The sequence below is a fragment of the Telopea speciosissima genome, chromosome 5 (genome assembly GCF_018873765.1).
Source record: "Telopea speciosissima isolate NSW1024214 ecotype Mountain lineage chromosome 5, Tspe_v1, whole genome shotgun sequence".
Lineage (NCBI taxonomy): Eukaryota > Viridiplantae > Streptophyta > Magnoliopsida > Proteales > Proteaceae > Telopea > Telopea speciosissima.
In genome coordinates, this window is record NC_057920.1 from 26,304,901 (window position 1) to 26,376,989 (window position 72,089).

The 72,089-nt window shown below is 38.8% G+C and overlaps 1 protein-coding gene across 1 annotated transcript; it reads left to right on the top strand.

Moving 5' to 3' along the window:
* Positions 1–21,495: 21,495 nt before the first annotated feature.
* Positions 21,496–51,901, top strand: LOC122662920. The gene is made up of 5 exons (XM_043858621.1): positions 21,496–21,549; positions 21,640–21,729; positions 47,938–48,069; positions 49,929–50,202; positions 51,400–51,901. The coding sequence occupies exons 1-5, from the start codon at positions 21,496–21,498 to the stop codon at positions 51,651–51,653; spliced, it is 804 nt and encodes a 267-aa protein (XP_043714556.1). The 3' UTR covers positions 51,654–51,901.
* Positions 51,902–72,089: the final 20,188 nt, after the last annotated feature.

Genomic DNA, 72,089 nt, shown 5'->3' on the forward strand with positions numbered 1-72,089 from the left:
GAGGTTTGAATCCAATTAAGCTATTTATTCTTGAGTTCTATAATCTCTCAATCCACAGAAGCATTTAGGATCCATGGCCCATCATACAATACTGACCCTCTATGAGGACAATTTCTTAGACTGGAGCGGACTAAGACATTCAAAATTTTTTGTTCTCTCTATTTCTTAAATCCCAATAATTGGAATGGTACTTTAAGAGGGAGCTTTCCTTAGTCCAAAGGAGAGATAAACATGTTTAGTTGTCCTGAGAAAATACCCACCATTTGAAACAGAATTAGCTAGAAGGAACCCTCAAACACCCCATTGTAGTTTCTCTATTTTAGATGCATAGTTCATGCTTGTTTGTTTCATCCTTAGTTGTGAATTTAGTTTAATGTGTTTTCTTCCTGATACACCACGTTTTATCTATCCAATCCATGCTTGACACGAGGACCAACTTGGATTGCAAGTAACCGGCCTACGGCCAGAAAAATGGAGACCACAAACGAAACGGTTATACCAGCCTAGACACGTCAGCAAGATCAGTTAAGAACATCCAAGTGGGTGAAGGCTGATAACCGTAATTCATGTGCAAGAAGATCGAGGATCCCGAGATTTGAGGAAAGAATTCCCTTTTGTGGAAGGCTTTCCTAATCCGAGCATAGGGGGACCACTTAACCAGAAAGGAAAGCCCTCTAGCGGATCCAAGGAGGATCAGAGGGAAGGGATTGGGAAGAAACCTGTATAAATAAGGGTCCTTGCACCCATGTAAATTCATTCTTGGATCAATAGAGAAATCAAGAAACACAAAAGATTAGTCTTCATTCTCCATAATCTTTTCTAGTCCAGGCTAGCTTAAAAGTTGCAGTGTTTGAGGATCTATCCTCGAACAACATTCTTTGTGCAACATTCTTTGGCGCCGTCTGTGGGAATGAAGAACAGAAACCTGTGAGGATTCCACCATGACAAACACCCAGAATCAATCAAAGATTTCTAGGGCCGCTGCCGCCGCTGCTCCTACCGTCGGTCAGGGAAGAGCTTTGGGCGGACCTACAGGCTCTCACCATGAAGCAGATGATCCAATCCTTGAGGCGAATGAATCACAGCAAGAGGAGTCTTAGCCGAGACTCCCCAGAGACCCACCGTGGTACGTAGCAATAGAACAATTCGATGCGCTACAGGCTCGATGGCAGGACAAGATGGATCAAATGGTAGAGCTGCAACGCGATTTCTTGCAAGGGATCCAGATACCACCACGCCCACTGCAGGCCAGGGAAAGAACCCCTTCCCTTGAGCACAGCGAGAACCACAGTAACGCGAATAATGCTCGACAGAAGGATAAAGAAATCCAAGGGAACAACAAGCGGCAAGGTTCCCAGATGACCAAAGTCGAACAAGCTTTAAACGATAAAGTATTAGAGTTGCAAGATCAAGTTTAGGAGGTCATGAGAGGAAAGAACCTAGCCCCAAATCACGACTTCCACTTCACTACAGATCTGGCCTTTACTGAAGAGATCCGTGCAGAACCTCTGCCAAAAGGATTCAAGATGCCGGCCATTGAACAGTATGCAGGCACGGCAGATCCAGAAGATCACCTGGAAACTTTTAAGTCGTTGATGTTCTTTCAAGGCGCCTCAGACATAATAATGTGTAGAGCGTTCCCCTCTACCTTGAAAGGGGCGGCGAGAAATGGTTCTCACGCCTCCGGCCATGCTCCCTGACCAACTTCGTGGAGCTTGGACTGGCTTTTCTGGCCCACTTCATGAGTAGCAGGGTCCATAAGAAGACAGCCGCAAATCTCTTGGCTATAAAGCAACGCCCCGATGAGTCTATCAGGGACTTTCTCACGAGATTCAACAAGGACGCACTGGAGGTGTGAAACTTAGACCAGATCGTGAAGTTCCAGGCTCTGCACAACAGCATCAGGGATGTCGAGTTAAAGGGCTCCTTGGTCATGGACGAACCGGCGAACATGTATAAACTTTTTTCACGCTACGAAAAGCACATCAACCTGGCCAAAGTTCTTGCAGCCGAGCAAGAAAAAGAAGGCAAACCCGAGAAGAAAAGCCAAGAAAAGAAAGATGCACAAGTTGGGGAGAATGGCTCAAAGCACGACAGAGAACAAAAGGACGGGGAAGAGAAAGAGAGACAACAAGGCCTAGGTTACAAAGAACGATGTAGGACCAGAGCCTGTTTACACGACCCTCACACACAACCGGGCATATATCCTGAATGAGATTAAAGACCAAGTGACCTTGCTTTGGCCCACTAAGATGGTCAAACCCGTGCACGAGCATAATAAGAGAAAATACTACAGATTTCATCAAGACCATGGTCACGATACCGAGGCCTGTAGGCAATTGAAGGACAAGATTGAAGCCCTCATCCAGAGGGGCCGTTTAAGCCGATTTGTTAAGAAAGATGGTAATGAAGGAGGCAGGAGTACCGTCCCTAGGAGTCTGAGGAGAAGGTCAAATCACCTGCTCGGTTGGATAGGGAAGGCTGGGCAAGGGGAAACGACATACCGAGAACGCATCGTTGAGAGAAATTGCAACAATATACGGAGGCTAGAGGCTGGAAGGTGAGTCCTCTAATTCTAGAAAGAACCATGCTCAGAGCGTCTTCCAAATAGATATGCCAGACAAGAGAAGAAGGACCAAGAATCAGATCATGTTCGTGGATGAAGATTTATCCGACATACAATCTCCCCACGATGATGCCTTGGTAATCAAAATGACTATTGCCAACTGTATTGTGGCCAGGATCCTTGTAGATAATGGAAGCTCGGTTGACATCTTGTACTATGACGCATTTGAGAAAATGAACCTGAAAACCCGAGATGTTGAAAAGGGTTGAATCTCCTCTATATGGATTCAATAGAGCCTCGGTGCACGTAGAAGGGTCAATTGAATTGTTGGTAACAGTAGGGACGGAACCCAAGCTCTCTACAATGATGATGAACTTTTTGGTGGTGAAGGTGAACTCCACCCACAACAGGATACTGGGATGACCAGGGCTCAATGCTCTCCAGGCCGTGGTCTCCACCCCCCACCTGGTGATGAAGTTCCCTACTGATCAGGGAATTGGGGAATGCCGGGGAACCCAGATAACCTCCCAAAAATGCTATGAGGTTTACTTAAGGGCCAAGGGCAAGGAACCTTAGAGGCTCTTAATTAACTTGGAAGATGATCGTGACAATCCCGTGCTTAAAAGAACAGAACCAGCGGAGGATTTAGTGCCCATAGAAATCATTAAAGGGGATGGGAGTCGTACCTTGCAGATCGGAGCAGGCCTGGGCGACAAGCAGAGGAATAGTCTCGTGTATTTCTTGAGGACCAACGCTAATATATTCGCATGGTCGGCATCAGACATGCCTGAAGTAGATCAGAAGTTGGCCGAACACAAGCTTAGCATGTATCCTACCTCCAAGCCAGTTTTTCAGAAGAAGAGGACCTTTGCCCCAGAGCGATAAGAGAAAGTGATTGAAGAGGTAATCAAGCTGCTAGAAGCAGGGTTCATAGAAGAGGCCATCTACCCAGAGTGTCTTTCCAATGTTGTAATGATACCCAAGCCTAACGGCAAATGGCGGATGTGTATTGATTTCATTGATTTGAATAAAGCATGCCCTAAAGACTATTACCCTTTGCCTCATATTGATTTACTAATAGATGCGACTGCCGGCCATGAAATGTTAAGTTTCATGGATGCCTATTCCGAATATAATCAGATTAGAATGTATGAACCGGATATCTTGAAGACTTCCTCCATCACCGAAAGGGATACATACTGTTATACCCGTAGGCCCTTTGGGTCAAAAAATGTAGGAGCTACCTATCAACGATGGGTAAATCACATCTTTAAAGGCCAAATAGGGCGCAATATGGAAGTCTATATGGATGATATGCTGGTAAAAAGCTTGAAGGCAACAAATCATGTCGCCGACTTGGGAGAGGCATTCCAAATTTTGAGGGAAAGCAAAATGAAGTTGAACCCGACCAAGTGTGCCTTTGGGGTAACCTCAGGGAAGTTCCTCAGTTTTATGGTCTCGAGAAGGGGAATAGAGGCTAATCCGGCTAAAATCAAGGCTATAGTAGAAATGCACCCACCCAGTAGAGTCAAGGACCTACAAGAACTGACAGGGAGAGTGGCGGCACTAGGAAGGTTTGTCTCGGCTTCTGGGGACCGTTGCCTCCCTTTCTTTAAGGCATTAAAAAATTGATCCCGAGAGAGACAGGCAAAAGGAACTAGGCTAAATTTCGAATGGACGGAAGAATGTCAGACATCGTTCGTGGATTTGAAAAAGTATTTGACCAATCCACCACTCTTGACCAAGCCGGAGCCAGGGGACACTCTTCAGCTCTATCTAGCCATAACCGCGGTAGCAGTAAGCGTGGTACTAATCCGAGGAGATGGTTGGGTGCAGAGACCAATCTACTATGTCAGTAAGGTGCTCCTAGATGCCGAAACTAGATATAGCAATGTCGAGAAGTATGCTTATGCTCTGGTAATGGCCGCATGGAAGCTAAGACCATACTTTCAAGCCTATACCATAGAGGTAATAATAAACCAGCCTTTGAAGAAAATTCTAGCCAAATACGACCATTTTGGACGATTGGTAGCATGGTCGATAGAACTTGGAGAATTTAACATCCAGTACAAACCCGCACCACCATCAAGGCTCATGCTCTCGCAGACTTCGTTGTCAAATGCACTTTTTTAGACGATGAGGTAACGCTAGAAAATGATGGTAGGAGTTAGCAGAATCCTGGACTCTATATGTGGATGGTTCGTCCAGCAACAACGGATGTGGCGCAGGCCTAATATTGACAAGTCCAGGGGGATTCTTGGTGCAGTACACGCTAAGATTTGAGTTCCAGACCATGAATAACGGAGCAGAGTATGAGGCCCTAATTATCGATTTGAATCTGGCAAGAGTCTGATGGTAAAGAACATCACCGTCCACAGCGATTCTCAGTTAGTGGTTAATCAGGTGAATGGAGAATATGAAGCGAAGGAACCGCGCATGGCATAGTATCTGGGAAAGGTACACGACCTAATAGATGGGTTTACTCGCTTTCAAATATTACAGGTGCCTCGAGTATAGAATGCCTCTGCAGATGCACTCTCTAGGCTAGCCACCTCGGAGTTTCAAGACCTAGGCCGAACGGTGTACATAGACGTTCTCGGCGCACTGAGCATAGAAGAAACTGAGGACATACTGCCCCATTGAAGTTGAGCCCTGCTGGATGGACCCCCTCATCGCCTATCTCTAAGGGGGCACACTCCCAACAAATAAAGAAGAAGCTAAAAAGACAAGAATGAGAGCAGCGCGGTACACAATGATCAAAGGAGTACTATATAAGAAGGCCCACGCCATGCCCTACTTGAAATGTCTCAGGCCATCCGAAGTAGAATACGTTCTTAGGGAAATCCATACAGGCATTTGCGGACAACACTTGGGGGCATAGCATTGGCTCACAAGGTCATCAGACAAGGGTACTTTTGGCCATATCTACGAAAGGAAGTAATGAGTTTTGTATGCAAATGCATCAAATGCCAAACCTTCACACCAATTACGCGTCAATCGGTAGAGCTCACTTCCATCTCTAGTCCATTACCTTCTGTACAGTGGGGAATGGACATTCTAGGTCCATTCCCAAAGGCGTCGGGAGGTAGAGAATTTATGGTAGTGGTAGTTGATTACTTCACCAAATGGGTGGAGGCAGAGGGAGGCCTTGGCACTAATCTCAGCTGCGAAGGTATGGAGGTTCTTCCTCCATTCCATCATATATAGATATGACATTCCGAGAACACTTATCACGGATAATGGAAAACAATTTTAGCAAAAGTTTAAGGAATTCAGTGATCAGTATGAAATTCAGCTACATAAGACCTCGATGGCACATCCCCAATCTAATGGCCTAGTAGAAGCCATGAACAAAATCCTATTGGATGGGATCAAAAAGAAGTTGGAAACAACCAAAGGGTTATTGGCCGAGGAGCTGCCGAGCATTCTATGGGCATACCGAACAACCACAAGAGTTGCAACAGGCGAAACACCATTTATGTTGACATATGAAACCGAGGTAGTGATCCCTATGGAAATAGGAGAAACTTCACTGAGGGTACAACTCTATGATCAAGAAGCTAATGCGGAAGAACTAAGAGCAAATTTGGACCTGTTAGAGGAAATCCGAGAAATAGCACTTGTAAGGAATGTCGCGCACCAACAACGGACAACACATCATTATAATGCAAAGGTAAAACCAAGAATGTTTCACCAAGGAGACCTTGTACTTCGTAAAGTAGAAGCCTCTGATCTGAGAGCCATGGGAAAGTTAGCACCCAATTGGGAAGGACCATACAGAATCTCCAAACAAGTGGCGCTAGGAGCTTACCATTTGGAGACTTTGGAGGGGATACCCATACCACGATCTTGGAATTCAAAAAATTTGAGAAAATTCTATCAATAAAGGTCAGTCCTCGTTTGTTGTAAATCAACTTGGGCTCGTATTACCACATGCTCATATTACTACGATCAATAAAGGCATCAATAGTTATTTGTCATTTTTGGGGAGCAATGATTCTTTTTCATAAGTAAATCTTATATGTTATTATCGATGATGTAGAAAAATAATCCATGGTCATCCGACCATAATGGTGAGTTGCACCATAGTAGCATTCCACAAAAAATCCATGGTCATCTAACCATAATGGTGAGTTGCACCATAGTGGCATTCCACAAAAAATCCATGGTCATTTGACCATAATGGTGAGTTGCACCATAGTGGCGCCCATAAAAAATCCATGGTCATTCGACCATAATAGTGAGTTGCACCATAGTGGCGTTCCACAAAAAAGATCCATGGTCACTCGACCATAATGGTGAGTTGCACTATAGTGGCATTCCACAAAAAAGGTTCATGGTCACCCGACTATAATGGTGAGTTGCACCATAGTGGCATTCCACAAAAAATCCATAGTCATCCGACTATAATGGTGAGTTGCACTATATTGGCATTCCACAAAAAATCTATGGTCATCCAACCACAATGGTGAGTTGCACCATAGTGGCGTTCCACAAAAAAGATCCATGGTCATTTGACCATAATGGTGAGTTGCACCATAGTGGCGTCCATAAAAAATCCATGGTCATTCCACCATAATAGAGAGTTGCACCATAGTGGCGTTCCACAAAAAAGATCCATGGTCACTCAACCATAATGGTGAGTTGCACTATAGTGGCATTCCACAAAAAAGGTTCATGGTCACCCGACTATAATGGTGAGTTGCACCATAGTGGCATTCCACAAAAAATCCATAGTCATCCGACTATAATGGTGAGTTGCACTATATTGGCATTCCACAAAAAATCTATGGTCATCCGACCATAATGGTGAGTTGCACCATAGTGGCGTCCACAAAAAAGATTCATGGTCACTCGACCATAATGGTGAGTTGCACTATAGTGGCATTCCACAAAAAAGGTTCATGGTCACCCGACTATAATGGTGAGTTGCACCATAGTGGCATTCCACAAAAAATCCATAGTCATCCGACTATAATGGTGAGTTGCACTATATTGGCATTCCATAAAAAATCTATGATCATCCGACCATAATGATGAGTTGCACCATAGTGGCGCTCCACAAAAAAGATCCATGGTCACCCAACCATAATGGTGAGTTGCACCATAGTGGCGTTGCACAAAAAATCCATGGTCATCCGACCATAATGGTGAGTTGCACCATAGTGGTGTTTCACAAAAATAATCCATGGTCACCCGACCATAATAGTGAGTTGCACCATAGTGGCGTTCCACAAAAATAATCCCATGGTCATCTGACCATAATGGTGAGTTGCACCATAGTGGCGGTCAACAAAAACAATCAGCGACCTTCCGACCATAATTGTAAGTTGCACCATGGTGGCGCTTCAAAGTTAACAGGTGTGCCGACCATAAGTTGGAGAGTATCACTAGTATGGATGACATGATCGGCCGACCTCGACGAGAAGTTTTGACAAGAAGAATAAAAGTAAAAGAAAAATAGAAACGACAAGTCAAGTAGCAGAAAGTTCTTTATTGACAAATACCGAGGTATACAACAAATACATGATTATTTTTACAAATAAGATGTACAAGATATAGAACGTGCTCGACTGCAGGTGAACGCCTCTCTTGTGCAATGAAAATGAAACAAGAACGAGATGCGCCTAAACCACAAGCACGTAGAATGTCAACTTGACTCGCTAGAGATGAGATCTTGGGGATAAGGGGTGCAGGGGCCAAGATGCATGAGATAGGTGTAGCTATAACAAGAATGCCATGTCGATTATGATCAACCCCGACATTCATGATGCAATACACCATGGCCCAAAGCGACCCCGAGAAGCCTTAGGGGACTGCTTAGCCAAATGAGAATCACCATACCAGCATCTTTGAGCTCCTATAAAGATAAAATGAATCCCATGCACGGCCTCCTAACCCTGCCAAAGACAAGGAGGTTGAAGATGATAAGGAAGACGCCGGTTTAGGTCCTCCAGCGCACTGCTTGTGCCAAATCTCTCATCCTCAAACTCTGAGGAGGTTAGGGAAGGCAGGAAACAACTCCCTCAAAACTCCCATCCTCTCTGTGATAGCATGACCGTACCAAGCATTGGCAAGGGCACACCATTCAGAGAGGTAGCCCACCAGCTTGGAACACCAAAAGACATTGTGTGTCGATTGAAGGTCGAAGCTGTAAGGGCAAATGTCGATTGAAGATCGAAGCAGAAAGCAACTTCACAAAGTAGAAAGTCAACATCCAAAAATAGGCATCCGTTGTAGTCACAAAGGCAACGACACTCGAGACACCAAAGTAAGAGTGCTTCAAGAGAAGTGCAGAGAAGAAACCCGCAGACAAAGTCCATAGCTTCGCTCCAAAAGAAAGAAGCAGAGAAGGGTAAGGGAGAAAGATGAAAAACTACTATTTAAAGAGGAACTGACGGCCCAGATGAAAAGGGAATCCCAAAAGGCAATACTCGGATTTAAGAGGAATAACTTCCAACGGCCACGCGGCAGGTCCCCATTGCACCTACACTTTTCAAAAACTGCAAAAGGGTTCAAGAAGGGAGATGATAGTTCAGCTTCTACTTAAGTCCCATTAATGGTGTAGTAAATGAAGCGTCAAGAGGGGTACAGGCAATAAATGTTTTGCATTGGAAATTACAAACAGGATCATCTAAAAAAGCTCTCAACCATAAAGGTAACTTTCGTCAAAAAAGAAGGATGAGCACCGCAAGAAGAAATGATTTCCACCTAACTAAGATGAAGAATTGAGCATTATGAGCCAGATAAGTACCGAGCATCAAAGGGATAAAAATTCCATAAATAAAATATGTCAGTTATCACTATCTGGTTAGATACAATGAATCAGTTACCAGTATAGGCACTTGGGATGCTGAGGATTGGGGGGCAGTGGTCCTGGAACATTCTTAGGAGGAGGAAAGAAAGGCACCGAGATAGAAGATGGGTCCAACCTCACCTCCTGCACGAGAATTCTAGGGTCAAACCCCATATATTAGGAAACCTGGGTCCCACATATGAAGCCCAAAAGAATCTCTATTTTCAATCATGGATGGAGGTGGGGATTTTTCCCATAATAGGAATGTCGCGCTGATGAAAGTAATACCACCCGGGGTGACCATTGTTCGAGTTCAATAGGAAACACCTAATGAACAAAGTAGGAGAGGGACGTCTACCTAACCGAGTACATCTAACTATGAAGGCTCCGATATATCTCCAATAGTTTAGGACCAATTGGCTGGGGGCAACTCCATAATGTTTAAGGAGACAAGAAACGAATACCGGAAGAGGATATCGGAGCCCGGCCTCAAAAGCATCCAGGATGAGGCCAACCTCAATAGGATGCTTAGTATTCAACCTGTCCTCGGGAGAGGCAACCCTAAGGTCAACAGACTCCGGGATCGAATAAACTTCTCGGATCTCCACAAGGTTAGACATCGAGAATGCTGAGGGAATCTCATCCACCCTTTTCCCTATGGTAGGATCAAGTTGGGATTGGCGGATATGATAAGCCTTTTTCCCACGGGAAGCCAAGGATTTCTTGGGGGAAGCACGACTGGAAGTACCGGCAGAAGCACCAGATGTACTCCGCTAACTAAAATAGAAGCCCTAGGAACTGCGACACCCTCCACAGATAACCTAGGAGGAACCCTCTGGTTCTCCTAACACCTTCCCCATGGTATAACTCCTCAGCTTCTTTAAACAGGGAATCTACCTCCCGGTTGGGCTTAGGATCCAGGGTTTTCTTAGACTTCGTCATCTCTCAAAATAAAAAGAAAAGAGAGAAAGGAGAAAGAAATCAACTAAAGAAATAAAGGAAAAGGAACTTACTTGAGCAAAAGAGCTGCAGTTGGAGAAAGAAGAGACACAGAGCAGGGTAGCTTCAGAGATGGGGTGAATTTAGAAAGTTGAGAGATTTTCAAGAAAGGAAACTTGAAGACGATGAAGAAGAAAAGCCACGGGAAGTTAGAACACTTTATACCCTTGGGGGTAAAGAACCAAGGCTCCTGATCCAACCAACAATTTTGTTTGAACGGCCAAGATACAAGGAAAAGACGAAAAAAAAGAGCGTGTTTCAAGAATGAGGTAAGCTACCTCGACAAGGAAAACACCGGGAAAGCAAGAAATTTAAATTCAAACTTTATGACATCCCCTCAACTTCCCTCAAAAGATGTGAAATCAAGAAGATATTTCAGACCCACATGCAAACAACGACGAATAGTGGCACGATTATAAAGCACTCTCAGGGGTAAAGTCGTCCAAATAAGAAATGTAATTCAAAAGGAAAATGGATCATGATCGGTACCCGGCTTCGCCAAGCATTAAAACCGGTCACCATCGAGACATAATAAATAGGCAAAGATTGCAGATAACCGAGCATACAAGCTAAGATGTCTCTGCACGTGATGATTGGATAATTCTCCCCATACCTCACTCCAGGTAAAGGGAGTAGGGAGCCAAATGATACCCCATGTTTTATCTATTCAATCCCTACTTGACACGAGGACCAATTTGGATTGCAAGTAACCGGCCCACGACCAAAAAAATGGAGACCAAAAATGAAACGGTTATACCAACCTAGACACGTCAGCAAGGTCAGTTAAGAACTTCCAAGTGGATGAAGGCTGATAACCGTAATTCACGTGCAAGAAGATCAAGGATCCTGAGATTTGAGGAAAGAATTCCCCTTTGTGGAAGGGTTTCCTAATCTGAGCATAGGGGGACCACTTAACTAGAAAGGAAAGCCTTCTGGCGGATCCAAGGAGGATCAAAGGGAAGGGATTGGGAATAAACCTGTATAAATAAGGGTCCTTGCTCCCAGGTAAACTCATTCTTGGATCAATAGAGAAATCAAGAAACACAAAAGATTAGTCTTTGTTCTCCATAATCTTTTCTAGTCCAGGCTAGCTTGAAAGTTCCAGTGTTTGAGGATCTGTCCTCGAACAACATTCTTTGTGCAACACTTCCTTTTCCACTTCTTTAGAAAATTTATGAGAAGTGTTGTGTATTTTCTTCCTACATGCTGATTTTTTTCTTTAGGGAAAATTACACTGGCACCCCCTGAGGTTTGTACTAAATACAGAACGACCTCCTGTGTTTTTAAATTATGCAGCTGCACCCCCTGAATTCTCACTCCGTTAGTTAGGTGTTACAATGTTTGTTAAGTTTACCTTCAAATGACTAATATACCCCTTCAAGGTGAACTTACCATTTTGCCCATAGGGCATCATCCCTAACTTCACAACCCCCTCTTCCCCTGTTACTTGAATCAGGGTGGTTTCATCCTCTTCAGCGTCGCTTCTGTACCTTTCTTGTTTGTCCTAGTTTACGTTTCCAGCAACTTCAGTTCTGGGTGGGCCGTAGGTTTGAAGTAGAAGAAGAAAAAAGGGAGAGAGAGAGAGAACTTGCATTCATGATGATGGTGTTCGTTTGTCAGATTCTCATATAAACCTTCCTTGTTTATCAAGTTCTGTTCTTCTTTTGTTCTCCTCTGCTGTCATTGAATGGTTTTTTTTTATGGGTTTTTTCCATTCTCTCTTGATTCTTCTTCTTTAACCCATCAGAGTTTCGCTTCTTGTTTGTAATACCCATTTATAATATACCTTTTTAAAGTCTCAAACCCTAAGAAACCAGAGTGCCAAAGTAACCAGAATCCCAGATTTTAATTTGGCCTGAAAATCGATCTTTTTTTAGTGTAGTTTTGTGTTTATAAGAGAAAAGGATGTTCTTTGGATTGTGTGCCAATTTGTTGAATTTGGTCTCTTCTGGGGAAGATTTGCCCCATATCGGTCGAACGATGAATCGACTTCCAAGGGTCATGACTGTTCCTGGGATAATCTCTGATTTTGATGACGATTATGACGACGAGGGTCGGAGTGATTCCGGTGGTTCTGATCTTGTATCCTCTGTTTTTCAAGAAAGAAGGATTATCGTGAAAATTAGCTCCCTTTAAAAACTCAACGTGATGCAGAGACTAATAACTGGTCTTTTGAATGGGATAAAGACGTGTTTGTGTTGCAGCTCAAAGATGGGTTCCCTACTGATGTCGAAGTTGTTTATGTTGGTTGCTTGAAGGCTGAGATCGATGTTTCAGAGCAAGAGGAGGTAGCTCAATTGCTTCTCGACAAGTTTCGGTGCGTTCCTACTTTTTTGCCTCCCGATAATCAGAATAAGTTCTATCATGGTTTTTGTAAGCAGCATCTATGACCTCTGTTCCATTACATGTTACCCATATCTCCTAACCATGGAGCACGTTTCGATCAGGCTCTGTGGCAAGCCTATGTTTCCGCCAACAAGATTTTTGCAGATAAAGTTATAGAGGTGATAAACCCAGATGAGGTGTTTGTGTGGGTTCATGATTATCGTCTCATGGTACTTCCCACCTTCTTGAGGAAACGCTACCACCGAGTGAAGCTTGGGTCTTTTCTACCCAGCCCTTTTTTCTCTTTAGAAATATATAGAACACTGCCTGTGAGGGATGAGATCCTTCGTGCTTCACCGAATCCAACATCGTTTTCTTGGTTACCTTATCGTATGCAGCCTGATGAGCGTCGACTAACCGCGAGCTTGAAGGGGTATATTAGTCATTTGAAGGTAAACTTAACGAACATTGTAACACCTAACTAACGGAGTGGGAATTCAGGGGGTGCAGCTGTATAATTTAGAAATAGAGGGGGTCGCTCTATATTTAGTATAAACCTCAGGGGGTGGCAGTGTAATTTTCCCTTTTCTTTATCATTTTAAAGGTGTGCCCTTCCTACATGCTGATTGTTGAATGCCTCTTTCATAAAATATGCTGATTTTTTTTCTTATGTGTTTAGATTTGAAAGCAATAAAAAAAATATCTAGTTCACAAGGTGTCACTGAGAATGATAGGTGGACCCAAGAAAATGTCAACATTTTTGTCGAGTTAACGGTACGAGAGGGTAGAAAGGGGAATAGGACTACTTAGACCTTTAACAAAGCAGGTTGGAGAAACATTTCGAATAAATACAAAGCAAAAACTGGTATATCTTATAGTATGCTCCAGTTGAGGAATAAAATGACAAAACTGAAGTAGGAATATAGCAGTTTCAAAAAGTTAATGGTTACAACTAGATTTGGGTGGAACAACTTGACACGAACTTGCACAGTCGATGATGAATCTATATGAGAAACACACATACAGGTTAGCTTATAATATTTTAGAAAATTTTGTTAAAAGGGAAAAAAGAGTACTATGAGAATTACTGATATTGTGGGTGTTTTTGTATGTCAGTCAAATCCTAAATGGGCAAAGTTCAAGAAGTATGGTCTTCCACAATGGCCTGAACTGTGCATTATATTTGGGGATACTTATGAAAGTGGTGATCGGAGTATGGGTAGTTGTAATGCTTTGTCATCAAATGTTGACTCAAGGAATACGGAGAATATGGATGAGTCTTTTGGGGACTCTAATGATGCTGAGGAAGTCTATCCATTGGTAGACAGTCAACCTGAAGCTACCCCCATACCTACACCAACCCATAATCATAATAGGACTCCAAATACAAAGATAAAAAGAAGGGGAAACTCTAATTTATCAATGGCTTCCAAGGCCATTCAAGAGATGGTCAAATCAAGGTTGGAGAGAGATGCTAGTTTGTCTACCACATCCAGGAATACTGTTGAAATGCAATTTTGCTTTGCTAGGGCCTTAGAGGTACTAGAGACACTCAACAATTTAGATGAAGAATTATATGAGAAGGCGGCTGTCAAGATAATGACAGACCCACAATGGAGAGAGGCTTTCATTTCATGCCTTACACACCATAAGATCATATTGTAAGATTTCCATAAGGTAGGTTGGCATAGTCCCACTTTATTTTATTAAAATCGGTTTAGTTGTGTTGATGGGAGCTACCTTAATGGTATGAGTCCAGTTACTATGTGTGGACCTAAGGTATTGTTTCCTTAATGGGAAGGATACCCTAGTTTCTATGCACGGTTGGTCTCTACCCTCACCACTATAAATAGTTGTCACTGGCCCATTAAGTGACTTACCTAAGAAAACCTAAAGTTGTGTGGAAGAGGGTAGACCAGACCAACGCAGTTCGTGTGCGACAGGGATCGTCAAGAATTTGGCTTCCACAACCATGGATCCAGGTACGCCAAGAACACCTACGTAATTTTTGTATGCTCATAGATCTCCATGAATATTCCGTGTGTTTTTATTCTATCAATGGTATCAGAGATTGATCATGGTTAATCAATGGGGCTACAAATTTTTTTTATTTTTTTTTTGTTAGGCGTGAATTGAGCAATCGATCAATAAAAAAAATATTCTGTTCGGCATCGACCATGGCCAAAAACATGGTTGAAACCATGGCCGAATCCCCTTATGGTTTCCACCTGTTTTTTGGCAGCCACTGAAAAAAAAAAAAAAATTTTGACAGAGCCGGTTTGCCTTGCCGGAATGCCCTGTGGAAGCTTTTTTTGCAGAATTACTTCTTGGGTTTTACCGGACACTGAGGGTGGGGTTATGGTCGCTAGAGTGTGGAAGTCCTTCTCCGGTATCTCCCCAAGCTGCCGGGTCTTTGATCCGGCCACCACAAAGGGCGAAAGAGTGTTGAGTGGAAGAAAACCCAGTTTTTATTTTTCAGTATTTATGGTAGGTTTTTTTGGGTTTTATTGGCATTGGATACCGTGATTGTGGTCGCGGGAGGTGGAAGGACGTTCACCGGCTTCTTCCCTGGTCGTCGGTCCATCGATCTGCCACCACAAGGGGCGGTAGTAAGTTTTATAAAAGAAAAAAAAAACCCCAAAAATTTTAATTTTTTTGGAAATACTGGTTGATGGGTGGGGTTTTTTTTTGGCATCTGACACCGGCATTGTGATCGCCGGTGGGAGGAAGTCATTCACTAGTGTCTACCTGTGCCGTCGGTCCCTGGTTTGGCCACCGCGGCCGGCGATAGTGGGTGGTTTAAAAAAAACCCTAAAAATAATTCATTTTTTGCATTTTTTTTTTTTTTGGGAAGAAGATGGGGGAATATTCCCCTGTCTGATTCCCCCACCCTTTTGATTATCAATAAAAAAAAAAAACAAAAGTCAAAGTAAAAAAGGTAAAAAGTTAAACTGAATAAAGGGTATGCTAACGTACGTGATAGGTTATGCTAACGTGCGCCCAGGTTGGGCCGACCCGACAACCCGACCTGGTAACCCAGGTGGGCGAATTTTGACCCGACCTGGATTGGTGTTTGTCACGCCCCTATCCCGATGTAATAAATATTGCCATATAAGGGTATGACTGGGACAATCACACATTATCCCAACACCTACCAGGATCGCAGATACAGTGTCCCGAGCCACAGTCCACACTGTCATCACATATTGATAACAGAAAGGAACGTACAAAAGGAAATAAACTGTTCCAGATACAGAGTTAGCGAAAGCGAAATTAAATTAAATCATGTGAAATTATAGAGCATCGGTTCTCTAATGATAACACATATTACAGTTTTAACATAAGTAACCATTCATTACTCTCCCTATAAATAACACACAGTTTATACATGATTGTGGAATGAAGACAAAAAATAATAAAATAATAAACAACTGCCATAAGGGCACCAATCTTGGGTGTGTATTTACATCCAAGTCACAGCCACTGGTCCCACCTGATTCGCATCCAACGGTGCTCATCTAAATAGTACCTCTTGCATAACAACTAAAAAGGGTTGCGCAATGGGGTTAGCTACACTAGCTAGTGAGGGAGCAAAGGGGAATGCACATACACCACACAAACAATATCCATCAGAATGATGCATGCTAATGTTAGATTTATTTTTCAGCTAACACACAATTCTATCGGTCAAGTATATGCTACTGTGATAATTCGGGAAACACTGAGGGTCACTTATCCTATCGCCCCAATGAGACCTCAATTATCACGTGGGGACCTGCGCCGGTAGAAGCCATCATGACCACCCAGTGATAAACCCCGATAGCCATCACTACCCCTGCCCTGGCCTCTCCCACCTCCACAGACCGCAGGTGCTTAGACTATCCAACACATAAACCCCTGTTGACAAGGGTCGTAGGATAAGGGAACAAGCATCCTAGCCACAGATATACTATATGCAGGTCCTATCGTCCCGAGAGGTATCCCGGGTGCATCAACGTCTCATTTCATCTAGTACCGGGGTACCAGCACGGCACGGCACATACAGTTCAGGATGACATCCAATAATTTCCATAATTAAATAAATTGGGATTTTTGGTACCGGCACACCTGGCACTGTAGCCCGATACAATGGTGAGCATGCTATCACATTCATAACAAATCACATTTGAATAATAATGCAATGCGCACAATGCTTATAAGTATACATAGCATGCTTAATATTAATTAATAATTATATAATAATCAAACCCAATAAATCACCCAGAATCTACTCACCTAACACGGACGCCTCCGTGTGTGGTTGACATGAATCTCACTTGGGTTTCCCGCCAACCATCGAGTTGGGTAGCCTAGGAATACAAAAACCAATCATTAAAGCATGCATAGAAGGGTCCCATATTAGGCCCATAAGATTAAAATCAGATTTCAACCAAGACAGCACGAGCAGACTCAAGGGTGGTCTCAGCAGAGGGGAATCCGCCCCTGACTCTGTTTAAGCCAAAAAGTAAAAACAGAGCGAGTGGACCCACGAGCGAAACTTCTTAGTTGAATCCGGTCATTGATCCGTTAGACACTTGAGGAAATCATAAAAGGGAGCGGATCCACGAGCGGATGTGCTTCTTGGGTCCGCCCCTGCTTCCGTTCAATTTTTTGAGACAGACCCGAGAGCAACAGGCTTCGGGTGGAGGCAAACAGAGTGAATTCGTGCCTTTGTCCACTTAGGACAACACACAGGGTTTACACTGGGCAGACTGACGGGCGGTACCACGATAGATGGATCCGGTCGTTCGTCTGCCAACAGTCTCTTTCGAGATTACAGAGGGCTTCAGCTCCAGCTTGAAGCTTGGAGCTCCTTAGCACCTCAGGAACAAGGGAGAGGTGTCTAAGCCTTCCTAGGGTCACTAAATCTTAGGTTCACCTCAAGGATCCAAGATCCTATAAGGTATGGGTCTCACATTGGTCCAAGGGTTGGGTTGTAAGGTTCAAACCATGGATTCATTAGCCATGGCTGCAATTGCAGCACTTAGAGGCCTAGGTCAACATCCATTAGAGCTCCCAACTTAGGCCGAGCTTCACCTTGAGTCCCAAATGGAACCCTAGGTTAGCCCTAGCTCAAGAAACCAATAAAATAAAAAGGGAAATGAGGAAGAGCTAGGTTGAGGGAGCTTACCTTGGTGAGCTTCCTTCTTTCAGCCACTCTCTCCATCTTTTCTCCTCCTTTTTCTCTTCTCCCTTGGATCCGACCAGCTGGGGAGGAGGTGTAGAGCTGCTAGCCATCTTTGCATGGCTTCCACCTTCTTCCCTTCCCCTCCTATTCCTCTTCTACTTCTCCTTCTTCTTCCTTTTCTCTTCCTCCTTCTCTTTTCTTTTGTCTCTTCTCCTCCACGGTTTATGGGGGAGGGGAAGAAATAAGTGAATGAGAGAGGGGTTTTCCTATCCTTAAAGGGGTTAGATGAGCTTTAGGGTGTGTTTGGTTTAGGTACCCCAAATCATTTAGTGGCCCTAGGTCTTCAAATGGGTTTTGGTTTAGGTCTTAGGGCTTGTTTGGCTTTAGCTATACCCATTAGGTCTATTAGGTCATGTTTGGGGTGCACCCTAAGTCCATAGGACTCAATTGTCCACTAGGGTCTGTTTGGCCTAGGTTAGGGTGTATAAACCTATTATTCACTTAGTTAAGCCTTGTGGGTCCACTCAACCAATCAATGGTGAGGGTAGGGCTCCATATGGTCCAAAGGTTCACTTAGGGTGTCTAGGACACGGGGGTGTGGGTCCCACAAAAAAATAATCCAAAAAAGCTGATGACAGCACGGGCGGATCCTCGAGCGGATTCCGTAAGAGTAAGTCCGTTCGTAACTCCGGTGCTACTGTCATGGCCCAAACTTCAAGGAAAATTACGGGGCTTTGACCCACATTTCCAAGTCTTCGAGGGGAATCTTTCTAGGGTATTTCCAGTTCAAGGTCGTCAGTGTTGACCATAGCCATAAGGCATTACCCATTAGGTAAGGTCTGGATTGCCCTGGGGTATAGGGGATATTTGGGGTACGGGTGTAATAGTGTTGTCGGTCAACGAGTTGACCGTTGACCATCGGTATGACTGGTTCGACTTCACCCGGTTCAATTTTGGTTTGACCGGTTTGGTTCTGGCTTGTCAGTTTAGTTCTAGTTCATAAAAACAGAAATTGATTTGGTTTGTTTTTGTTTTTATTTTTATTTTGTTTTATAAACAGAAATAAAAATAAGTTTGGTTTTGGTTTGTTTTCTGTTTTATAAACAAAAATTGATAACAAAGTATGGGTTTAATTTTGTTTATACTCTGTGCTATTCTGATCTGTCACGATAGGGAACACATAACTTCTAACACTTAGAAAAATTTTGATGTGTTTCCAATTTTCGCATAATGAGATTTTATGATTGTCATTGTGATAGTAAATTATTTACTTGTTGGATCTAGTAATGCATGATGGAACACCTTGTATATATATTAATTGTTTCATACTCTTGTGTTCCATATTACAGTTCGACCCTTTGATGGTATACATTGTAACAATAGGACATATGTGATGTATATCTCGTGACTGCTTTTTATTTGCCACCATGAGGCAATGCCTTTACATTGTGATGTTCCAATAGGAACATTTTAAGTGTTTGATTTGTACCTCGTTATATTTTCAAATTGGCACGATAGGAAACTCTTATGTATGGTAACACTAGGAATTTTTTCTATTATACTTGTTACATGTTTAAAGAAGACTTTTAACAGAAATAAAATGAGCCCATTCAGTTTTTGGTGGCTCGTTATTATTATAAAGTCCATTAAATTTGAAAATGTATAATATAGATACAAGTCTGTATTAATTTTCTTTGTTAAAGACTTATCATCGTTGTATGTCATGTTTATCATATTGTTCAGATTTTGGCTCAATTTTGTTTATTTTGGTTCAATTCAGTCTATGGATTATTCGTAGAAATTGTTTTGGTTCATTCTATTTATAGAAGTAATTTTTTGTTGATATAATTCATGGAAACATTTTAGAGAAATTTTCATTGGTTGAATTATTTCTATTGTGAAAACAGTTTTAGTGATTTCTCTAAACTATTTTAAGGTTTTTTTTTTAAGCCATTTTTTGAACCATTTTGATCATGAATTTAAAGAGTACTTGAACCAGTGGGAGTATAAAATTAAGCCAAAGGGTAATTTAATGTTCCATACAGTGTCAGGAACATGTTAAAGTAGACTCTCAATTTGAGAGACATTAAATTAAACTCTCACATAAGAGTCTGTTTGGCTGCATTATGTATCCCTTTGGCCTTTTAAGGTGTTGTTTGGATACATAAAGTAAATTTTAGTGCATATTGGTTGTTTAATAGGTTAATCATTTATGTTTTGTTTTTCGTTATGCTATATCACATACATGTACAATATGCAACATCACATTTTGGATTATTCTAAGTGTGGATTCAGTGTCATTAAGGTTATGACATTTAACTATGTCACTAGGCAATATATAAAACCACATGTATATTATAATACATTAAGGAATTTATGACATTTTGTATTTTCATGAGGTATTATAATCAGTGATGTACGCTTTTAGTTATTTGTGACATTTAGAAAAACGCAATCTTTAATGTCTGGTATTTACAAGTTTACCATTGAGGGGATATTGTTGCCACATGTTCCATCATTTTATATTCCATAAATTTATTTTAGGCAATCTTATAAATATGTGAAGGATTTGAAATTTTAATTTTTTGTAACTCCTGTATAAGATGAACATGATGATGTCCACATATAATTGAGGTTTTGGATCATTAAAGTAGTGAGCTTAGGCTTATAAAGTTACGGATTAAATACTTCCATCATAGTTTTAATAAAACCTATTTGAAAAGTCTTATAAATGGATTGACCATAAATTATTTATGGAAGTGAATCAGAAATCATACTGTTTAAGTTTGATCTATTGAAATGATTTATGAATTCTAGATATGGCTTTGTGATTATTGTGTTTGGCTTTATTTCTAGAAATCGCTCCTGTAGATTGGTTCTATATATCATTTTTTGTCTTGAAACTCATTTATCAGTAAACATTTATGGATTACTTTCTGTGCTTACAGTCATTATTTTGAAACCTCTACAATGTCGTAATTATGAATTTATTGACTTGTTAGTCCTACTATTGTGCACTGGTATTTCTGTCATTGTATTCAGCTTGATTGGGTCGACTTAACAATCTGGGCCGTTGACTTGTTTTTGGGCCAGTAGACCCGTTGCCTGTATGATTTTTTTATTTTGACCAATTTTGATCTTTTGGTTTAAGACAAAGTTTGAATAAGGTTGACTAGTTCAATAGTGAACAAATTCTAGATCTTATATGAAGCTTCCTTATGGTGTCACCATGGGAAGATACAATTCTATCCTATTATGGGTGATGAATGCATTACACATTGGTTTATATGCAATACACTTGTCTTTTCATTAATCTTTAGCCAATTTGATATATTTTGACTTGCTCATCGGTGTTATACAGTCTGTGACATTCGGTTTAGTCATGAGAGATTGCATGTAGCCTATTCTTGATATTGACATCCTATGATAATTCTAAACATCACGAAAAGATTAATTTAGGTGATATTTCTTTAAATATATTGGCTACGTATGTTTTATGATAAAAGCACTATTGATGGAAATTATTGAAATAAAATGGGCATTCAGTAGCAATTCAAGTCTATGGGGTTCATGATTTAAGTGATTATACTTCCACTTGATGGGCTAGTTACTTGAATTGTGAGATCATCATTGGCTATTCGGATGGATTGCAGTCAGGGAAACCATATGGCGAATGATGTGCTCTTGCCACCACAGGTGAATCATCATTTGGTCGGTTTCACTTGACGGTGTGAGAATGACATTTTGGACTTCGTTACTTTGGAGGCTCTTGTCTTGTCACCACAGGTGACAGAATCTTTAGAGTTGTGTTGTTTCAAGCGTCTCGCCTTGCATGTGAGAGATTTTACTGCGTGTTGGACGATCTTACCACCACAGGTATGACCCCGATGACGTCGGATCTTTCTCCAGTTGTTATTTTTCTACAGTTATTGAATAAACACTGGGATAAATCTAATTAATAAGCCCTAATTAATCAGTTTCAGTCATATTATTGGGACATAGATATACCTTCAGTTATTGCATATTATATTTTTGGTAAATTTTGTGTGATCATGTTTACCAGCTTTAACTTCCCAATTATCTGCAGCTATAATGAGAATGGATTTTACCATTTTAGAGTTGACAAACCTCCCAAGCCATTGGCTGACAGCTCTATTGAAGATAAAGGTCTTTATGAAAAGTGGGAGAAGTCAAATCGGTTATGTCTGATAGTCATAATATACATTATGGACATGACCATCAAGAAAAGTATCATTTTGATTGAGAGTGCTAAAGAACAAAAACTCATTACACCTATAAACAGAAGATTCATTATTCATGATGAGCTTTAAAGAATACTTAGATGGATTTTATGTTGTTTACACCTAGTTCTTATAATAGTGTGAGTGTGTTTGTGAGTATATTATAAATTACTAATTATGTCATACAAGTTGAATTAAATAGAGATAAAATACTTAATACATTTCTTGTATGATATATTATTCGGTTATTCTTGTCTTAGTTTGACAACATTTATCTGAAGATAGTGGGAGTTAGATAATCTTTTCTTGTATTTTATAGTGATGATATTCTTGCTGCAAGTAATAATGTTACCATTTTACTTGAGACAAAATAATAGTAACCATTTTGATAAGAAGATCTTGGTGAAGCCTCTTATGTCTAGACATTAAGATTCATCGTAATAGAACCATGTGCATTCTTGATTTGTCTCAAAAGACCTCTTATGAAATAAAACAGATTTACCAATACTCAGTAAACTCAAGTGAATAATACTCTGTGTGCATCTACTGTTGGTAGTTTAATGTAGCCTCAAGAATACATATGGAATGATATTGCTTTTTTTATTTTTGAATAATCTTAGAGTAGCACATTAGGTAATTGTCAACATGACCTAAAAGACCAAATGTGGATATCTGTTTGTGATGACAGATGGTGATATATATTAGAAAAATGTCTAACGGACACTGACTGTTTTTCCATATACTATTGGTAGTTTAATGTAGCCTCAAGAATACATATGGAATGATATTGCTTATTTTATTTTTGAATAATCTTGGAGTAGCACATTAGGTAATTACCAACATGACCTAAAAGACCACATGTGGATATCTGTTTGTGATGACAGATAGTGCTATATATTAAAAAAATGTCTAACAGACACTGACTATTTTTCCATATACAAGTAAGGAATTTGTGGCTTATTATGATGTCACTGTTTAGACTCTATGACTGAGGATTTTTTTTTTTTTTTTTAACTCAGGGCATTTAATATTTATGTTTCCTTGTTAGAGAGAAAGTATGTGAGTCACAAAAACTCAGTATGGTACATTGCTACAGATAGTATGACTATTGATCCTCTCACTAAGAACTTGACTCTAAAAGTTTTCAGGAGTATGTCAGTAATATGAAACTTGTTGGTTCTTTTGATGCATTTTATTAGTGAGAGTTTTGTTTATGTATACAGTTACAATTGATTTCACATTCTTTTTTTTTTCTTTTTTTTTTGTGACATTTTATTCTCGAGAATATACATGCATCTTTATTATGGTCATTCTTGTTTTGGGAGCTACCTTAATGGTATGAGTCCAGTTACTATGTGTGAACCTAAGGTATTATTTTCTTAATGGAAAGGAATTCCTAGTTTCTATGCAGGGTTGGTCCCTACCCTCACCACTATAAATAATTGTCACTAGCCTATTAAGTGACTTACCTAAGAAAACCTAAAGTTGTGTGGAAGAGGTAGACCAGACCAACGCAGTTCGTGTGCAACAGGGATCGTCAAGAATTCGGCTTCCACAACCATGGATCCAGGTACGCCAAGAACACCTCCGTAATTTTTGTATGCGCATTGATCTCTAAGAATATTCCGCGTGTTTTTATTCTATCACATATTTCTTAGACTTCTTTAATTATTGATAGCATGTTCCTTTTTTAATGGTAGATGACTGTAATGGTACAATTTAATTATGTCGGATATTTTTAATGATAGATGACTGTAATGGTACAATTTAATAATGTCGGATGTTTTTCATGGTGGATGACTGTAATGATACAATTTAATTATGTCCAATGTTTTTAATTGTGTATGATTGTAATCATACAATTTATGTTATGTTGGATTATTTTAATTTTGTTATGTATAACTATGATAAGTTGTAGGTTATTGAATGATTACTTTGATTTCATATATGTTGGAGGATTGCAATAATTTCTATATGCTTGATGACTTTCTTATTTGAGAATGTATGTCTATGTTTTCCTTCATTAGATTCTAATACTTTATTGATTGATTGTATTTTATATGATACTCTAGGATGTCTAGAGCAAAATTGGAAGAACTAGACAGAAAATAAACTGAAGAAGATTTTACTATGTGTATGACTCTACTTTTGTGTGCACAAAAGAAATCACTAAACACTAGAAAGCCCATTCGTGATAGTGCATTGACAGGCCTAGAACGTGTATGTGAGGTCTTGGAAGGTCATGTAAATAGGTGTTATGAACAATACAAAATGGAACGACATGTCTTCTTCAACCTCTGTACGCTAATGCGGGAGCGGGGATGGTTGGAAGATAGTCGATATATTAGGGTTGACTAGCAGCTAGCAATGTTCATAACTATGGTTGGTCAGAACGAACAGGTTAGAGATATTGTTGAACATTTTCAGCATTCACCAAAGACTATCGTTAGGCATTTTAATAGTGTAACATCCCAAAACCCACCCTAGGAGTATGGGTCATCACGATAACCAAGATCGAAATATGGGTTATGATTGTGAACAATGATAAACCACCAATCATTTCAAAAGATCATCTCACATCATCAAGTCTTAGAATAAATACACCGAAAGTCTTAATTAATAATAAATCTCATTAGGATCTGAAAATCTATGGTTCAGTGTGCTGGTGGCACCACAAAGTAAAGATAAAGTAAACTACTAAGTCTCTATTACAACCCTTGAAAATTCAAAGCTACAAATTAGTATCATCTTAAAGCTCCAAATGCTGTCAAATTTTAATCTATGCAAACTAAAATAAATGAAATCATCAATGCTAAATCAAAGTCTTCAGAGATCCTCTTCAACTAGTTCAATATAATCCTCTTCAACAGTATCACCATCATCCTCAACATTCATCAAACACTCATTGCATTGGCATGGCTCTTGCTCAACAACAACATCTGAAAAATACTATGGGGTAAACTCAGAAAAGCTTAACAAATGAGGGAAACACTATTCACATAATAGCGATAAAACACATGCTTTTCAAGATAAAAGAAGTATTTCAAATCATGCAATTTATCATAAAACAGATTTTAAATCATGCCTTTAGAACATTAAAAGTCTATGTAACACAACCCATATTCCATAGTTAATTTTCTCACTCATAAGAGTCTCAAAGTGGTACTGTTATCTCATATAATATATCAAATCAAACACTGGAAAAGAACTCAAGCTCTTGGCTCACAGAATCGGATACCGTGTTCCTATGGCAGAAAAAACACGTTCCTTAACGTATGCTCTTGTCTCACCCCCCGGTTCACATATCCACAAAAATAGAAATACGAGCGTTAAGCTCTTGGCTCTCGAAACCAGAACAAAGTCCTTAACGTCACGCTCTTGCCTCACTCCTGTGCTCAATATTCCATCCCAACAACACAACCCCCTGTTGGAAGGGTCGCAGTCCAACAAAAATATTCTATCCATAGTTCATAAAACTATAAAACCATAGGTCTTATCATACTTTAAATATCATGCTTAAATCACTATGCTTTAATGATAGAAAATCAAATCATAAAGTAAAATCATTCATGCACTGTCTCAACTTAAAATATGTTTAGAAATATCATGCATACCATTCAAATCATAATTTTCTCATAAAACAGTAAATCATGAATATTTATAGAAAATAATATATAAGGGAATTGTATAGTTTCACTCACCTTGATGACGTCTAAATTAACGATCTCGTCAACGCCAATATAATTCGATGGCCACCTTGATTCCCCAATGATCCTCCCCAAACAAGTCACATTTCTTAAACATGTGTATATAGGTATTCAAAATCAGTATTACTCTTTATTTAATCCTATCTTATCACACATGTATCCCTTCCTTCTCCATTCTATATTATACCATTAGATCTCAAAATTCTGCTGTAACACTGTTCTGTCCATAACAAAAGAAAAATACAAAAAAAATACTTCTGGATCTCGAAAGTGAATTTTGTTGGTTTCCTTTGAAAGGCAATACACATATCTCAATACCATAAAGAAATCTCATCACAAAACATTCCCCAAGTTAACTCTTCAATCACTTTAACATAGTGTTTTTGACTGAGACAGAATCTGAGTTATTGAATTGTAAAATTTATATCTTTCTTTTCTTGAGCATAGTTAGAAGACTCCTAAAGGTTGTTACAATAAAATTTCATACCAAAATACCCTTTCTAAATATGTCTTCTCTCATTGTCAAATTCGGGTACAAAAAACTGCCCTAGCAGCAACCTATCCTAATACACGAATTATTTGACATATCAATTAAATTTTAAAGTTAATGAAATTTTTAGAAGATCATCTAAACTCATATATGCATCAATTTTTCAGATCTTAAAACAACTTCTAAATAATATCAATAATATGAAAGATTTTGGATTACTATTCTGTCCAACACAGAAAATACCTTTCATATGTAAAAATCCTATTTATCTCTCATTATTTCCCAAATTCAAATTTGAATATTTTGAAGTCATTATCCAAATTATGAGGCTACAATTATACTTATAAAATCATGATGTATTCATCCATGAGAAATTCTTAATACAACCTTAAGCATTAACCTTAGTCTACCCCCATGCTGCATATCAAAAATTTAATTGGAACATGATGTAGTTCAACATATCTCTTTTGGAAGATTCAACTCCACTCCTACTCTTCTTGCTCTTTTATATTATTTCTTCAAGACAAATCCGTGAAACAAACTCGTAGTAGCAGTAACAAAGTGTTCCTCTTTCTCTCTTCTCATACCTCAAAAGAATATGTAAGGATAAAACTCCAAGGAAGAAAATGTGGCAATATGATGAATTCGTTTTCTTTTTTTTTTGTTCTTCTCTACATTTTTTTTTTTTTTTTAAGTAGGGAGAATCCTTCCCAACAAACTTCTCTTATCTCTCTCTCTCCCCCATGATTTGGGTAGGATGCAAACTCTAACTTCTTCTCTCTCTCTGTCTTGCTCTTTCTTTTTATTTCATACTTGCTGCCCACGGATTTTCTATTAATCTTCCAATCCCCTCTCATGCTTGGAACCTCCCTCTCTTGCTGTCCTATATTCTCTCCTCCCTATATTCCTTCTGTCACTCCAACTCCTTCTTTGACTCCATCTTTCACGTGGTTGAGTTCTTCCCACACGATTTTCTTTTTCTTTTGTTTTTTATTTTATTTTATTTTAATGTATCAATTGGGCCCACCTATACGCCCAAGGTAAAAAATATAAAAATTACATTTTACTTGCTTCCATCTAGAATTGATCCTTAAACCTCTTATAATATTTATAAGAACCTAACCACTAGGCTAACCAACTTAAATGTTAATAGGCTTAGAAATAAGTATATTTAAATAACAATTACATATAATCATGCACGGAGAAATAACTAAACAAGTATATGCTACACTAATAAAATACTAGTAAGGTATATACCTCTAGTGTGCTAAACAAATAAAAATTCCACCATTCATTGGTCCACCACTGGTACAGATTCTGCACACAAGGTGAAAAGTCTAAATTACCCCTGTATTTTGGGCACGGGTATTACAAATAAAGTATTGGAGGCTTTCCTCAAGTTAGGAGAAGTTAACATAGGACCACTACCATTTGATCAGATCGCCCCAGAAAATTGCTGACAATCCCAAAAAGTATCATTTTTTCAAAGTAAGAGCAATTTGAATGAAAATTATTACATACATATTATAATTTTTTTTATTGTGATACCTTTTATTTTGGTGTATATGATGGATTGTATTAGGATTATATTGGTGCTTATTGGTGCTATCGATGGAACTCATGTAGATGCATGTGTTCCTCGACACAAACAAATACATTATAGAGGGAGAAAGGGAGAAAGGGAGAGACAACATAGAACGTCATGCGTGCGTGTTCACGTGATATAAAACTCACTTTTGTGAATAGTGGCTGAGAGGGATCTGCAAATGATTGTCGAGTATTTGCAGCGGCACTCACAGATCCAACCTTACACTTTCCTCATCCTCCTCCAGGTAAATACAAAGCCATTATCATTTAGTAATATTCAGTTGGTAGCATTATCAAAATATTTATTTATTTATTTGGTAAAAAGCATTATCAAAATATTATATTGATATAATCTTTCAACAATTATATTGTAGACAAGTATTATGTAGTAGATTCTAGATATCTATCTACTATAGGGTTTTTAACTCTACTCAAGGGCCAATAGTATCATCTCCGAGATTTCGAGTCAAGAAGAGTGTGGACTGCTAAAGAACTTTTCAACCAAAGACATTCGAGTGTTAGGAATGTTATCGAACGTAGTTTTGGGTCATTGATACAATGGTTTTCTATACTAAGCAAAATTCCATGTTTTCCTCTTTCGACCCAAACTCGTATTGTCATTGCATGTTATGCCCTACACAATTTTATTCAGGAGGAACAACAAGCTGACGCAAATTTTGTGTGATTTGGAGTAAAACCCCCTGATGATGATTATGGTTGTATCCCACCTGAGTATGGTAATTCTAACCAAAGAAATAGGGTAAGAGAGATGGAGGAACTTAGAAAAAACATTGCAAACCAGTTGGCTTTATCAAGAAATATGCCTCCAATTGAATGAAAATTAATCAATAGTTTTTTTGATGTATAAGAACATTATGTTTAGTATTGAAATTATTTTGGACATGTTGAAATTAGTGATATTTTCTCATTCATTTGTGTTATAAAAATTATGCCAAGGGATGAGATTTTTATGTAATTTGATAGAATTATAAGAGGAAATTGTTTCTGTTAAAATGACAATCCATACATGTTTCTATTTCTCTGTAATAGTAGAAACAATTTTTTACCAGGTTTACCATACAACATTTGTTGGTACAGAATTACTCCAAAAATCCATAAACAGAAAAAATCAATTTTGACTCAGAACAAATTTTTTGAAACAGAATACTTGCCATCCTAAGAGTTTAAGACAACTGAGAGACATGGATTGAGAGAATTGTATTCACTAGGGGGGAGGAATTTATAGAAGTTAGGGATGTAAACAAATAGTTGAAAATCAGAATTCGATGCATAACCGTATCAAGGTAGCAATATTTGGATCCGAGCACATTCATCCGATTCATATCCAATCTTTATCCAATCCAAAGTTGAGTACTTGTCCTCATTATTCTTGCAAACATCCCAAATGGTTCTTAGGTTGGAAAACAGTTTTGAAAACCAGTGACTTACTTCTCAAAGGTTTAATTATCACAATAGGTCATGGGAGGTCAATTAAACTGTTGACAGACCCATGGATACCTAGAGTTCCTCTCTCTTTGGTGCCATTTTGATTACCTTAGTTTGCCCCGAGCTCCGCTTTTGATCTAATCAATTGGGAGTTATGATGTTGGAAATCTTCTCTTCTCAGGGATTGGTGGTCTTCTGAAATTACGGAAATTATATTGTCCATATCCATCTAGGGATGTAAACGGATCGGATTCGGATCGGATACGGATCGGATGTGATCGGAGCCGGATATTCCCTGGCCGAATTCGGATACCTCTAAACGGATTCGGATGCGGATCGGATTCGGATTTTTGACCATCCGTTTACATCTCTGCCTTGTGTAACCCAACCTTCCTCCCCCTAGTGGATATAATTCACTCTCAATCCATATCTCTTAGATCATGATTCTCTTTTCATCATATTCTAGAATCTATTGAATCTTCAAAAACCCTCAAAATCATTATTTACTTAATTTTTTATTATTAAGTATTCGGATTTTTTTTGGGACGGATTTTAATCGGAGTATTCGGATTATTTCCCGGATATCTCTAAACGAATACGGATGCCCCTAAACGAACACGGATGCAGATTCGGATTCGGATTTCGGTTATCCATTTACATCCCTATACCCATCTCTCTTATGCTGATACTTGATGAATATGTACGGGCTCCTAGTTCCAAAGGAAATTTCATTGTTTCCTCTGCCGATCATCTTTTTGTTAGCCGAATTTTGGATCTTCAAAACTCTATTTGTCTGAAGATCTAGCATGTAGATACGGCTCCTCTTGAATTGCATTCCCCATGTTGGGCTACTTTTGGCTCTTTAGGTTTTTCTTTAAATTCCACATGTCTTCTTTGTGCTATGGAGACCCTTATGACTTCCCACTTGTTTTTGGAATATCCTTTTGCAAAAGTAGTTTGGGAATCTACAGGTTTTCAATTTCGTATTATCGGTGATCTATCTATTCAGAAGTGGATATCTCAACTCTTATCCTTCTGCATTGAACTTTCTCAAAAGCGGTGGATGTGTGCTTTTATGGCTAGTATTCTTTGGCACTTGTAATTATCTTTTAATGATCTTTCATTTCTTCATACTTAGCCATCCATAAAAATAAAAAAAAACCTTTGCTCAAGAATATTTTTTATAAAGCTGTCTTCCTCTATTCGGAAGTATAAACCGAACCCGGGTATGACCCAGTTCGGCTTGGCCCCCACCTGTGAGTGCAGCCATGACCCGCGAGCAGGTGAGGTCAGCCAAGGAGGCCTTCTCCCGCCTTGGTTTCCTATTAATAATAGGATTCTAAAAGGGGGGTGATTGTATAAACACATTTCAACCCCCCCCCCCCCCCCCAAAAAAAAATTCTAAGCTAAAATTGAGATCAAAATCTCTATCACTCTCATTCTTTCTCTCCAAGTTATTAGTGTGTTTTTTTTGTGGGATTTCATCAATTCCCAAGGTCTTGTGGTGTGATTTTCTCCGTGGAGAAGCCTTTCAAGATATTTAACTATTGGAGAAGATCATGGAGCTCGTAACCATTACACCTCATTATTCAATCTCCGTCGCGTTCCCATCTCTATTCAAGTAACACCTGAATCGTACCCATGATGTCACGCCCCCAGAACGCTTAGACAAACTTAACATTCATGATCATGTCTAACATTGGAGCCCATGGCTCATCTTACCAATAAAGGTAATCATTCACATAATTCAAAACATTTAAAACCATCATTCAACAGAAAACATAATGGGTTGGAGAGGTACAAAACTTTTAACACTTTCCAAAATCATAAAAACATGAAACCCCTCTGACCCAAACATGGTCGGTGACACTGTTGGTATCTACACAGTCCATAAATATAAACTTAAAATCATTCACTGTTTGTACATCATCAAAACTTAATCTTATCTACACTCAAAAGGTAAACAAAGTTAGCTTCACTCTATGTCCTGCTTGATCACAATCCCCTTGTCTTTGTCCCTTGTAACTTGTTCTGATAAAAACATTTGATAACATGGGGTGAGTTTTACAGCCCAGTGAACAAGACAAACAACTATGCAATAATACATATACATAAGTCAACATAAACATATAAAGATGGGGTTGAGATCATGTCATTCAGTCATCATATAGCATTACATTCATCATTAGCATCTTATGAATCGTCATTCCATTCCTTTGAACATGGAAAGTCAAGGTTACGTCATTGTTCATTCATTTCATATGTTGTTGTCATTGGATTCATTCATAAGTTTCTTCTTATTGATAATTAATCATGATAAATCATAATTTCATTGTTGATGATTCTTTTCATGAATTACTTTACTTTAACAGTCACGCTACCTGACAACCAATCATGCCGAAATGAATCACCGTTGCACGTTAACCACCAATTGTACTGGAACGAATCACCATTGCACGTTGAATAGCTTAGATGTCGGTACCCATAGCAGTATCCTGACGGTCTTGCCCTTACATTAAACATTGGTCTAAATACTCTGAGTAGTACCTCGACGACCAATCATGTCGAAACGAATCACCATCGCACGTTAACCATCAATCTTGCCAAATGAATCGCCATCACATATTGAGTGGCTTGGATGCCGATACTCATGGTAGTGTCAAGCTGCTTTCATTCTTTATTTTAATTCTTAAACCTTGAGTTCATATGAGGTATAAAAAGGATACACTCATTACCTTCATTCATCTTGGATTGATATCATACTTTTACATGGTGCATATGCATAATCATTGAGCATTCTTGTGATAAGTAAGTACTACATACTATAATATGGTACATAGCACATTCATCATTTTCATTCACCCATTCATCCATCCATTCAATACATAACATGGGTCATATGTACATGCATCATTTCATTCAACATAGCATTGAATCATGTGGATAGTCATACCATATCATTTCTAACATTATGCATCAGTTGAGAATCTCACTCACCTCAATTCGTACAATTCAAATCACATTGATAAATCGATCAATCAATTCCTCGAGTTGAGCATTTCTTAAAAGTAAAACATCACCCAAAATAGGTTAAAGGCCTTAAAGAAGTAAAATCCCCAAGTTCTGTAAGGTTCAACCCCTTAAAATGGGGCAAAATAGTGAAAATAGGGTTATTTCCTGTCCACAAAACCTTAAAGTCTTATTTCCTGTGCTAATCGGATCCCTCCATATCATTAACTGGATCTCCGTCTAGCTCAACCGGATTGACACTTCGTGGCGACTCTATTTCAGATCTCTGATCTTTTGAGGGATTTTTTACCTCTTTTTGACCGGATTTGGGAACACTCTATTTCACATAAAATGAATATCTCTGAGTCACTTTCAAATGCCACTAAAATCACTTAATTTAGATCTAAAATGAGTGAGATATGACATCCGGATTACACAAGGGTCAGTCTACGCAAGAATGAAACTCTAGCATTGAATGGGGTTCAATCATAGGGGTTTCAATCCTAATCAATCATACACGAAGTAAATCATGTAATCATACTTACAACATCATCCTAAACATCATAGAGTCCTTAGTCAACTCTTAAATCATATGCTTGTAAAACCAAATCAAGATTTAGGAAGAAAATATGCCTTGTTCACCTCAAGAATTGTGAAAACCTTAAAATCTTCCACAAACCATGAATCATACATTTAAAGCATTCAAAATCTAGCACAAACAACATCTAAACATCATTATTCAAGCATCCATTAACTGGTTTAACTTCCTATGATGAAATCATACTCAAATCATGAAGTTTCTTACCTCAAAACCATTGTATTGTATTAAATCTTCACTCCATCTCTTCAATTTATCATCTAACATTCTAATCTATGACAAGAATCCTTCTAGTCTTTTGATTTCAACATTGTTCGTCTTTCAATTCACATTTCTTATCTCTACACTCTCCTTCTCCCTAATTTGGTAAAGTAGAAATAAATCATTTGTTGACAATTAGTCTCAATGGTAAAGAATATATAGGTAATGGCATTTTTGTAATATCCATAGCTTCTCTATGGAATACCAACAAACCCATACCAAAATCCATAGCCTAAGTCCATTCAACCAATAGTGACTCAAACGATGGTATCTACTTTTTGCTTTTCCCATAATGCCCTTGGTTCTAGCCTAGTTTTAGGTTAGACCAAAATAACTTAAATTGAAACAATCTTTGAACCAACATTGAATCATAATGAACTAATATTTCAATTGAACCCATGTTTACCCAAAAAAAAAAAAATTTGAACCCAATAATAATAAACCATACATGCTTGGGTCACATTAATACCTTAATTCCCTCTCATAACATAGTCCATAAATGAAAATCATGGGCCACAAATAATACAATTGTCCATAATGAATCATCCATCTTAAATATACCCAAGTCATTATAATAATCATGAAAATCACAAGTACATTGAAAACATACCATAGTCCCATAAGTATCATACCAAAGAACTGTTATCCATCCGTCCAATTCGGTCATTCTTTCAATCCAACAATAAAATAAGGGGAAAAGAATGCTACTTGGTTGCATAGGTGGTGCATTTTTCATGTTGGCAGACTACAAATCATTCGATTGGGATCATTTGTAAAACCCCTGCCCAAAAATAGGGGCTAATTGGAATTTTTGTTGAAAGCCCAGAATCCGAGGTCAAGGCTACCAGTATACTGTGGTGCATTGAACCCGAGGCTGAACGTAATGAGGTAGCCCCATTGGTGAGGACCTACATACCATTAAGAAGGCAAACACCAACTCCTTGTGACTGTACAGCTGACCACCAAATGTACTGGCTAAGGAAGGTACCATCCCTTGATTCTAGGACCCTTGGACTTAAATCCTAGTTCTAGGCTAAACCAATGATGACCCTTACCAACTTGAATGTTTTAGATAAAATATTTTTAAAGCCAAACATCAATTTTAATGATTGATTTGATGATGAAAACCCAATTCCATACATACATCTTAAATTCCAACATAAATGACAAATTCTGCTAATTTACAGATTGACCTTCTCTTAGTTAAAATCATAAAACTCCATCACCAAAACTTCATTTGTGTTTGTTCCAATTTTTGTAGAAACTAGACTCATAGGGCTACATTTTGTTAGAAAATACCATTACCTATTTATGTCTCTAAGTTAGTTAAAAGTTTAGCTCAAGTTGCTGTCAAAATCGGATCATGCTGTCTTGACAAGTTGACCTTTGTGTAATAAAAATAGCATAACTTCATAACCCAATCTTCATTTCATTTGATTCCAATTTTCCTAGAAACTAAATTCATAGAGCTTCACTTTCCTAGAAGGAACCATGGCCCAATTATGTCTCTAAATGGACTGAAATTTCATTTCAATCCAAATAATTCTGCAGATGAATTCTCTAGGCGATGGCACTGGGCGATGCAGCAAGGCCCAGTGACATCACCCAGAGTGGGAATTGCTGTATTTTAATGTACAGATGTGTGGGGACCACCCAACATGACCATGGACACCCTCCATAGGTTGAGGGAAGTCTGGGGGACCACCTCATACCCTTGGACCCCTGTGGAGCACACCAGAGTGCCCGGAATGACTGAGAATCAGTCTGAAAATGCATTCTAGGAATGGGCCTAAGCTGCCAAACAGATCTTAGTACCTTGAAAGTCTATAAATAGGAGGGCCCAGCCCTTATTTCGTTTTCCCTACTGCCCTAGCATAAGAGAAGAGAAAAGAGAAGGAAAAGAGAGAGAAAGGAGGAAGAAAGGAAGGAGAAGAAGAAGGAAAAGAGAGGGAAGAGCTTACCTGTGCATCAAATCAGCTCCAGCAGCCATTCTGAACTCAGTTCAGGTATAAAGCTATACTTGTACATGCTGTCTTGTTTCTGTTTTCTATTAATCTTCATGGATCTTAGTGCTTAGGTATCATTTTTGGCCTAGGAAAGCCTAGAACAGCTAAGGGCTGCTTTGTGCTGCCTTAGATCGAACATGCAAACCTGTTGCATGTGAGATCTGAGCATTTTTCATATAATAAACCTGCTGTTACTGTTCATCTCCTTAGGTTCATGCTATTTGTTGAGTTTCTAGCCATCTGGCAGTTCCCAGTTGTCCATTCCAAATCTACCATGCAAGTGTAAGGCATGGAAGATCTGACATTTTTATGTAAAAATACAGGTCTGATATGCTATTCTTGGAGCCGAATTCTAGCTGTGCACAGCTGCACTGCCAGATGCCCAGTTATTGGACTGTTTGGAACCTTGGATGCAAGCCCTGGCTGCATGAGACCAAACCCTAGGTAGTTGCAGCCTTGAACCCTTATTTTTCATGCTTTTCCAGCCCTGCATGTGGCTGAAACCAACTCCCAAGCCTGGCCAAAACCCTGTGACACTATTCATCTGGGCTATTTGGGCAGCCACTGTCAATCTGATGGTGGATCTGATGGAGGTTCTAATTGGACCAATGGGTAGGCCACCTCAGGGGCTACCAGACCCCCTGACATGTAGAGGATCAGGTCTGATCCCAGCCTTGTAGGTCCCACCTTGGAAACTCAGCCTGCATTGATTGTACAGCCACTGGGCGATGCACTGAGCGATGCAGCAAAGCCCAGAGCCATCTCCCAGTGAGGTAAAATGGGCTGTTTTGGTGGGCAGACCTGGGGGATCTCACCCACTGACCCCCTGGACACTGTGGGAAGGTTGGAAATGATTAAAATACCCTTCCCCACATCTGTCCTTTATTGGGAATGCTTTGGAACCCTAGTGGGCCCCACAGGTAGAAGAAACCCTGTTGTGCTTGGTCCTACAGCACAGACAAGCTGTGGACAGCACTGTAATCATATTTTGACCTAGGGTCAGGTACAATCTTTGAAATGACCATTTTACCCCTTGAGCCGCAGACACTGGTTGAGGCATCGGAACATGACCTAAGGCCCAGTGCAAGGCCCAGAGAATTCAAAGTGAACTCGAACTGAGCACCGAGTTAGACCTAGGAGCCTAGACTAACACTGGGTTATCCAAAACAGTTTTGAATAATTAAAATAACATATTTCTGATTTATTACTTTAGGATTTGTTTCCGTGCTCAAGGTGCACAACCAGATACTGGCCAGAACTGAACAAACAACTAAATCGGTAGGATTAAACCAAGGTGAGTGGAATTACGCCATGAGTGTAGGTGTAACATGACTGATGATGACATCAACAACAATATTTACTATCTTTAATTACTTTAAATTATTTTATATTCTCATTTGAATTCTGCATCTTATTTGATGAACATTGGAAATGGATGATAATGCTTGTATGTGGAATTGCTAGATTAGATGCCGTAGCCGGCTTGGAAATGAGGCCTGTGGTAGCCCATATTATGGGGTACGGTTGACACCGCCTGACTCATACGATGCCATATAGACATGGGGCTAGAGTTTCATCACCCGTGCTACGCACCCTTGCCAACAAGGGTTAAGGTGTTGGATGCCTGTGGGACAATTATCAGGGAGTGAAAAATAAAATAAAAGAATACCGGAATGGTGCATGAGGGAAGAAACGGTTGTCCCCCTGGTTAATCACAAAGGGCTGGTCGGGCTGACCTAGGAAGGGATGCTAGAGCCAACTGGTTTTCTCCGACAACTCAATGGGTGTATCGCGGGAAGGGGTAACCAAGCCCGCACCAGGGATACAAGTGTTGGGGATTGTAGTAGCACTGACCTGACTTAGTTATGATGTTAGGTGGATAATAAATAAAATGATCTGCACCTCATGTAGGATTCATTTGGTTGTGCTTGCATGTGCATGCATGGTTTATATTTCATTCACGGGCTCGGTGGAGCTCACACTCTTGTATATTCTCTTTTAGTTAATTTGGCAGGAATAGGTTTGCCAATGGGCGGAGAAGCTGTCTATGGAATTACAGATCTTCCTCATCTCGTTGCTTAGCGACAATTTTGTTATTGTTTAAGTTTCTTTTTTTTAAGAAGTGTAATTACCAAGACAATGTACTTATTGAACATAAATGGATATGTATATGGTATAACATAGGAAAATTGGGATATGTTTATTGATGATATAGATCATCTGTGGGTAGTCTGATCTTCTGTGGCACTCTGATATTCTTTTATTATCTTCTAGCCTCAAAGTGTGGTTTGTGACGTGTAAATACTGCTTCTAGATCCTTGGGGATTGGCGGATGTCGTAGGATATCCGGTCACCTGCCTAAATCCTCCCAGGGGGTGGTTTGGGGCGTAACATCATTCATTAAAGACCTTAGATATAATTAGGACTATTACCAAAAAGTAATTGAATTAAATAAGTATTCTAATATTGCTTTTACAGGTTAACCGGTTTACCAAAAAAAGTTGCTACAATTAAGGTAAGATTCTCTTAAATCTGCTCTCTCTCTCTCTCTCTCTCTCTCTCTCTCTCTCTCTCTCTCTCTCTCTCTCTCATCCCCTATTCATCTTCATCTTCATCTTTTTCTTCTCGCACACGCTTCCCTGCTAATTATTTCTTGTTTTATAAATTACAATTTCAAAATGTTATTAGATGTTAATGAAGATTATGTTGCTCAAAGAGTTACAAAGTTTTAGCAATGATGAGAACTAAGAAAAATGGGAATGAGGTTATATTAGATTTTTCGTTGGCTCTCTGAAGTCTGAGACTCTGAGCTCGGAACACATTGAAGCAGCATACATGCATGTGTCATCTCGTTTTGGCTTTACATTCTTTGATCTTACCGAGTAAGAAATGCAATAAATATATATATATATTAGTAATTAAATAAGTAAACCATTTTTATCTGAGATCCGAATCCTCTTCTTCAATTCATTATTTTTCTACAAATTCCACCATGTGTTGTACTTTGTAGTTCGTGGTTTGTCATGTGTACAACGTAGAGTGTTATGGTGGTGCATGGCATGGGACAAGCAACCGTGCCAAGTTGCACCAGCGATGCTTTCTATTGTGAGTGTTACTGCGACAAATAAATGGAATGGGGGTGGCATCCAAAACAAATATGAAAGTCCAATCTACATAAGAGAGAATCTAAATAATAGTCTAAATTTTTTTTTTCATTAAGAAGCTTTTGATATGAATTAATCCAAGAGAAAAAGAAATAACAGATGATGATGCTGACATTCAATTGAAGTGGGAACTTTTAAGGTGCTCCTAACCCTTTTCTTTTGGTGTTAGGTGTTGAGTCTTGTGGTTTATGAATGTGAGAGGCCTTGGAGGAGAAAAGAATAATTTTAAACAAAAAAAAGGATGTAAGGATGAGGAGAAAAGAACAAATTTAAACAAAAAACAAGGATGGAAAGATAAAGAAAAGAAAAGAGTGTTGTAGAAGGAAGAAGAAGCTACACTGCAGTAGTGCTCTCAACAATGATGTGACAACATGTTTTTATTTAATCGTTAATCTTTAAACCTTTTGTTTCATACCAAAAGACCCATAGATTCTTCTTCTCCTCTTCCTCCTCCTCCCACTTCAGCTTTCTCTCCCTGATAAACCTTGGTTTGTGTTAAATAATGTACACCAGAATACCGTGGGAGTATTCTGGTCTTTTTACAGTTGTAATTTTATGTTTATGTACCTCCTAGTTAAGTCGACTAAGCTAGGGGTATTTTAGACATTAGGCTGTAATCTCATTTATTATAAATATAAGGCTCGTTTGATCACATTGATCATACAAGCAACATTCTCTAATTGAGATCTGCTAACATGGCATCAGAGCAGGTTTATAACTAGAGCCCTCACTTCTCTTTCATTCTCGATTTCTCCTTCCTCTCTCTTTCATTCTCGATTTCTTCTTCCCCCCTCTCTCTCTACTTTTGTTCTTCATTCTCCCACAAGGGCAGCACTGATGAGGTGATCTAAAGATCCAGATGCTACCCTCCATTACCACATTCATGATATAAAAAAAATGCTGCTCGATAGAAGATTGCTCCCTATTTGCGATATTTGCAACCTTCAAGTTTTTTTGGATTGATCCTCTCTATAGAACAAGGACTCTATCCATTCTCCTTGATCGATTTTTTTCAAAATTCTGGTTTTTCTAAAACCCAAAAAATCCTTGTGTTGCTGGTCTCTATTGAAGCTATTTTTTGGAAGGGTGATTCTCCACTCCTACAGGCACACTCGATCTCAGTTTCAGCTCCATCCATCAAGATTTTGGCACCATTCCCCTCTATATCAATCTCGCCAAAAATAGGGTTTTTTTCAAAACCATGATAAAATCTATCTAGGGGTTTGGCTTCTCTGCTGTTGCTGATTTTTTGGGACATTTATTATCACCATTACATAGATCTCTCCACCAATTAGTGGCTCTTCTCTTGAAGTGCTTACTGGGGTTCTCATCACACCAGCCCTTCTCTGCGATTTGGGTTTCTTTGCTGCATTATGGGTGACTCTGAAGTCTCTACTAGTACTTCTGCTGCTGATGGGTTTGGTAGGAATGACAACTGTGACCTTCTCCCTAATCTTATCAAACTGGATGGGAGTAATTATCTGATCTAGTCTTGCTCGGCATACTTTGCCATTGCTGGCCGTGGACTTAGTGGACATATTGATGGTACTACTATTATGCCAATTGCTCCTGGTCCTCTTCTAACCAGATGGATCTCCAATAATGGTATCCTCATGTCTTATTTGATTGGCTCCATGCAATCAGACCTTGGAAGTGGTTTCTTTCTCCTTGATACAACCCATCAAATCTAGTCTGCTTGCAAGGAAACATATGGACAGCTTGGTAATGATGCACAAGTGTATGAACTGCGGAAGAAGGCCAATCATACTACTCAAGGGGATTTGTCTGTCTCCAAGTATTATGCTATCTTGCGCAGTCTCTGGTAGCAATTGGATCATTTTTCTAATTTCCACCCCACTACAGTTGTCGATATTACTGCATATAAGAAGCATCTAGTCAAAACCCCAGTTTATAATTTTTTGGCTGGTTTGAATATGGAGTATGACCATATTCGTGTTCAAGTGTTGGATCATTCCCCTTTTCCCACACTTGAACAATCCTATGCTTTAGTTTTCTTTGAAGAGAACCGTCGGGCTGCCATGCTCCACCCTACTGTTACTGACAGATTAGCCCTCCAGACTGTTGCCCAGGCTACTCCTGCACCTGTTGGACATGTTTATCTTGGTGATTCTACTACAGGGACTGTTACTTGTGAGCACTATCACAAGCCTTAACACACCAAAGAGAAATGCTGAAAGCTTCACAGGATACCAGCTGATTTTGAGGCCAAACGGGCTGCCAAGAAAAAAATAAAGAACAAGGCTCATCACACTCAGACTGTTACCATAGCCCTTGCTACTAACACTAGTCTATCCCAGGATGATCTACAGGCATTCCTACGTGTGCTATGGTCTTCTACTGCTACTGCTTCTATTACATCAGCTCTTGCCAATTCCTCTGCTCCTTCATGTTCAAACTTTGCCTGGTCAAGTATTTCATTTGGTGATCATTATGCTGCTGTAGCTTCCCATCCTTAGATCATAGATTTTGGAGCTACAGATCACAAGACTGGTTCCTCTAGCCTTTTTCATCATTATTCTCCCATGTCTAGGAAAGACAAAGTGAAGATAGCTGATGGTTCCCTTTCCTCCATCTCTGGAAAAGGAATCATCAACTGCACTTCCTCTCTTACTTTGTCTTCTGTTTTGCACATTCCTAATTTTACTACTAACCTCCTTTCCATTAGTAGTATTACTCGTGATCTTAACTGCAAAGTAACTTTTTTTCTTTCTCATTGTGTTTTTTAGGATCTGGTCTCTAGGAAGATGGCACAGTGGATTGTATCTGCTTGATGATGGTTGTCATACTCCACCACCATTACCTTCTCCGCTACACCAGAACTCTTTGGTCTCTTATGAACTTTACCAATGGCACTCTAGATTAGGTCACCCTCCATTAGGAATTTTAGCACGTTTATTTTCTACTTTGGTCAAAGAATGTAATAAGGATGATTTTTTTTGTGAGGCTTGTGTTCTTGCCAAACAGACATGTTCAACTTATTCTATTTCAAATAAAATGAGTTCTTTACTTTTCCATTTGGTGTATTCTGATGTTTGGGGGCCTAGTCGTAAGACTTCTCTTTCTGGTAATCGTTAGTTGGTTTCCTTTATCGACTGTCATTCTAGAAACACATGGGTTTATCTTATGCATACAAAAAATCAGGTTTTTTCATGTTTTCAGCATTTTCATAAAATGGTCCAAACTCAGTTTCAGGCTACTCTCAAAATTTTGAGAAGTGATAATGGGACCGAGCATACAAAAAATCAATTTTAAGAATATTTTGTTGATTATGGGATTATTCACCAGACTAGTTGTGTAGATACCCCAGTCCAAAATGGTGTGACTGATAGGAAGAACCACCACTTATTAGAAGTGGCCAAAGCATTGATGTTTGCTCATAATGTTCCATCCCAATATTGGGGGGATGTTCTCACTGCAACTTATCTCATTAATCGATTACCTTATCGAGTTTTTAACTCCCGTAGTCTGGCTGAGATTTTACTTGGGAATCCCTCCTTTATGGTTTCTCCCAAGGTGTTTGTCTGTGTGTATTATGCTCAGGATTCTAAATCTCCTAGCAAACTTGAACCCTATGGGTTATGGTGTATTTTTTGGATTATTCTCCAACCCAAAAAGGTTATAAGTGTTACTATCCTCCTTCTCATCGTACGTTGGTTAGTATGGATGTCATTTTCCATGAAAACCTTCCATATTATTCTTCACCACATCTTCAAGGGGAGAGTTCTAGTGAAGATGTGGTTCCTCCTCTTGAGTTTCCTCCTCTTTTATACCCTTTAGATGTTGCCCAACCCACTTTAGATGCTGCCCAGCCTCCGTTGGCTGTTGTCCCTTCATCTCAAGGGAATCCATTACAGGGGGGAGATCATTGAAAATAATGGTGGTGATGTTCCTATTCAGGGGGAGCTGACTCCAGTCTAGAGAACCATTTGTGAATTTCAGAAGAGAATTGACAACTCCAACATTATCACCTATAAAAAAAGATGTTCCAAAATAGGGCAGCTTCAATCCACTGTGGCACCAATACCTACCAATTGCTGACTCAAGTTTTAGATCCTCCTTCTCCTGGTAAGAAGTCTTTATAAAGAGGGTTGGTGGAAAACTCATTGTTCTTATAGTCTAATTTGATGACATTATTGTTACTGGCAATGATGGTGATGAGATCAGCCATTTGAAGACCTTTCTTGGGCAGGAGTTTGAGATTAAAGATCTAAGAAAGCTACGGTACTTTCTTGGGGTTGAGGTTATCAGATCTTCTAAAGGCATCTTTCTCTCTCAAAGGAAGTATTTGCTGGATTTATTGACTGAAACCGGTTTGTTAGGATGTCACCCTTCAGATATTCATATGGATGCTAATGTTCATCTCAAAGAAAAGGAGGGTGAACCTGTTGATAAAGGCCGGTACCAAAGACTAGTGGGGAAGTTGATTTATCTCTCACACACACGTCCTGACATTGTTGTTGTTGTGAGTACTGTGAGTCAGTTTATGCATGATCCCTACTCTTCTCATATGGAGGTTGTTCCTTGCATTCTTCACTACTTGAAGTCAGCTCCTGAAAAAAGGATTCTCCTATCTCCTCATGGTCACCTATGAATAGAGGAGTATACTGATGCAGCTTGGGCTGGTTCTACAGATCGCAAGTCTATCTGGGTATTGTTTTTTTGTTGGTGGTAATCTTATCACTTGGCGTAGCAAGAAGCATAATGTGGTGGCTTGTTCTAGTGCTGAAGTAGAATTTCATGCTATGGCCCAAGGCATTTATGAGTTACTTTCGTTGAAAGGCTTGCTATAAGACCTTGGTGTTCCTATTCATCTTCCTATGATGTTGTATTGTGACAATAAGGCTGCAATCAGCATTGTACACAACCTGGTACAGCATGATCGCACTAAGCATGTTGAGGTGGATAGGCATTTCATTGAGGAAAAATTAAAAGAGGGGGTGATTTGTGTTCCTTTTGTGAAGTCTACTGATCAGGTTGCTAATGTTTTCACCAAGGAATTGTCTGAAAAGCTATTTCATCCAAACTTAGTCAAGTTGGGCATGATTGACATGTTTGCTCCAACTTGAGGGGGAGTGTTGAATAATGTACACCAGAATACCGTGGGGGTATTCTGGTCTTTTTACAGTTGTAATTTTATGTTTATTTACCTCCTAGTTAAGTCGGCTAAGCAAGGGGTATTTTAGATATTAGGCTGTAATCTCTTTTTTTATAAATATAAGGCTTGTTTGATCATATTGATCATATAAGCAACATTCTCTAATTCAGATCTAGTTTGCAAGGAAGGGGTGAGGAGAGATGATTAGCAGAAAATAGGTGGGATAAATTTATAGGGAAGGAGGTGGGGATTGGAAAGAGATAATTAGCAGGAAATTGGTGGGATAAGTTTGCAGGGAAGAGAGTGGGATCAACTTGAAGAAGAAGAAGAAGATGATGAAGATGACGATACTTATAGGATAAGAGAGTCAGAGAGAGAGAAAGTGGATGGATTTAAGATAATCTTGCCTTAATTGTAGCAAGTTTTTTTGGTAAACCTTAATCATATTTACCGATTAACCTATAAAGTAGTATTGGAATACTTATTTAATTCAATTGTTATCTTTTTATTATCTTAATGATATCAAGGGTATTTACTGAATGATCCCAACCGAATGATTTGATGTCTGCCAACGTGGAAAATGCGCCACTTATGCAACCAAGTAGCGTTCTTTCACCCATAGAATAATTATTAAATCAATAGTTCTAGGTGCGGAGTATCACACATGAGAGTCAATATTTGTTAATATTGGTATCAAAACCACTAGGTTTTTTGTTCTCTCTTGGGAAGAGAGGGTTTTGCGACATAAGATCGCATTTGTTAGTTTCTATTTTTAGGGGATCCGCAACTAGCGGTGGTGCATGCTGCAATGCACCACTATTGGTTGTCTCCGCCACCGCCAGGCAATCACATGCGTGCCTGCTCCCTGTCACCATGGGCAGTGCCCTACGTCTACCCGAGCTCCATGACTCTCTCTTTCTTTCCCTCTCTACTCACACACTGCTACCTTGTGAACAACAACAGCAGTGGTAGGTCGTGGCTACGGCTATGTGCAGCCTGCCTGCGCACATATACGCACATAGCGACAGTGGCAGCAGGCCATGGCTCGCGGTTGCTGCACCCATGTGTTGCCTTAAGTAATAAAAATAAGGAAAGGTAAAGGGAGATTTTTTTTTGGTTACTTGAATTTATTTTGAATTCTTGCTTTCTTGGGAATTTCTTGAAATCATGATCCCTTACAAAAGAAGTTTGATTTTTTTTTTGTTTTGTTATGGGTGCATCTCCTCTTTTTCTGTGGAATTTTTTCTTTTAGGATGATGCACATCAACAGTGGAGATGTTAACAAGAAAAGAAAAAGAAAGTGGGAGATGGGATTCTTCCCATCTCATCCCATATTTTTTTTTCATGTTGATTGGGAATTTTTTCTTGAGATTATTCTAATCAATTGAGCTATTAATAATACCTTCCCATGGCGGTATTGACCTAACATGACTTGCTCTATTAGGGATGCATGGTCTGTCTCCACCCAAATAACCCATGAAATGATTTTATATTTTTTTTTGGATGGAGATCTCTTTGGTTCTTGTGTATGCGACACATTCTTTTTTGTTTGTGCGTTAGAGTTAATACTCGAATATGATGCAAAGTGTGGCACTCTCTAGTAGTGATGTAGTAGGAATTTGAGGGGTAACAAAGATGGTTGTATTTATTTTAATTTTTTTAGAAGCCATGTAAAGGAAAGCCTCCACAATGCGTATTGCATTCTTAGATTATCTCGACGTGTCACTTTAAGTACCAAAATTAGGGTTCCTTGATTGGAATCTTTGCACATTCATTGTATGGTGCATTTTTTTGGTGTGGTTTGGAGATGCCCATTCCTCCATTTTTTCTATTTGAAATTAAATAAAGTCATATGTCCCTAACCCACATAATAGTGAGATTTGAGTATTAAGCTTAGTGAAATTCTTAGTCTCACCATGTGGAATATGAGACCATTAATTTTAATCAGGTTTTCTTAAACGAATCCCAGATGTGTACTAAATGTCCCCTTGTACATGTTGAATGTAGTGATGATCACCAAGACTGTTGTTGCTAATCTTATCAAAGGTGAAAAGTTGGATGGATCCAACTATGGCATGTGGCATCGCAAGATTTAGTACTTGCTCAATGAACATGACTACTTAGATTATTTGACAATGACTAGACCCGAAGAGGGTACAACTGCCCATTACCGTCAAGAAAAAAAAGCCTATATATGAAACGTAAGTTAAGAATGACTATAGTGGGTGCTTTATCATGTTAAGCAGCATACATGACGACCTGATTGGTACATTATGAGAAGTGCACCACAATCAAGTCCATGTGGGATCAGCTAAAGATAGCCTAAAGAGGTACATCAACTGCAAGGTTTATCGAATTAGTACCATCCCGAATTACCTGTACCATATCGTACCGAATACAATTCGATACGATACCAGTATGGGAAAATGGTATCGTACACAGTATGGTACGGCATTGGTATAGAGGTTAATACCGGCGATACATACCGATATCATACCGAATTACCGAATATATGGTATTGTACCATATTACTAGCATATATATATACACACACACACACACACACACACACACACATATATATATATATACATATATATATATACTAATTTATGTACAATAAATAATATATGTAAGTATATATGTATTACATATATATAATAATTTATAGGGAAAAGGTTGGGTATGCTAGTGGAATACCATATGCTAGCACCCTATGTGTCTATCTCTCTTTTCCTCCCTTTGAGGGGTAAGGGAGTCATTTCAAAGTGGGGAAGAGAAAGATAGACACATAGGATGCTAGCATACCCATCCCTCTCCCTAATTATATATATATATATATATACCAGAAAGAATGCACGTGCAAATGCACGTGTGACCCTACGTGGATTCTAAATAGAGATATTAGAGAGTGAAACTAACGAAATCAGAATTTACTCAATAATATATGCACTTGTATACCTTTGTTACGTTATAAACAGTGATAGAGAGATAGAGAGATAGATAGAGATATACATAGATAGATATAGTTTTAGATATATTTTTTCTCCCATGTTTTTTCAATTTTGAAACCATGAATTTTAATTAAAAACAAACATAAAAATGAATATTTTTAAATTTAAATAATAATAAATAAATAATTATTAATACTAAGGGTACCCAAGATTAATAAATTATAAAAAAGAATGACCTATATGGACTCATGTTTTTGTTGTCCATACCTAGTTTGATTGGATTGTGGAAACAAGAGCAATAAAACACAGCTCGCGATCTACATGGAAAATGACATGAGTGAAGCAGTACATGGAATTGGTACCTATCAGCTCACATTGTGCACTAGGTGCACCTTACTTTATCATGATGTGCTATATGCACCGAAAGTTCACTATAATTTACTTTCAGTTTCATCACTTTTAACTTTAGGATATACATTTTATTTGACGGTAATTTGATGGAAATACGTTTGAATGGTAGTTTATTTGGACAATGTTTACTTGAGAATGATTTTATTAAATTAGATTTAGTAAATCATGTTGTTTTTTCTTCTTCTTTTGTGAATAATACTAATAAGGGCAAATTTCACAGACACCCCCTGTAAGTATTCAATATGTCACGGACTTTCCAAACTTGATCAAAATGTCAACCTTCTCCTTGACGTTAAGCAGAGTTACCACCCAAAGTTAAAATGTTGATTTTACCCTCTTAGTAATTTTCCTTAAAATTACTAAGATTCCATCATCTTCCATATTCTTCCCGTAGGAGAACTCAACCACCGTGGGCGACCATCAGTTGCGCCAGCTCTAGCTCCAGCTCCAGCTCCGTCGAAAATCAAGTCCGACGTTTTCTTCTTCGGTGACGTAGCGACGAGTATTTCTCCCCAGAGCTTCAGCAATTGCTCTCCGTCGCTTCTCCTCTCCATTGTATTCGTCGTTCTTGTCCTCTCCATCCAGTCCGTGAAATTTTCCCTTTAAATAATTACCTCTCCTTCCATCTTCTTCCCTCTTCTTCCTTATTCTGTCTTTCTTCAACAAGAATGAAAAGTATTTCCGATTTGCCGGGGTAAATCACCGGGAACATTTTGCCGTCAATATTAGAGCAAACAGTGAGAGAAAAATCAATAAGGGGATCATGAAAATCCCAAAACCCAAGTAATACTTGATCAGCAAATTTCTGAAGATGGGGTATGTTGTAGTTGCAGAACTGATTTCAACAGTAGGTCTGTAACTCATGGTAATGGAAGACTTTGAGAGTGAGAGTCAAGGACTTTAATCGCCCTAGGATATATGGCCTATGCTCCAAGCTAGTAACCGGTAAGGAGGGAGGGAGGGAAGAATATTTCGATGTATAGATAGAGCTCAACGAATATTCAGGCAGAATGATTTTGAAAAGCTCTCCATTTCTATCTGTGACAAGGTACCCTTCTTCGATTTTGAATTTTTATCTTGATTCTTCCTTACAGAACCCTACTTCTCTTATCCCCCGATTATTCTGCTCAATAAACTCGGTCGACGGCAATTCCCCCGACGTGGATACAGTTTTCCGTATTGTTAGCGGCGCTTCCTTGAGTCAGAACTTGAAACAGTCTCTCAAGGTGAGTGGTATCTTTCTCTCGAACGATTTGATCGATATGGTTTTGAAAAGGGTTAGATCAGCCATGGGAATCCTTTGCAGGCTTTGGAATTCTTCAATTACACAGGAAAGAAGAGGGGTTTTTTCCACACTCCCTTCTCTTACGATACTGTGCTTTATATCTTGGGAAGAAGCCGCAAAGTTGATAAATTTTGGGAGCTTCTGATCGAAATGCGTTGGAAAGATCAATCTTTGATTACAATCCGTACTGTTTAGATTGTTCTTACCCCCAATCGCTAAGGTTTGTAGACCAGAGGCCGTGTGGTTTCGGAGGCCGAGGAATTGAGGAGAACGAGTGGTGTGGAGTTGGCGACGACGATCTTCGAAGACGACGAGCACAGAGGGGTTTTTAAGCAGGGAAGCTGCCTGGTCGGTGGTTAGAGTAATGGAGAAGCCGTGAAACCCGTGAACTGGGTGTTGCAGATCAGTCCTCTTCTCTGTTCTTGCTTCTTCCGTCTCCAGACCAACAAAGACGATGAAGAGAAGGGGGTAATTTGGGTTTTACCTTTAAGGGTATTATGGAAAGTTCACCCTGTGGTAAGAGTATTTTTGCCATTATAAGAGAGTTAACAATCACTTAACTGCACAGACCTAACAGAGTGGACTAAGTTGAAATAAATTCATAAAGTAGGGGGTATCTGTGATATTTTGACCAAGTTCGAGAAGTACGTGACATATTGAATACTTACAGGGGTTGTCCATGAAATTTGCCCTACTAATAATGATTCTGAATCAATTACTGACATGCTAGATTAGGACATATAGGTCATGATAGGATGACTAAGTTAGCTAGAGAAGGTCTTCTAGGACCACTCGCTAAGGTCAATCTATCGACATGTGAGCCTTTGTTTAGCTGGTAAGGCCCATCAAAAGCCTTTGGGAAAGACATTCCGAGCGCAACCTAGACCCTATAACTTAGTTATTCAGACATCCATGGACCAATAAATGTGAAGGCACACCATGATGCTTCTTATTTCTTTACTTTCATTGATGATTATTCATGATATGATTTTGTCTATTTAATTGCTCACCACTATGAAACATTAGATTGCTTCAAACCCTTCGTAGCAAAGGTTGAGAATCAACAAGACAAAAGTTTAAAAGCTCTTTGCACTGATCGGGGATGCGAAGTTCTGTCTGAGTAGTTTAAAGAATTATATGAGGAAAAGGGAATGACCAAACAACGGACTATTCCTTATACCCGCAAAAAAATGGTGTAGAGGAGAGAATGAATAAAACATTTTTTTCAATATGTTTAGGTCGATGATGGCACAAAACAATCTCCCAATTTCCTTCTGATGGAACACTCTTTTGGCTACCACCTGCATCCTTAACAGAGTACCATCACAGTTAGTTCTTTCTATTCCTTATGAATTGTCAAAAGGCACAAAACTCACCTTGGGTATATACGATAATGGAGATGTAGCAATTATGTTCTCAGTATCTCTCATAATTTTGAAAAACTTGATACAAGAACTAGAAATCATATCCTAAAAAGATACTCTAATAACTCAAAAATGCTATGTAATACATGTGAACAATTTGATGGGAGATTGAGACTGAATCACACCTTTCATAGGGGTAAGGTGGTTATTTTGCCCCGTGTTTGGGCGTAGGCGTTATCCAAAAGAACTTTTTTCTAAGCCGTTTAATAAACGGAATGGTTATGGGTTTGACCCCTGGGGATTGGCACCGATTAATAAAAAGAAGAGGAAAGGACTTGATTACCCAGAACCGTCTCTTAATAAATGCCATTGAAAAAGTAGGGTCAGAAGGCAAAAGTATTAATAAATTCGCTAAATGACAAAAGTTCTTCTTTAGACGTTTGATAGCGTTCTTTCCTCTCTCTTATTCCTCTTTGTGCTTTGCCTTCTTTTTCTCGTGTTATCTGCATTCGCTTTCTTCCTCTGGTTGTTACAGGTAAGAAATAAACAAACAAACAAAGGAAAGATGCCTCTGAAGATGGTAGACGCTACAATATCAAGCTTCGATCAAGTTTTCGAGAAGTTCAGGTCTGAAGCACCGACGAATCAATTCAATCTCATCGTCTTCTTAGCTGACAAGGACCCATCCACCTCTCTCAGCTGGTGCCCTGGTATTGCTCATCCTTTTTTCTTTTCTTTCCCCCTTTTCTTATTTATTTTTGACAAAAAAAATGGAAAATTTCTATCCATACATCAAAACTTACAGTTGAAAGAAAACCCTAAAGGGTGAAAGGGGAAAATTTATCTTTTCAGCTTTTGAAGTGTTCCCAAGATGGTAGTATTCATGTCTGAAATTTATTTTCCTTATCCATTCGTATTTAAAAAGGTTGTTTTTTTGGAGAATTGTTTGATAAGAAATTCCAGCAGACCCCGGAATAAAAGAAGCTTAATTTACGTTATGTAGGTTATGTTTAATTCTTGAAAGGAGATCAAAACTGAATCATAAGGCACATATTGGAGTAACTAGTTTCTGGGTTCCACTGATTCTTTGTTGTGGGTTTATTTCAGCTTTCTTGGTTTCATGGCATTAAAAAAAAGGCGTACCTAGGGCACGAGGCTCCCGCCACTGCGGGGTCTTGGGACGGTCATAATGTATGCAGCCTTTAGGGTGTTTTCAGACTCGAACCCGTGACCAAACCCGTGACCACTTGGTCACAATAAAGCAACCTTTACCATTGCATCAAGGCATTCTAATGACTAATTAAACACAGTATGGAGAATGGAGAGTAGTAGTTGGGTTTTTCCTAGTTCGGATGGGCACCCTATGTTTCAGCTTTCAATTTGTTGGTCATGGTTTCAATCAATTGTTGCTTATCTTAGATCACAAGAAGCTACATCTCTTGATTTTGTTTTTCATTGGAGCTGAGAAAACCAATGCGTTTGAGCTGATGGAGATCCATGATACCCTGCTTCGTGGGAATGCCTTCAACAGGGTTGACTTCAGTTTAGATTAGGAAATAGTAGTTGTTGACTTACAAAGTGATAGTTGTTTGTATAGTTCAACCCATTTCTAGCTTGCAACTCAAACAACAATCTGAATTTTGGGGTTATTGCCTTTTCCATTCTCCGATGCACTATCGAGAAAGTACTTTGTGTGACTCTCCTTGATACATTCCACAAGTTCATTTAGAATTTGAAATTTTAATTTTAATTTTTTTATGTAGTTCTTGATCAAACTGTCAAATTAAGCAGCATTTCTTCATTGAAAAAAAAAAAAAGAAAAAGAAAAAGAAGACACTCCTTGCCTTATTTCCTTATATGATTTCCATTGATTGTGAATATGAAATACTTTTGATCACCTCAATCAGACTGTGTCAGAGCTGAACCTGTGATATACAAGAAATTGGAAGCTTCATCAAGTAATGTAGCACTTCTTCGAGCTTATGTTGGGGACCGGCCTACTTGGAGGAATCCTCAGCATCCATGGAGGGTTGACTCTAGGTTCAAGCTCAAAGGTGTCCCAACACTAGTGCGCTGGGAGAATGATGCAGTCAATGGCCGCCTTGAAGACAATGAAGCCCATCTTGAACACAAAATTGATGCCCTCATCTCTGGCAAATGAGTTTCCTGGCTCAATATTATTGCCATTCGGATAGACTGTTCATCATTATAGGATGATCAAGAACTTATTAGGATGTGGGAGTGAGTTGCCTTTCAACTAATTACTTTCCATTGATCTTTTATCATATACATATATGATTCTCTTATATTATCTACTCAGGTAACGCTTCACCTACCTTTCCCCTATTGTCAATGATATGTTGTGGACAATGATCTGTTGATGAAAACTGGTTGTTGACAGTTGAAATATGTTTTTTGTGTTAGCCCAGTTGGGTTGGCAAGCATGCATTGTTCAATCTTTAACTACTTTAAAAGCAGTGGGGGGTGGAGGGTATGTGTATTGTACATATTTACTTTTGGTGTTGAGTGTGTCATCTGTTTAATATGCTCCTTGGTTAAAATGCCCTTGGCAGCTGTACTGTCATTTGTTTACATTCTTTGCCGGGAAGGGAAGGATGTGCTACTGCTTTTTCGTGTCCATTTGTACCTTGTATGACCCTAAACTATTCAGGTGGCTCCTTTCATAGTTGATACACAATGTGTGTCTTGGGGGGGTTGGGGGTTTAGATGTTGTCTGTCTAACCATTACCATAGTTGTTGCCATTGCTATAAAAAGGGGATGTCTTGTGTAGATTATGAGGCTCTTAAGGACATTATGATTCAAGATTGGTTTACTACTAGTTACTGATTTGAATGAATTCATTCTTTCTACAAATTGAGTTTACATTTTGGGTGTAAGTAATGCCAAAATTGGCTATTGAACCCCAGATTAAATATTGAATAGATAGGACATGGTCAAGATTAGTCATTTATGTATGTCTATGCATCCCTTCCTATGTGTGTCTACAAATGCTCTACTTGGTGGTGTTTCCTACGCTCTCCAATGGGTGAGCACGCCTAGGTATCTATCTAAGGGGCAGAGGCGTCATCTCACTGTGCCCTGTGAGAGGGCATAGGAAACACAACTAAGTAGAGATCTCTTGGCCAAAAAATTTTGTGTACAATTTTACATGTTCAAAAAAGTTTTCAATGTTTGTTTCAGGATGTAAAAATGGTACCGTAAAAATTTTCCCATTATAATGAATTATAATTAGACAATTAATATTTCAGGGTTACAAGAACCATGTATCGACATGGGACTCAACAATACAAAGGCATTATGTGATCTATTCAAGGCAACAAAAGATACACTTAATATGAGATGTTTTCCATCTTTAGTTTTATTTTGTCAATGGTTAGGTCTACATGTCTTTAAATTTGCTAATCCATACAAGAACACTCTTCTTATTTTTTAGTAAACTCTAATTTCTGTTTTCCATTTAAACGTTTATTGATGATTATAATCATCAATTGTTGTCGAGGTTTGTAAAACAAATATGAAACACACATGATCTCAAGGGCAAAGAGGGGTCTGTCAGATATACGACACGGCTAATTTGAGTGGCTCATTAGGTAGAAGAGCTTGAGTTCAGATCTGCTGTCCACATGGGGATGGGTGGGGACATATCTGAACCTTCCATGGGGGTATGGGACCCGCCTCTAGGGTGCGGGATCAACACCCCATGTAGGGGTCAGATCTGTCCCCACCGGTCCCCATGTGGGTAGCTGATCCGGATTCGAAGAGCTCTGGTATGAATGCAACCCGATTTCTTAATTCATATTGACTATGGTCTATTATTTGGAAGTTTTTTCTATTTTAGTTATAATTTCAACCAAGCAATAAAATTATCATATAGCCTTGGTCCAATCAGAGATACCCACTTGTTCAAATGCCCCACTCAATAAGTATTGGTTGGATTAGTGGGCTCGTAATTTAAAACTATGGATTGGATCAGTGGAAATGCTTGGTTTGGATTGGAATCGGTAGGTGCTCATCCCAATCTCACCCACGGTTTTAGCCTTTTAGGTAATGATATTGGATCGGACCGAAACCGTAATTGAGGTATCGATACAAGGGAGGCTAAAATGGTAAAAACAACAAGAAAACCAAGTTATCAATATTTTGAGAGGTAAAATTGTCCGATCAAACCGATCCATATTGGTATCGACCAAGACCGATATGGATTACCAATATCGATACTTAAGACCATGACCCCACCTACTCAAAACGATCTATTTTGGATTGGTTGATGATATGAACCCAAGCCCAATTCGATGTTGCCATGTCAACTGATGTGGACAATGACGTAGCTGATACCTAATTACCGTGTAGGGGGGGAAAACGTGAGAAGGAGGCCAAGGACACTGGAAGGCTATGTATAAAGTGTAAGAGAGCATAGGAGAGTGGTAATAGACAGTTTTTAATGAGTTTTTTTGTTTCAGATAGAAAAGAAAATTCCTGTTTCAGATAGTGATGATCAAAGGAGATGCTCCTTATCTAATATTGGAAGATTCTCAACCAAACAGGCTACAAATTTTCTTTCTAATAATCTTTATAACTCTATTTCAGCAAAATGGTGGCATTTTTTTTTTCTGGAAACTCAAACTATATCTAAAATTTTAAATTTTCTTTTGGCATGTCTTCAATGCAGGATTGCCTGTCAAGGCCGCGATTTCAAAATGGAAGGCGATCGATTCTACTTGTGTTTTTTGTAGTTCATGGGGGAGTCCATGTGGCATCTTTTTCTATCATCTAAATGGACTAAGCGGGTTTGGGCATTTGGCCCTCTGGGATTGAGAACCAAGCTTCTCTCCAGCCCTTCTCTAGCACAACTTTGAATTTTCCTGTACCTGTCCCGGGAGTTGGACAAACAATCATCTCAATGGTTCTTTTCATTTTTTATTATAACATGTTATTTTATTTGGGTTGTTCGGAGCATTGTTGTCCATGGATCTTACAATACTGATCCTACTTTAATAATGCGGTCTGTAAACAAATGGTTATGTGACTTGAATATTTATCCCCCTCCTATTATATCAACTTCTCCCCCTGCCAGTTCATCTAATAATATGCTTTTTTATTCTTCTCAGTTTTTAGCTAACTATAATGTTCATTGCCATGTCTTAATATGTGCAGGTTTAAGTATGTTAGGCTGGGCCTTTTACTTTTTGATAGATGGACACAATGTTCTAACAGATGCAGGATATTACCCTACCACAAATCGTTCAAAGGTAGAACTTATCGGTCTTGTGGAAGGTTGGAAGACAGTTCAAAGATCAAGACTTTTGCCAGAAGAAGTGTGGTGTACTACAAAAAACGCCTCCCTTAGTTTAGTTAATCCAGCCACCAACATTATCCCTTGGAATTGCCTTCCTTTGGTTCTAGAATTAGCAGACTCAACTTCTAATTTCTCTCTAGTTAAGTTTATATTAAGTTTTGATGACTCTTTAATTAGGTGCTTAGAAAGTATAGCTCTCCAAGCTATTACCAACAGGACTGGAAATTCTTTACAAACTTTTGCTTATTAATATATAGTTTTTTATCATAAAAAAATAAATAAAAAAAACTAGAAAAGAGATAATATGCCCTCTACAGTTCCAGAAATAGATATCCCTTGCTGAAGAGTACTTGCTTTAACAGCAAGCTTGTTAAAAATATTAGTTAGCCCATTATCCCCAATATTACAAAAAGAGATAGGTTGAGTGAATGAGTGCAATTGTTCAAAAATATAAAGATTGTTCCTGTAATCCTTAGTGGTTAAAGGGTCTTGAGAGAATTCCACTAGATGTTTTCTTTCAATACAGTGGATGGAAAACAACACCTTTAAACAAAATCCTATTAGAGGAGAAGAGAATCCTTACACTCTTTTAATGATAAGAGAATCCGTAATCTTTTAAGGATAAGAGGATCATTGCAAACACCTAAGTACAGTCTAGGATAATAAACACAATCTTTTAAGGATAAGAGGATCCGTGCAACCACCTAATTACAATCTAAGATGATGCACACTTAGTTTGATCAAGAGTTCACCCAACTCTTAGATCAACACTAAGAAATAATATACATCAATAAAGAAATGATTAAGTAACAATGTTACCTATATGAAAAAAAACTTCCCTTTGCACAATGATGTGAGGATGAATGCATGCAAGTAATGAAGAATTTCTTCAAAGACTTCAATGTATAGATCAATCTTTTCAATGCAAGCCTTCAATGGATTGAGTTGAATCCAATCAAAGTGATATAATGGAGGCTTTCAACTCAAAATGAATAGAATAGTGATCAAAAGTCTATTTCAAAGTCTCTCTTAATAGTGGTATTCAACGCCATGAATTCTGTGTAAACTTTGACTTTTAGCGGCCTATTTATAGCAAAAAATGGTGAGAAATTTGGATCTTTAACAGTCAAATAATGATCACTTTTTAGTTGTACTGGTCAACCTGTTCATGAACCGGTCAGACCGGTTGGACTAGCCGTTATGAGAATATAGCCATTGGAGATCCAGCTTGGCAAACCGGATTGATACCGATTGGAATTTCTCCAGCTGGTTGGGGCCACCGATCAACCATTTCCCAACCTCTGTCAACCCGATAGGAAACAGTGCATTTCGCCAATAATCGGTCAGACTGGTTGGTGCTCTTTCAATCCAATTTTGTCTTTTTGGCTTTGGGTCTTTTGGGGTTTTTGCATCAATGGTCTTTAAACATATTTTTGTTTTTTTTTTACAGGTCCTTGGGTTATGTCTAGGTAGTGTCCACATATATATACGTGCAATGCAAGTATGTGTGCAAATAATCAAGAGTTGATGTTTATTCACACGAGCATGTCTTGAGTCTTGAACATCTCCTTCTTTGAGACTTTTTCTTGTCTTGTACTTGTCTTGAAATGTCTTAAGACTTTATATTGTTCTTTACTTTACTTGAGAAGCTTGTCTTGTCTTCATAGTCTTGATTCTTCAAGTCTTTGTTGTTGCTTTCAATGATGTAGCATAAGTGAGTACAAAGATTCACATTAAATGTTAAGTATATTCAAGTATTTGTTATCATCAAAACTAAGTTGTTAATAATTTGAGAATGTGAGCTTATGATTAGGCAATTCCCCAACATTGATATCCCCAGTTACACCTTGAGGACAAGGTTCTTTGGGATGGGAATGGTGATAAAATGAACCCAAACCAATTTGATGCTCTGCCACGTAGTCAGCTGATGTGGGCAATGATGTAGCTGATACCCAATTACCACGTAAGAGGAACGCGTGAGGAGGCCAAGAACACTAGAAGACTATGTATAAAGTGTAAGGGACCGTAGGAGAGTGCTAATAGAGAGTTAGTTAGTGAATTGCTAGGAGTTGGGTATAAAAGGAGTATAGTTCAATCAGTTGGGTAATAATGATATTTCTAGTAATTATTGTATCCTATAGGAGGTTACTATCCTTGAAGTTAAGGGTGTCAAAATCAAACCGAATCCGTTTACCGAAACTGAACCGAGCTATTTACACCGAAACCATAAAACAGTTTAATAATGGTTCGGTTTTGGTTTTAAAATTGAGATCGTTCAGTTAAACGGTTTAAACCAAACCGAACCGTTTAAACTGTTGGTAAACCATTTAGGAAACCATTTAAATTGAAACAAGTAATTAATAATAAGTAATGACAATAATTAATCATTAGTGCTTTTAGACAATAGGGTGCTGCTTTATTTGAAAACAATCAAAATCAAACATGGATTGGTAAAAGTGTACATGTGGAATTTGTAATAAAATAATTGTGTTGGTTTAATTCAAATACGTTAGTATTATAGTATTTAATGTTTCTATGAATATTTTGGCTTCTCTGTGAATTAGAATCATGTCATTTTCAATGTGGCTTGTTGAGTACATCCCCCAAGCATTAAATTTGGTGTAAAATAGAAACCTTTTAAGAACCAAGTATCTAAAATCAAGACTGAAACCATTTAGGGTCGATAAACTGAAACCATTTAAAAATCGAGAAACTGAAATTGTTTACTAAACGGTTCAGTTTTGGTTTCACCTAAAAATCCTTGCATCAAATCAAACAAAACCGAACCGTTTAACACCCTTACTTGAAGTAGTTTCCAAACAAATTCCTAAATTCTTTCTGCAATTCTTGAATTTCCCTAACAATTGATTTGTCTTAGACCAACACATGCATGACAAACATGTGTCAACATCTCATGCTTTAAAAAAACAAAACCCCAAACAAACCTTCTAAAAGAAGAAAGGGACTAAGGAAGAGATAGGGAGGGTGAGGAATAGCAGTAGCAGGAGAGAGAGAGAGAGTTGCATGTGGCATCACGACCGTTGTCACATATTGAGAGAGAATTGCAAATTATGCTCCAGAAACTATTTTTATAAATGGTGGTGCTCTTGAAGCTTGGCGAGGTGTTGGGTTGTCTTGGCTACCAAATTCGTAGTCTCCTAGACAGTCTTCTTGAGTTGTGTGAGTTCATGGTAAAGGGAAGCTATGGCCTATGGGGTTTACAATAGAGTGGGGGGAGAGAGAGAGAAAGTAGGGGAGAGGGTCAGGGATGTTGCAGGAGCCTAGATCAGGTGGGCGGGGAGAGGGAGAGAAAACGAGGAGGAGGTTTTATGGAAAAAGGGAAACAAAGAGGGAGCAGTGGATGTTCAGGGGGTGCTACTGGAGCAATACAAGAACAACCAAGGCGTGGACCATTTCATGGCGGTATTTTTATACCACTACTATATAACCCTTCTGCTAGTAATAATATATATACAAGAAAAAAAATTTGACATCGTAAGACTGTAGATTGACCTCCATTGTGTCTAACATATAATAAATTCAGGGGTAATTTACACATACCTCTCCTGAGGTTTGCTTTAATTATACTTTCACCCATGAGGTTTGGAAAATAATGCATACCTCCCTTGATTTCTAAAACTAATTAATAACTAACCCCTTCCATTAACTGGTGATTGAAAACGTTAAAATTGTTTATTAATTGACCAAAATTCCCTTCATGATAAAATAAATCTATTTCTTCATTACTTGCTCTATTGAGTAATTCCCAACAAACCAAAATCAATGTTTGGTTCCGTACTAGACCACCATTCTTGCTGCTACTACACCTCGAAGGTGATCATCATTGTTGTGCTTCTTGTTGCTGAGTTGAAACAACCGACCAAAAGCTTCCAGCAACCTGAAAATCTGGAGTTCTGCTTCTGAAATCTACTACTCATTCTAAACTAGTAGAGCTCATCCCATCTCTATTTTCGCTGCATTAGGTAGACCTACAACTCCCCCCTCATTTTGTTACCTGCAACTCCTCCCTCGGTTTGGCACCTATAACTCCTCTCATCTCAGTTTGGCACCTATAACTCCTCCCATCTTGGTTCAACCTGCAAATTGAGAGGAATTTGGAAGTAAGTAATTTTCTCATATTTTAGTGGAATTAAATTAGTAATTAGAATGACATCATCTTCATCATTTATTTCATAGAGTTCACCGGTAAACTCGAACTAAAGTGATGCTTAAAATCTGTATTTGAACCATATCTTTGTTATGCATAGAACACAACACACTCTCATATGAGGTTGCAAGCAATAACAAACCCATATTTGAACCATATCTCTGTGAAAGACTGAAGGGTAAGACCCAAAACTGAATTAAAGTGATGCTTAAAACCTTATCTTTGTGAAGACCCTCTCATACCCCGACCCAAATTGAAATTAAAGTGATGATTAAACTCATATCTCTGTGAAGACCCACTCATATCCACACCTAAAATCGAATTAAAGTGATCCTTATAATGCATCTTTGCATTAAATTTTCATACTCTCAATATGCTAAAATGTTATTATGTGCAATATTTAAGGGTTGTTTTATGAACTTTCAAGTATTTATAAAATCCATTTTTAACCATATCTCTAGAGAGCTAAAGTTTAGATTCAATGCAAATTGCTATTTTGCAGGTAAGATGTCTTCTACTAGTACAAATAAGAGCAATTCAAGGTACTTAAAGTTTGAGAACAAATAATGTTTTTGTAGAAAAAGAACTGTTGCGAGGATCTCAAACTCGGTAGACAACCCAAATAAACTTTATTACAACTGTGCAGATAAAGGTGTACTAACATTGGTGAACTAGGAGGGACCAACACCAATGATACACCAAATACTATGGATGAAAATAGTCTAGAAGACCACCAGAGGAGTGAGCAACAGAGGAAGGAAGAGTTCCGCAGTCTGAAGAATAGAGTGAAGGCTTTGGAAAAATCAAATGCTTAAATGAAGAGAATATGTCTAATTATGTTTGATTTGTTTGTCTTCAATTTGGTTGTAATTGTTGTGAAGATGTAAGATATGTTTGGGAAGAGGAGTGGACCTTTGTTGAATCCTTTTTTTAGTTTATTGTATGTAAACTTTATGATATCAAAGAATGGTTGAGTAGTTTAGATTGAGCAAAAAAAATGTAGCCTGAATTTTCATACTTCAAGAATCATAAATCTTCTTAAAGTTCAACTGACCAAGTGTATTTTTACCCAAGTGTATGCAAAGGAGAACCAAATGCAAACTCAAAAACCTGTTGTCAGTTCAATTGACCAAATAGATCATTCAAGATAAATCTGCTTCAAACAAACTACAAATTCATTAATCAACTGATCAAGATAAATCTGTTTTAAACATAATACTATTCAAGCAAACCAAATTGTCATCCCATCATTACATAGAACTTCCTTCTCAAGCACTTTCATAAAACTGAAATTGTTTCAAACATAATACCAAAAAACACCTTACATATCATTCCATCATTTAAAAACCTGTTCTCAGACACTTTCATCAACATTAAATTGTTTAAAACATAATACAACTATGACCAATATCACTTGTCCCATCATATCATCAATGTTTTCTAACACACAAATCAACTCCTTCATATATAGACATCAGTACATGGTCAGCGATGAAGCAAATGAAGATGGATCTTTTGAAAATCAATAACTCTGCAAATCACCGACTCATCTCAGCTCCTCAAGATGCAGAATTTAGTAAATCACCAACTCTGTACATGGAAGTAACAGTTCAAATCAGCACCACAATCCCATATGCATCTCTTTAAACAATCCACTAATGATATAATTAAATTCTTTCATTTTCAGTTTGGCAACCACCTAGGCTATGGCTAGCTTTTCTAGCTCTCCTTGCCTTATATTTATCAATTTTGGCTTCCATTCTTTTTTTAAGCTTATCTTGTTCAGTTGTAAGTGCAATTGTAGACAATTGTTGAGAGGACTTGGTTACCATCTGTGAGGATGTAGACATGTAGTATAATCATGTATATCACTTCTTGCTTTCTTTTATAGTTGCACCAACAAAACAAATAATCAAAATGATGTCCTAGCTTTAATTAAATATGCTTAAATGGGAAGAAGATTTGCATAGTACCTTGACACCAATAGTTTTAGAAGCAGATGGTCTCTTTCCTTTCACTGGTCCTCTTATTATGGCTAAAGGAATGACATCTAACATTGTTGGACCTCTTCCTTTTATCTTATTTAAATGCTTCATCATGTTCCTTCCTCCTTGATCTATTTGGTCCGCCAACTGACATTTTCATTGGTAGAGGAAGTAGTTTAGAATCTTCGAAAGTACTAGAATCAAATAATGGTTCAATTATTCCCACATTATCCAGAAAGATGTCTTTGTTGTGTAATATGCATGATAATAGTCCAATATGGAACTCTGCTAAACTGGCTAAACTGAGTGCATGCACCTACATGTCTACATGGCAACCCAGTTACCATATAGACCCCACATTCACATGTTAGACTTCCTAGGTCCACCCCATACCTAGTAAAGCTATTTTATACCTCATACTTATCGCCTCTAGCAATTGTTGGTCTGTAGAACCTCATATTTTTTTGCAAACAATCAAGCTTAGACTTGCTCCTTGAAGTCAAGACATCAGGAAAGTTACAAACCTTCACCAACCTTTTTTGTAACTTGCACATCAACTTCAACCTAATTTGGCCAATCACTGTAAGGATTAGCTTGCTCCTTATGGTTCAACCCACTTGTTGAATGACTCAGTGATATTGTTGGTTATGTGATCACTTTTGGCTCTGTGATCAAATGCATGCCTTGCCTTCATCAGCTAATCATAAGCTTCTTTCTTTTCTTCTTTCATCTCATTCATAGCCTTCCAAAACTCATACACACTATATGCTTTGCTGGTAGCCCAAAAATAACCCCTCAATGTAGGCCCACCTCCAAATTGATTCTTGAAGTTGTTATATAAATGTCTATTGATATCTACGGTTTGTTTCAGGGTAAATGATTGAAATTATTTCAATAAGACCATATAAAACAGAATAAACACAACATATTAAAAAACCATATGTAATTGGAGGAACAAACCATGTTAAACAATTGCAACTTAAAAAAAATTGGAATCACAACCTTTCGTTTCTCTGTCATAAATGTGATTGGTATATCAGGGGTTGTGGTTGTGTCTGTGTTTCTCTCCATGGCCTCATGTAAGTGGTATAGGAAGAATAACAAGTTCTCATTGCCTTCAGATTCTACCACACCATATACAACTAAAAAATATCATTATTTTCATCAACTGAAATAGCAAACATTAACACTCCACCAAATGCTCTTTTCACATGGCAACCATCAATGCCTAACAATGGCCTACAACCCTTCAAAAAACTTTGTTTACAAGCATCAAAACATATATAAATAAGTGTATGAACTGTGGATTTACTCTTATGACTCCACCAATCTCATATCTAGATTTGTCTCCATTCTAGTATTGGATCACATAGGCATTTCCCTTGATTCTTTTCAATACCATCTCCCCATATTTTTCCAACTTTGCATAGGACTTGCATGAACCTTGCCCTATATAGTCTCATTGTGTTAGACTCCACATTGTATTTTTCTTTCAGAACCTATTCCATGACATTGTTACTCATGTCTGGGTCTGCCCTCAGATTGGAAGCAGGTTTCTCTGTTATCCATACGGATCTTACATGTTTGTTGGACTCAAATCTCTTACAAGTGTCTTATCGATCAATAAGTGTCTTGATCACAAATGTGATCCCATCCCTAAGCAAAGGTGATGCATGGATCCTCTATGAACACCTTTTCCCCTCACAGATTGTAGTAACCCTGAATTTCTCATTTTTTGCCTTAAGGCATAATAACTCTCTCGAACTTCATAATCAAATATTACCTTTCTAAATTGTTTCACATTCTTAAATTGTTGACCAACTTCAAATCTGATCTTCCTGTCTACATCCTCTTCTTTGTCAAACACATTATATCCTTCAGATTGACATTCTGAAACATCATCATCTTCCTCACTATTTTCCTTCCTTCCTTCATAATTTTCCACATCCATATCACTTGCCTCATCTCCACTATCACCTGTACTCTTAGAGATATCATCTGATTCTCCAGCCTCCAAATCATCATCTGATGAGTCACTCAACTGATGATCTTCATTACTATTTTTAGCAGACATCTTTCTAGGTGAAGCAATATTTTCCTCAATACCAGTAGCATTAGTGGTAGAGCCCTAATAAATCCACTACCCCTGCCTACACATCTAGTAGACATGTCAAACTCTTCAAATGACATACCTTATCCATTTATAATTGCAGTGCTCTTATTGTAAAATGACCCCAGTAGGAGATCTATTCCCTGCCCCAAGAGCAACAATGTGACTACAATCAGCTCTCACAGTAGTATTTCCCTGATGAACATGAGAGGTACTAACAATATGACCACCCTTCCTTAAGGTTGATGTACTAGCACTGACACCATTTCTCCTTACAGTTGATGTACTAGCATTGGCACCATCCCTCCTTAAGTTGGGTGTACCTAGAGTAGCACCACCCCTCCATACACTTGCTTTTGGTCTCCTTCTAGTAGTGGCACATTTTTGCTCTTCACTAATACCTAACTCAAAAGGAGAAACTAGTGGCTCTGCAGCTCCTGATCTATCAACTGCAGTATCACCACCAATCAATGAAAGTGGGTGTCCATTGATGGTCATGTAGTCAATTTGTTCACTTACTTGCACATTGTACATATAAAGGTTTATGTCATCCAACTCCTTAATAGTCATTTCAAACATCGTCATCATATCCCTATCAATCTCCACATCTATATCTTCATTCTTATTAGCTGGTAGATATTTCACATAAAAATTCATTGATCTTTCTTTGGGTATATAATTCAATACTATGTTATATATATCACCAACCATACTAAGATAATCAAATATGTCCACATCTACCACTTTAGACTGAGCATTCACATGGTGATACAGTAGTTTGCACACACTATTGTCCATTCTTCAAAATTATGCTTATCATCATAAACATTACTCAAAATACAAATAGAATATATAAAATGCATCATTACACATATATAGTTACCAATGAAGTATTCTAGTACATTGCACATCTGTGGTAATAGTCCCATAATCTTACACAATTTCATAATCCCTCCAAGTTGTACAACCATTCATGAATTTTATTAGTTCATACCTTTTAGCAGAACTATAGTTGAATCATTTGTTTAATTAAGATAAAGAGTATTATCCGGTTAATATTGACACTGATGAACTAATAACATTCATGAATGGTTGTAGTAGCATGAGTTCCATAATCTTACAATAGCTTAGATTGGGGTATTATTCAACAAAAGAATATTATCAGGTTAGATCATCAATGGTTGTAGTAGCATTCTATAAAAAATGACAATGGAATTTAGGCAATGATTCAACATATTATATGTGATCATTCATAGAACAATAGAATATAAAAATCATTACAATTTAACTACACATGCTCAACACACAAAACAACTCAAACTGGACAATGTTGAATCATGTAGAAGCCCTAAAGCTTGTAGGTTCAATTGCATAGATGGGTTTGGGAAGATGAATTGCAGGTTGGGATGAGGATTTGCTGCAGCTAAATCATGTAGAAACCCTAAAAATTTTCAGATTTAGGGTTTGACCATGATTTACATAACTAAAATTTCCCATAAATTAAACTAAATCATGTAATAGATTTAGGGGTTTTACCTTACAGAGATGACATCTAGTGCAAAGATGGCTCCGGGAAGATGAATTGCAGGTTGGGATGTGGATTTGCTGCAGCTAAATCATGTAGAGTCCATAACAAATTTCGGGTGTAGGGTTTGGCCATGATTTGCGCAAGTAAATTAACAAACATTTATATGAATGCATGTCAGAATTTTAGGGGTTTTACCTAACAAAGATGTATTCCGGTGCATGGATGGCTTTAGGTGAAGATTTATAGGTTGGGATGAACAATTGTGCTGCGAAATTATCATTCCTCCAATGATGGGTTGCATTCAAAGAGAGAAAATCTCAAAGATGGTTTCCAGTGCAAAGATGGCGCAAGAGGATGCTTAACTTGCAGGTGTTCTTGGACACCATTTTCTTGTAGATGTACTTGGGCAGGGGAAGAGAAATTGCTTGTAAATGTTTTAGCGCAGTGGAAGAAGAATTGCAAGTGTTCTTGCACAGCGACAGAGGAATTGTAGGTTTGTGCAGATTTAGGGTCTTCAAACACTAAACATTCAATTTGGGGTGAAGGGTGAAGTGGGGTGAAGGGCATTTCTTCACCCTTACAAAGGTATATTGGTCATAAAATTATTTCAAAACTCCGACCATTTGCAATTAATGGGGACAGTTAACGAAGTGGGTTTAGTTATTAATTATTTTGGAAAGCTGGGGAGGTATGCATTATTTTCCAAACCTCATGGTGAAAGTGTAATTAAAGCAAATCCCATGGGAGGTACGTGTAAATTACCCTAAATTCAACACTAACCAACATGTATTAACCATATGTTCTGCAAAAGAAAAACATTTTTTGAGAAATGGGTTATACCTAAAACAATGGAGCAAGATTCAATGATGTTTTCCTAAGTGATTCTGGCGTTGATGCGGCAAAAAATCGAAGAAGAACGCACAAAATAGTCAAAATATGAGTCACTAGAGAGCTCTAGGTTGAAATTTCCACAGAGTCATGAGGTGTGGGCCTTTTTATAACATGAGTTTGTAACATCTGAACAAAATTTTGGCAAGATGCTACAACATTCAAAATTTCGACATCTTGCTGATATTTCGACCGACCTTTTTTTTTAATTCAACCTATCATCTCATCTCGGTGAGATTTAATACTATGGTTTAAACCCCTGCACCTCAGCTACCTTATAAATTGATTGATAAGTCCCTTTGCATGTTTCACATTTCTGGAAGTTCCTACTTGAGTAATGTTTATAATGGATCAGCTTACATTGGCTAGTATACCCTCACCACATCTTGTTGCCATCCCCAGACAACCCACTCCCCAAATATTTTGTTGAATGTGGGGCTTGATCCTTGGGATTTTATCAGATGAATATATATATTTTTTTTGTATAAACTAAGTTTATTTATTGAAGTGTGTAAAACACAAGGTGTTTGAATTATATAAGTCACACAACACAGAAATGGAGAGGGGCCAATAAGCTCACACACATAAGACACGACCTTCCTAGCCAGGGAGTCAACAATGTTGTTAATCTCCTTAATAATATAGTGGAAAGAGAAATATCTAAAGCAGGTGAAATGTTAGGTGGCATATATCCTTAACAATGTCATGCACCTCAATAGGGGAAGGGAGGAACCACCTTTAGCAAGCGAGATGAACTCCTTACAATCAATTTCAACCTCCAGGTCTTCTATACTATTTGAAATGTTGTAAAGTAACCCAGTACGAAGCGCTAAGGCTTCTCCTTAGATTGTTGATGACATGTAACCCGAAGATGAAATTGTAGTAATGAGCTTGTCTTTATCATTCCGAATAATACAACAAAGGCATCCTTTCTTCCAGCACATTGATGCACATGTATTCAATTTAAAGCAGTGAGGTCTAGGCAGAGAACGGTAATGGGGATTGAGAACCTTTAGAGGTGAAACCGAAGAGTGACTTCTCATAGCCTCGTTAAATTCCCGAAATTATTCTTCAATATTGAATTAGTTCCATGGGAGATTGGTTGATTTCATTAAAAAGAAAATCATTTCTAGCTCTTCACAAAGCCCAACAAACGAAAGAAGCCATGCCAGAAATGTCCTTATCCATTTGTTTTCTTGAAGAGAAGAAATCTCCCTAACTTTAAATGAATTGATGCAGGTGGGGATCCAATTAGGGAGCAAAGGATAGACGTGACCCAAACCATACTACTTGAGCAAATTGGCAATCCAAGAGGATGTGGTCCACAGTTTCCAGAGCTTCTCCACAATGTGACAAGTTGGGTCAATAGGGTCGTTCCTCTTTGAGAGGCCAACTCCAGTGGCCAAACCTTCTGAACACGCACACCATAAGAAAACATTGGATTTTAGGAAACAAATGACTATTCCAAATCTTCTTCCAGACTTCATCCGAGATTGTTCTATGGTTGCTACTTAAAGAGGAAGCTATAGATACATTTCGCTAGCTATAAATCTGATTAGAAAGAATATGGTAACTTGATTTAGCGGAATAAAGACCATTTTTAGATCCGCCTCAAACTCTAATATCTGGCTGAGAAAATAAACTAAGCTTAATCTTCAAGATAGCGGCCACATATTTTGGATGGAAGGAGGATTCTAGAATATCTCTTTTTCAAGACCGGTTGGAACTATCTATTTGACCAGAAACTAAAACTAGATTTTGAGATTGGAATTGTGGGTGTTGTAATCTATAATTGGTGCTAGATGACATCTACCGGTCCTCCCAAATTCAAAGATTCTCTCATCACTAGCAATCCATAATAGACCATCTAAGAGGACCTTCTCCTTTCGATGATACTCTGCCAATATGGGCTAGACCCCAATTGAATATCCAAAAATTCTGAGTTGGGGAAGCATATTTGTTTCTTAAAGGAGGCCCAATGAGAATGGGGAAATTGCCATAGTTGCTAAGCTAACTTACCCAATAAAGCTCTATTTTGAATAGCTGGATCTCGAAATCCCAAGCCCACTTTTTCTTTTAATCTGCAAAGGCATTTCCAAGAAATCCAATAGATATTGTTTTCATCCTTATTCACTCGATAGAATTGAGTGATTGTACTTCTTAATTTTGAGTGATGTGAGGCTGGGAGTTTAAGTGTGATGTCGCAGTGGTGTTAATCAACATAGAAATTGATTTAAGTAACACTTCCTTGCCGGCATGGGACAATAATCTTTGTTTCCACCCTTGCATCCTACTTAAGATCTCATCATTAGAATTGAATGACTGCAGTTCTTAATTTGGAGTGATGTGAGGCTGGGAGCTTAAGTGTGATGCCGCAAAGGTGTTAAATGACATAGAAATTGATTTAATTAACATTTCCTTGCCAGCTTGGGACAATAATCTTTGTTTCCACCCTTGCATCCTACTTAAGATCTTATCATTAATCTCTTTGAACAACCCAGCCTTCGGATCCCAAATGTGGGAAGACCAAGATATTTTTTAGGCCCCTCTCTATATGGCATCTTGAGGATTCTAGAGAACCACCTCTTGAGTTGAGGTAAAGTATTTCAACTGAAGGTGAGAGATGACTTTTGACAATTAATTTTCTGTTCGCTAGCTTGGCAATAAAGATTCAAGCAACCTTTGAGGTTTTGAATTTTCTATTATGAAACCTCTGACAACAGAAGACTATCATCAACAAAAGAAGATGGGTGAGTGGATTGGTCCTGTTATGCACCTTGATACCATGAATGAAATAATGGCATTCAACAGAGTGAAGGAGAGAGTTCAATGCATTGGAGCAAAGAACAAATATAGCCGGTGATAAGGGGTCACCTTACCGGATGCCCCTCGATGGAGTGACTGCTCCCTAAATAGCGTCTTTTATAATCAAGCTATAATTGACTGATGTGATATAGGACAAGATCATTGAAATTCATCTACCACTGAAGACCATACGAGAAAATAAATTTTCAATGAAGCTCCATTCAAACCGATCATACATTTTTGTCAAATCAAGTGAAAGAGCTACCAACATTTTTTCCTCCTTTTTTTCTTCCTCATTATATAGTAATATGCTTCATGTGCATGAGTATGTTATCTAAATAGATGGATCCAAAATAAATGTGGACTAAGAGGGAGATATAATCTCATTGAGGAAACCTTTCAAGTGACTTGTAAGAGAGAGAGTTGTACTAGATTTTACCAGATGAACCTCCCAAATGGAACCTTCATCTTTTGAGCATAGCTCTTGACGAGTGAGATTACATGATTTGATTGGCTCCATATGAATCTGTTAAGTTACCAAGCTAGTTAGAGGGTAGCCACCTCCTAGAAAACGAGATTAGAGAAGGGAATATAATTTCATTGATATCCTCTCATTACAGGCCTTGCTCATATATATAGACATGTGGCACTTATACAAAATATCCTAATAAACTTTGTCACTACTCTCATCATGGGACCATTATTAGCAGAAGGGAATATTCTAGCCATTACTTATAATCTCCTAAAGCTGCTGGCCTATTCTTCTTTCTCAGAGATTGTCGTACTGCTTCTGATGACGTGGCTCTTGTGGTCAGGTCATGTGCCAACTCAGACATTGCACCCTCGTCATGTTGCGGCATCACCATAACATTACCATCCCCATCGAGAGCAACCTTGTCCTTAAGGTTAAGGTGGGGAAAAAGTTGGCGAAGCACTGACACATCTTCCCATGAGGCTTCTTCGAGGGGTAGGTCCCTCCATTAAACTAGAACCTAAGGAGTGAACCGATTGTTATTTTTGACCGTGCGTGATCCTAATAGAGCCAACGGCAAAGGCGATGAAGGAATTTTGACACTTGGCATTGGCAAAGGAACATGTGGCTCAGTGAGTGGTCCAACGCAACACTTAAGGAGGGACACGTGAAACACTCGGTGAATGCTAGAGCTGGCTGGTAGCTCGAGCTTGTAAGCAACCTTGCCAATACGTGCCATAATAACAAATGGCCCAAAATACCGCCTACCCAGTTTCTTATGAAGACGAAGTGTAGCAGAACGTTGGCGGTAGGGTTTAAAGCGAACATAAACTTGTTCACCTACCAAAAACTCCTTCTTCGAGCGCTTCTTGTAAGCCTGGGCTTTCATACGGTTCTAAGCACGCGCTAGATTCACCTTAAGAGTGCGAAGTAACTCATCACGGGTCTACAGAGTATGATCAATGGCCTCATTGGTTGAAGTACCAGGGATACGATTGAGGACCTCTGTTTGCCCATCAGTCTACGTGTGATAGGCCCTGCTCATGGCTAAGGAAGTCCCTTGGAGTCAAAATAAGGTTTGCCAAAATCCACTCAAAAATAATGGATCACAGTCATTGACAATGGTTCGTGGTAGACCATGAAGTTTGGAAATCTCAGTAGCAAAGATCTCGGCAATGCAGGTACTAGTACATTTGCTTGGTAAAGCACAAAAGTGTGCATACTTGGAGAGTCTGACGACCACCACCAGAATTATCGTTTTGCCATTAGAGTTGGGTAAGCCCATAATAAAATCCATCGAAATGTCCTCCCATATTTGTTCTGGAATTGGTAAGGGTTGGAGGAGACTTGCTGGTGAGGTGTGTAGTGACTTTATTTGTTGGCAAATAGGGAAAGATGTGACAAATTCCTTTATATAGTTCATCATTCCCTTTCAAAACGAATTGGTCGTAACCCTTGCATAAGTTCTGTGGAATCCAGCATGACCACCGATGGGAGAGGAATGGAATTCATGTAGGAATGTATCACGGAGTGGAGAGTCTGAGGCTAAGACCAATCGATGTTGATAATACAGTAACCCTTGCTTTATTGTATAACCTTCATAATCTCCGGGAGCAAATGTGAGACCCGTTGAGATGGCGCTAAGCTCTGGATGGGTGGCTACCTCTTGACGTATATCATCCAGGAAGTTCAACATAGAGCCTGATAGTAACAACACTGAAGTTGACCTGAGGGAAACACGAGAGAGTGCATCGGCAACACCATTTTCTTTACCCGGCTGCTAGCAGATTTTGAAGACATATCCATGGAGTTTGGAGAGCCAGTGCTGTTGCTCTGGCGTTTGAATCGTCTGAGCAGTGAGCTCCTTTAAACTTTATTGATCGGTTTTGATGATGAACTTGCGACCTAACCGATATTGCTTCCATCTCATTACTGTTTGTGTGATAGCATACATCTCACATTCGTATGTGGAGGATGCTTGCATCCTAGGGGACAACTTCTTACTAAAGAAAGCTATTGGGTGCCCTTCTTGGGATAGGACTGCTCCAATGCCAACACCAGAAGCATTTGTCTCTAGCATAAAAGGTTGAGAATAGTTGGGTAAAGCTAGGACTGGTACAATTACCATTGTGTGTTTTAGTGTTTCAAATGCCCCTTGAGCAGTAGGGGACCATATAAAGGCACCCTTCTTAAGAAGATCAGTCAGTGGACCGGCTAAGTGAGCATATAGGTGGACAAACCGGAGGTAATACTCGGTTAGGCCCAGGAATCCTCTCAACTCTTGCAAGGATGTAGGAATGGGCCAAGACAGCATGGCTGAAATCTTATTAGGGTCCATCTCAACATCACGAGTTGACACGATATGGCCTAAGTATTCCACGATTTATTGGCCAAAAGCACACTTGGACCGCTTTGCATATAACTCATGGGCTTGTAAAGTTTGTAGCACTTGTTTAAAATGCTGGAGATGGGCCGTCCAAGGTGGGTTGTATACTAAAAGATCATCAAAGAAAACCAGCACGAAACGACGCAAGAATGGCCTGAAAATGGAATTCAAGGTTGAAGGAGCGTTAGTCAAGCCAAAAGGTATGACCAAAAATTCGAAGTGGCCATCATGTGTCCGAAAGGTAGTTTTGTGAACATCTTCAGGCTGAACCTGAATTTGGTGATAGCTCACACGTAAATCCAGCTTAGAGAAATATTGAGCTCCTTAGAGCTCATCAAGGAATTCATCCACCGTAGGAATGAGGAAACGATCATGGATAATAACGGCATTTAACTTTCTGTAGTCGACGTAGAAGTGCTTCGTGCCATCTTTCTTTTTCATGAGAAGAATTGGGGATGAAAATGGGCTAGTGCTGGATCGGATTATACCTGCTGCCATCATCTCATTCACCAAACGTTCAATCTCGGACTTCTGGAAGTGTGCATATCGATACGGCTGAACATTGACAGGTTGTGTACCAGGCTCCAGGTGAATGGCATGATCCTATTGTCTAGATGGAGGTAAGCCTTGAGGCTCGCTGGACACATGAGCGTAAGATCTTAGAACCTCATCCAAAGTTGCAAACGCTCCATCGTTCAATATTGGTACAGAGAGTGGAGCTTCTGTAAGTGAATCTGGTTCTAGCACTAAATGATACAGAGCAGCCAAAGAACCTGTGTCATGCAATCGGCAAATGTCCTAGTATTGTAGCTGAGTTGGAGCTAGGGATCGATCGCCTGTTAATGTAACACACCACCCATCTTCCAGATCAAGCCCTAGAGTCAATATACCATAATCAAAGGTAACTGGCCCTAATGGGGCAAGCCATTGAACACCC

What these genes read in the sequence shown, in the direction of transcription:
- LOC122662920 (XM_043858621.1), top strand. Translation starts at nt 21,496, where the DNA reads ATGGATTGCAGTCAGGGAAACCATATGGCGAATGATGTGCTCTTGCCA. An exon ending in ATGTGCTCTTGCCACCACAG is followed by an intron (nt 21,550 to 21,639) that starts GTGAATCATCAT and finishes TTGTCACCACAG; the next exon opens with GTGACAGAATCTTTAGAGTT. An exon ending in GGACGATCTTACCACCACAG is followed by an intron (nt 21,730 to 47,937) that starts GTATGACCCCGA and finishes TCTTCCTTACAG; the next exon opens with AACCCTACTTCTCTTATCCC.